This window comes from Podarcis erhardii, assembly GCF_964252035.2.
Source record: "Podarcis erhardii genome assembly, chromosome: 1".
Taxonomy (NCBI): Eukaryota; Metazoa; Chordata; class Lepidosauria; order Squamata; family Lacertidae; genus Podarcis; species Podarcis erhardii.
In genome coordinates, this window is record NC_138497.1 from 128,557,232 (window position 1) to 128,629,011 (window position 71,780).

Sequence of the window (71,780 nt, forward strand, 5' to 3'; positions counted from 1 at the left end):
TGCTTTGAATGGGAACTAAGTGTAAATAACTTTCTCTAGATCCATCCCTTAGTATGTAATGGTTCCACATTAGTTTAGCTTCAGTAAGAACCCTTTACAGAACTGCTATAACTCTTACAGCAATTGTACAAAACAACATTGCTATTAGGTAGGCTAGGTCCTTTTGAAAAAGTGGAATTTTAAAGTTATGAGTCCGGGAAGCAAGAGAGCAGCAGAACTGGAAGTTGTCAATTATATTTAAAAAATTGTTTTCATTATTATTTAGCAGAGTAATGGCACTTTGTAGTTCTAAATATCATAGTCTTTATTCTCTCTAAAAATAACCTATTGTTTCTACTCCTCCCAACCTTCCTCTCCAATGTAATGAACCCAAAATGCCAGAGTTGGGAGACAGAACTTAACAGCTTTTTCTTAGATTAATAACCTGCACATTTCCAGATCAATGTACAAGGGATAAAGGGGCAAAATTCCCCCTTTTGCTGTTGATGTATACACAAGACTGTCCAAAACATGATGAATACTTTTCTTTAGAATAAGAAATGCAATTTAAAGCAGTGATCTACAGCGTAAACGCCAAATATTGCCCACACACCAGTCACATGCATTCAAAATTAGTTTCAATTGTACGAGTTCCCAGATTATTAGAGGGAAGAGGATTCCACCTCACCCCTTACATTAGCTAGATGAAATAGTCACAACTGCAATAGATTAATCAAAATATAGGCAGTGAGTTGTTACCCTTCTGGGAGATAGGACTGCCAAAAACGCCACTGTTTGGGCAAAGGTTTTAAGAGGATTCAGTCACCTATGTTTCCTGCAGCCATTGGCTCTGTTCCTGGCATATCTTTCTGGAGAACATTCTGTATTTACCGCACATATCCGAGTCTATTCTGTGACTAAATTTAGTCACACCACAGCAAGCGGCCTCTCTTCATCTGCAGTTTCTTGTTCATTTCAAAGAATATCAACTTACAAAAATAGCTTCTTTTAAAAGGAGCAGTGTTGAATAGCAATTTCTGGGTAAGCCTGTGTGCTCCTTTTCTACTTCTTACTTATTTTGAACACAATTCATCTTTCAGGAAGTCCTGGCATATAGGCAAATCAACCCTGTGTCCTGGACGGGGAAGACATGTAACATGAAATATGGCTACAACGCCATTAAAAGTGCATTGTAACCCACACTGTCTACTTACAGCCCACTCTTTCGGAGGAGGCAACAACTTGGAAAACGTGCATGTCTCAATTGCTGAACGTGAAGTGTTTGGGGAGGAAGAATAGAGGATGGTAGAGAGGGAGGACTGCTCTCGTTTTCATGACAAAGTGCATTCAGACAGCCACCAGGAGCAAAGGCAGCGTTTCCCTCCCTTGGAATTGATTGCACTAACTCAGAGGTCCAAAGTCCTATTAGAATCTCTGAGGCACTCCTGGTTCTAAGAGACAAAAAGTCACAGTCCAGTAGTCTTTGCAGAACTGTAGATTGAGAAAGCTAACCCGTTTCTATTTCTCAAAAAAAGCCAAAGCTTCATTTTCATAGGGATCACATTCACCATTTCCTCCGATCTTCTCAAAACTCACAGTGTTGAAATGGGACTGATCAGCCTACAATGGATTGCACATCACCCAAGGAGAAAGGAAGGCATGGAAAAGGCATAAAGTACATCTTATACTTGCTTCACAACAACATTTAGGGAGGGCAAGGGCGGGGGAGATTGGAACGTGAGGTTTTATTGCTGTTTCAGTACAAAATATAGTATGACATCTAAAATGAATTGAACAAGATCACAAAAGCCAGGATTTTCACACTATAGGATGATGGTTGCTGTTGTTGCTCAACGAGGAATTGGGTAAAAGGGGAAAGTGGAGGAAGGACAACGAAGTTAAACCTGGGATATGAGTTGCATATTGAAACTTGGGGATCGGGACTGCTTGGTCAGAGGAGCTCCTGGCGAGATGACATCTTTGCCATTTCCAGCTTGGCCTAAGCGGTCCTCCTGTAGACTAATGGTCGAAAACCGATTGGTGTTGCCAGCTGCTAAGTTAGTAACACCCTCACCGCCAATACCAACTCCTGAACCCCCTTGACTGCCATTCACATAGTCAAATGATTTACTGGAAGAAGCACTAGCAGTCCGAATCAGGCTCACGCTATTGGCTTTTGGCACCACCTGCCCAGCAGGCAGGCTCAAGTGTTTCTTTGTAGGAGTCATTTCAATTGCATCTGTACTGAGGTCAATAGACTGGTTCAGGTACTGCTTACGGGCAGATTCTCGAGGGCTCTCCGTGGATTTGGTAGGTGTGGAAATCTCCTTATCCTTGGCTGAACGCCCACTCACTCCTTTCCTTAAGCTGCCCCTTTGAGATGTGGATGAAAGTTTGGCTCCAACTGGCTGGCTGCTCAGGGACGCCCCAGATGAAAATCCTTCATCAGCATCATTAAGATTCACAGATTCTTCTCTTCCATTGACACCCTCGCCATCTAAAAACCCAAAAGAAATCAGATTAAGAAACAAAAACATCATGGTACAAATTTTACAACATTTCTATGACTGCACCTAGAACATTTCTTCACAAATTTGTGTTTTATTCTGTGACTTAACTCTCCTAATAAACATGGTTAGGATTGAAAACACAATATGTAATTTTTCTGTCAAAGCCCAGAAGATCCATACAAGGCTGAAGTCTTGAAACACACTTACTCAGAGGGATTACTTCTGAGTAAACGTTATTAGAATTGTTCTGGGTGGCTACAATTTCCAACAAATTATGTTCCATTGATAATACTCTGCATCCTACTTAAATTTTCAATGGTTATGGCCAAACTAGACATTCAGTGGGCATAATTGCATTTAACATGTTTATTTTCCCTTCTAAACAACAGTTGTGATGGGGCCAACTGAGATTCAGACCAAGGCACACAGGAAGAGGGGAGTTTAATCCTTCCCTTCGCCATAGTCACGATGAAAATCACCAGAGAAAGCATCAGCTTTCAGTGGGAAGGGAGTTTCTTAGAAGGACAAAATAGACACAAGAAATACAATCACACATTTACCAGCACACCTAGTTAGGCCCTTAAAAGCTACTACCAATACAATAGAGCACTTTTACCCAAGTTATCAAAGTCCTTCATGTAATATTCCTGATCTTAGAATTGTTTTTTATATCAATGACACTGTAGTGCTACTTCCAACACATAAGCATCTAAAAATGGACTGTGAAGATGAAGGTACATAATCAGCTTGGACAGGTACCAACACTTTGAGATACCCAGTGCAGCCTGGCAATATCTGCTTCTCTCTCTCTCTCTCTCTCTCTCTCTCTCTCTCTCAGCTAGTTATAAATTCATTCATTAGATATGATAGAGGGAGTCACTGGCTCCATACGTCAAGACTGAACTGAACAGATCCACACCTCCTAGACCATCGTGGGAGTCAGAACAAACCTATGCACTCAGTTCTGAATTTTTTAGCCATGTTCCTGGTACAATCAGTTCTTATGAGGTGGTCCAAGAGCTGCCTTGAACATTTTCAAGGTAACAGCTGTTCCAAACAACTAGTAAACCTGGCTCCTGCCAGGACCCACAGCAACCCCACTGAAGATGAGGCAGCAAATGCCACCAGGACTGGGAGGGCATACTGAAATACCGTACAGACACTGTACGTGAAAAGAGATTACTGTCCTTATAGGACTTATCGTATTTTTTGCACCATAACACTCACTTTTTTCCTCCTAGAAATTAAGGGGAAATGTCTGTGCGTGTTATGGAGAGTATGCCTATGGGTGGCATGCCTACGGATTTTCCTCCTCTAAAAACTATGTGCGTGTTATGGTCGGGTGCGTGTTATAGAGCGAAAAATACGGTATGTGTTGAAGGAATGTTTTGGTGCCATTAATATAAGAATGCATGCTATGTGTTTTGCTTTTGTGAATTTTAGTGAGGGTTTTTAAAATATATATATATATAGGAAACAGGAAATTGGAAAAGATTTAGGAAACAAAAGCAAAATGACACGGATTAGATGCTGACTGGCCAGTTTATCCCCTGTATTCATTCTTCCTGAAAGCAATATTATAGTTCCAGATGTGCGTGACTTAAGGTAGAATCTCACTATATTGTCGTTTCTATGAAAGTGCCATTGTAAATACTTTTATGGGGCTACTGTTAAACACAGGGCTCATACCTTTTCAAAGCAACTTGACTCGCTACATGATTTGCCTGTTGTGCCAACACTAACTGCTGAAAACATGCAACACTGGCATGAAACCTCCATTTGAGGCAATCCACATGGTGAGCAGTTTTCAACTGTCAGTGCTATAAGTGTGGAATTAACGCCACATGGAAGCATCTCCAGCCTCATCTCCATCTAGGTGGGTGATAAGAAGAATTGCCACCTTTGGGAGCATTCCTGCATCATCCATACTGTAGTATCCTTCTGTAGCTGATGTTGTAGCTTCTAACCCACTAACTGGAAATCACTGCCCTAACTCAATTTTCATAATTATGCAACACTCCTCAGTTTTATCAAGTGGTTCCTAATATATCCTGTCTTTCATCTCTTCTCCTCGGTAAGATTACCATATTGGCAGATTTTTAAATCTAGTATTATATTCAACTGTCAAGGAACACACAACATTATACACACTGAAGGGGTATTTTCTGTTCTTTTCTAAGCAGAATTTATTCAGCTTGTCTTTATAAATATTAACATAACATTGCCCTGCGAAACACAACAAAATTAGAAAGCAGCCTGTCGCACATTTCCATACAATGCTTCCCATATATCAAAGAGGACATTTAAAGAAAACGAGTGCACATGGTATTATTTACACATATAAATACAAAAGCCATTTAATACATACCTAGAACAGAACACCCTGAAAACAAAAGCACCCCTTTATCAGATGCAACATTTACATTCTTTGAGATCATCATGCAAAGCCAGATGACAGTGCATTTGGTTGAACAGCAGCAGCTGCCACCAACACCACCTCTCTCAAGCCTTTCTTATTCTAATGGATATTGTGAAAGTTGCATGGAGAAGCTCCAGAACTACATGGCCAAAGTTCTCCATAAGTGCAACTGAAGTCTCGTGATAATTTTGCAACGTACTCAAAATTAAATGGTTTGAACCTGCAAGATGGCAGACCTGCAACAATAATTGAGGAATTAAGACCATGGTATCCATTCCGCTGGGAGAAAAGAGTCAAGAGAGGCTCGGTGGCAGCTTTTGGGAGGCTACCACCATGCAGAGGCCCAAGCAGCTCAGCAGTGCTCAAGAGTGAAAAACAGACAAGACAACATGCAGGGTAGTACCTTTCAAGCCAGAACCCAGACACTCCAGTGAGGTTTCTGAGCAATTTGCTTAACTAAGTTACTATTCAATATCCACCCTCCTACTTCCTTTCTGGCCTCAATCAAAACATGGAAGCCAAGGGAAATGCACAGCTTTCTTCTCCCACAGAAAATGAAAAACAAAAGTTATTTAACAAAGCCTAGATAGGCAGCAAAATGTTTGTCACAACGATAAAACAAGAAATCAGAAGAATGTAGCGTGGGCCAGTTTTTGTCATACTGAAATATTTTTATTTCTGACTCTCCACACTATCACCTTCTGGCTTTTTTGTCCAATGGCCACAAACCACTAACCAAAACCTGCTGTCAATATCACACCTTTCCATACAGACATTACTATTCCACTTCTTGTTAACTTGCAGTACAGGGCTACCTCGGTTTTCAAACGTAATCTGTTCCAGAAGATTGTTTGAGTTCTGAAACATTCAAAAACCAGAAACTCAATAGCCGACAGCTAGGCCTCAGGATCTTGTACTCAGCAGAAGATGCATGGCATAGTCAACTTCCGAGGCACATTCGAAAACCGAAACATTTGCTTCTGGGTTTACGGCGTTTGAAAACCGAAATATTCGTCAATGGAGACGTTTGAAAACCAAGGTACCACTGTATATGAAAACTGACATAGCTTTATTTCACAGAAACCCAAGTCTTCCATTCTTCGTAATTAAAAATGTGGAATATTAGAAATTAGCATAGCCAAGAAACAGTATTTACTATTTGTATTTTTTGCAAGACCAACATCACCAGTAAAAACCACAAAGATGAAAACTCACATTACAAACAGGATTTATTTATTTTTTACCAAAGCCCAAACCTGCATCACACTTTTCACCCCAGAACATCACTGCAAAAACAGCTTTGCTCAGCCTGAACAAAAAGTCAACCTCAAGTTTTCTCTGCTTGGAGCCATGCTCCCATATTCTTCCCTCCATTTGCCATTAACCGTGATAGGGTGATGCACACTCCAAATAAAAAGTCACATGGTACAACACTGAAGATCTTTAAAAATAAGACGTGTTTTTAAAAATGTGAGTGCCACATACTTAGCAACCATTTTTCAAAAGAAGATACTCAGCATGTGAGGATTTCTCAGCATCCTTCTGGCCATGCACATGCAATGTTTTAGTTAGTACAACAAAAAACAGACTAGTTGGGACAAATGGAGAAAGGTTGAGGCTCTTATTTACTGAGCATGCTCAAACTCATTCTGCACCACGAGCTAATTCTAAAATTGCTTAACACTTCTATAATTTTCTACTGATGCCTAAGGCTTGCCTCTCCTTTACATTTGATGCAACAAAACATTAACTCTAGAAATATTCTGAATGTTAACCTTCCTCACGGCAACTGCAACACATGTGCAGTGCATAGCCTGCAAGTACAACGTCACAAAAGATATGACTTGAGTCATCAGCCATGCCAAAAAAGGCTGCACCAAATATAGAAAGGGGTCTTCACACAAACAGGTTCAGATAACCTGAGGAATAGCAAAATATATTCATATAACTGTACAGCAAATTAAGCATCCCTCCATCAGGACCAAAGGGACTGTAGACTGATCATATCGACTACATAAAAAGAGAACCTCTTCCTTCAAGAGAACAAGATAATATCTTGTCTAAATAAAAAGGCACTAATGGCCTGAAGGATACCACTGTATTAGGCTATATTTTTCACAAAGATTAGGCTGCACCTACCAGGACAACCTGGTATGAGACACAATCTCATAACTAGAATTTAATTCAACTTTAGGACATAGCTGGTCACTCGCACAGTTCTCATGACCAGAAGATTAAAACAATCAAGCAAATTGGAAACACAGCAAGTGAAGTGTTATGCAAAAGATGCTTGACAAGGAAAAAAAAACCTTTAGAAATTTCTTTAATTAAATATTTTCTTAACTGAAATCGGGGTAAAATAAAAATTGCATACCCTAAATGGATTCCAGATTTACAAAATGATTTTGGCCTGTTTACTTGGTGCATTCACTTATTCTGATTATTCTGATTATTCTGATTATTATTATTATTATTATTATTGAGTTAACATGCTCAGTAACAGGGTGTTTCCAAGCAATCCCAAAGTTATCGTGTGTGGCGCTTTGCCTTATTTTAGCCATGCCAAGCTAAGTGTCACAAAGAGGCTTGAGTTGCATAGTACTGGAAAAGTTAGTTCCAAACCTGGTGCTAAGCATAAAAGGGATATGTGTGTTAGAAGCGGAAGAGAATACACCTTGGGATAGTGGAAACACACTCCAGAATGAAAAGGATTTCTGCTTGGGATAAGGAGCAAGGATCCTCCTCCAGCAACTGCCTTACTGACTTCTGCCTCATCTCTGTCCTACCCTCTGTTGTGGCTGCTGCCAGGTTGGGCTCCGGTGAGCCATGCTCAGGGGTCCTGAGCACCAGCACGTCCCCCTCTTGCTTGCGTTTGATCCCTAGGTCTGTGGAGCCGTGTAGGATCGGAGATCCGGGAATGCTCAAGTCAGCATCGCTTGAGAAGTCAAAGCCATCTGGGATTCAACATATAATATTTTAGTGCTTTTCTACTCTTTCCCTAAACATTCCACCCCAGGCAGGGAAACGAAGGTTTTGCATAGACATGGAACACAACAATAATGCTATCTGCACTTTACCAGGCAGAGAGCAGCTGGACACCATATAAATAGACGTGCTGTAGACAAAGATATCAGCATACAACATATCAATGCTAAGGACACACATGACCAAGGATTTGCGAAATGGTAATACTGGTTTTACGGTCAGGAAACCAGAATAGAAAGAAACACCAGAGTTATCAGCAGAAGGAAGCTTAATGGAGAGAAGAATTCCATTTTTAAAGTTTGCCTATTATGCTTTTCTACTCTAATATATGTAGCAATAAAAGCATTAAAATAATGTAATTTGAAAATAAACACAATTCTAAAATAAACATAATGCCCTGCCTGCATGAAAAGTAATTATAATAGATATTTTTTAAATATCAACTTTATGTTTGTTTTAGAACCAGTCTTAATTAGAAAGCTGCTCATCATTAAGAATAATGAGAAAAGTCCAAAATTGGCTCAACAAACAAACTGACATTCACCAATAATGTTTTTGTTTTGTTTTTTTCAAATTTAGGGCCTGAAAATATAGTTCTGGGGACAGTACATATTATGTAAACTTGGTGAAAGTTCTATCTAAGCTTCTTAGTATTTCTCAAATGCCAGTCATAAATTTTGTCAATGAAAACCATATTAGTTTTATAGTTATGAATCCTCTCACTCCAAGCTCTATTATTATTTTGACATTGCTTCCCCTTTTTCAAAGTTTTTTACATTCCAAAATTGCACTCCTGGAATGTGAAACATTCAAAATTCCAAATTTTCAGAGATACTATGTGGCTGCATACTACAAACTGCAAATGAGCATATTTTCAAGCCACAGTTTTAAGTTTTAAGTTTAAGTTTTAAGACTGTTTTAGAGATATGATCCAACTAACAAAATATGGAAAAGGATGTCAGAACTTCATTATGTTCTAGCCCTGCAAAAACAAACAAACTGTACCATAGGATACCACTTAAATCACTTAAACCCTTCTAGGTTCCCCAGAACATAAAATAAGGATACTGACCTCCTTACAGGATATCATGATTATATGTTTACACATGCAGTGGACAGAAATTGATCACAACTATCTATATTGCAGAAACCAATGTTAACATTCACGCTCAGAGACCAGTTTGTAGCAATGGAGGTGAAGAATGCTATGCTACATTAATAGCTTAACACCGGAAAGAATTACCTTCTCTTCTCCAGCGATGTCGGCGGATTGAAGCTGTTGTAATGGCAGTCCGAGAAATCCTCGGCACAGTTGGAGTAACCTCCACCTTCAACACCTTCTGTCCTCCTTGCGATGCATCAGGAGCATCAAAGGGCAACGAATTCTTCATAGCATTTGCAACCTATGGCAACAGTAAAACGCTGTACAAATCTGCTCTTAACAAGTGGATTAACACCCCCAAAAAACAGAACAAACTGGAAAAGGAGCCAGGAGCATTACATAAATTTAACTGCAATCCCAGGACACTCAAATCTATTTCTTAAGTAAGAGAAAACCAGAGAAGGAAGACAGTTCTAAAAGAAAAGAAAATTCCGTAATAAAGTAGTTTAGGAGAAAACTGACAAGTGTTTGAAATGAGGATGGCATTACTCCTATTATTAGTAGTAGTATTATTATTAAATGAGACAAATCAATTGAGTTACTTTTCTGTTGGGCTCATTGTTTAGTCAGAAACAAAAGCTGAATTCACATATAAATCCACCTACAAGTTTTATAGCATAGCTGGTCTCAGAAACAGGCCAGCAGTAGGTTAAATTTTTCAGTTGAATTTTCAATCTAGTAGTGCATTTCGTCATCCCCTAAATGAAATCATGGTTCCAATAATTCACCAGGTAAGAGGCATTATGGTGTTCAGAAGCATGCAATTAAATGTTCCAGCCAATAACGTTTCATCAAATGAGCTATGTAATCAAATCTATTCAAAAGATGAAAATTGCATTTCTTTTCTGCCTATAAATGAACCCACAGTACTCTGCTGCAAAATGGCTAGTACTTAAATGCTATAAAACACACACGCACATTTATTTGAGTTAGTTTTTAGACTGCTGCATGAGTATCAGACTTCAATATTATTACGTTACCTTTTAGGAAGTACATCCTGAACTGGCTCTCTGCCTCTAATCTTTACAGAAATCAGCAACTAACAGCCCTGGCTCAAATCTGTTGCCCCATGGGCCAATCTCTGTGAATGTCATCTATCTGAAGGCAGCCCTGTATAGGGGAGTTTTTAATGTTGGGTGTCTTATTGTGTTTTAATTTGTCAGAAGCTGCCCAGAGTGGCTGGGGCAACCCAGTCAGATGGGTAGTATATAAAGAAATTGTTGCTGTTGTTACGTTCTTTTTCTACATTCACAGACAAAGGTGCAGATCTCTTGTTTCATTATCAATTTTATTTTTATTTATGTCTAGTTGAGGCCAAGTACTTCAGCAGTTTTTATCGTTCAATATTCATATGTCATCTGCCAAAGGGTATACGCAGAGAGACCATTCCTTAGTCCAATCAATTAATATACAGAGTCACATATATAAAAACCAGGAGGGGGAAAATAGAACTTTATAGCATGATTGGGAACTGAAGCAGAGATTAAATCAAAAGGAGAAAACAAGACAAGGTGGACTCACGAAAGATATAAACTGTTGCTTACCATTCCAATATCTAATCTTTTAGAGAGCTATTTTTTCAGCTACTACCAACACAAGTTAATATACTGTTAACCGACTAGAACAGCCTTCTCCAGCCTTTGCAGGTGCTTTGGACTATAACTCCCATGATTCCTATTCTGCATGGCCAATGCTCAAGGATGTTGGGAGTTATAGTCTAACAGGACATGGCAGGGACTAGGTTGGGGAGGTCAAGGAGTCATCAAATTAACTACAGATCCACAATTGTTTTAGTTTTGTTTTCCTTAAATAGCAGCCCCTTATGCTGCACGGCAAACTCATTTTGAAAACATGAGAGATAGGAGAAGTGGGAAAATACTATCTGTACTATGGCTGTACAAGAAACCCACTGGCACAAATCTCTTGGGTTGGAATGAACAGATTTCGGGAACGTTGAATTACAAAATGGAGACGGTGGGGAGACACTCACAAAATGGCAACGTGAAAGCATTGGGCTTTATTTCATTTTACTAAGACATAGGCTCGAAATACAAACACAATGTGTGTGCAAGAACATTCATTCTAGGTCTCCCTCATATGAACCTCATGATACAAGATCATGGTTCTGCCCATCACAAACGTGTGATGTGACAACGAGACATAATACAGGGTGGTTAACCTCTGCCTGGCCGGGGGGCTTGATCTGTCACCAGAAGATTTTTATTTTTTTATGGCCCCCAAGACTCTACCAGCAGGAAAAAAAGAAACAGAAATGTGAAGGAAAACAACGTTGGGGTGAACGGAGATATTTAAACATCTAGCTCAGAATCTGAGTGGAGATGGTTATCAGACTGATCACTTGATGAGCAGGGAGGGGATTCTAACCTCCAGATCAGCTGAGAAGGGGAGACTATGTTCCTGTGTGCATAATGCATGTACATTTGCGCATGGCATGCTGCCACCAGAGGGTTGGCCACTCCTCAGGCCAAAAGAGGTTGCTATTCCTCCCCACCATGGCATAGCCAAAGTGCACATTTGCATGATTCACAAAGGAGTTCTTTGGTCAAGCATGCTGGGAGAACACCAGTCACTGATCCACTTCCACTCTTCCCCCAGTCAACTAGCATTTTGCTGAATGCCGCCGTACATGAAGCCGAGCAACTCTTCGGTTCTCAGCCCTGCTTGGGAAGGCTTAATACAGTGGTGCCTCGCAAGATGAAATTAATTCGTTCCGCGAGTCTCTTCATCTTGCAGTTTTTTCGTCTTGCGAAGCACCCCTATTAGCGGCTTAGCGCTATTAGCGGCTATTAGCGGCTATTAGCGGCTTAGAAAAGGGGGGGGGGAGGGAAAAAACTCACAAGACTCGCAAGACATTTTCGTCTTGCGAAGCAAGCCCATAGGGAAATTCGTCTTGCGAAGCACCTCAAAAGACAGAAAACTCTTTCGTCTAGCGAGTTTTTCGTCTTGCGAGGCATTCGTCTTGCGGGGCACCACTGTACATACAGCTCCATGGCACAGTCAGAACCCCAAAGCACCACTGTTTATCATGAGACCACTACAAGTAAGGTAAGGTAAAGGATCCCTGGACGGTTAAGTCCAGTCAAAGGTATCTATGGGGTATGGCGCTCATTTCGCTTTTCAGGCCAAGGGAGCTGGTATTTGTCCATAGACAGCTTTCCGGGTCATGTGGCCAGCATAACTAAACCGCTTCTGGCACAACAGGACACCATGACGAGTGCTAAAGTGCACACAAACGACATTTACCTTCCTGCCACAGTGGTACCTATTTATCTACTTGCACTGGTATGCTTTCAAACTGCTAGGTTGGCAGAAGGTGGGACAAAACAACAGGAGCTCACCCTGTCACGCGGATGCAAACCACTGACCTTCCGATTGGCAAGCCCAAGAGGCTCAGTGCTTTAGACCACAGCACCACCCGTGTCCCTACCACACAGACCACTAGAAAAGAGATTAAGCTAGGTCTGAAAGGGTTTGAGCATGTCACACATATGTAAACACATATTAATGATATCAATGGATTGCAGTTACTTTTTCCTTACCAACAGTGGCTGAGAAAAAAGTTCAAGCTGGGCTCTGTAAATTATGTCATCTAGTGCTTCTTGGCCAACTTCCCACTGTCCATTATAACTACATATGGATAAAAAGGAAACAAGATGATTCATTATTTTTTCTGAATGTGAGCTTTTCCACCTATCACTTACCTTCCAAATACAGCCCTCTTTTTGTGTTGCTGTAATTAATTTACTCCAGCAGCTAGCTTATTAAAAACTATACATATTATTGACAAATTCATTCTACCTGCACTTCCCCCAATCAGGAGAGCGTCATTAGCACTTCTAACAAAGTCGAAGTTTCCTATAGTTAAAAATACCTTTAAAACAAATGTTGAAAATAATCTAACTTATATCACTTCATAAAGAGCAATGGAAACCTGTGTATTAAGTACAGTGGTACCTCGGGTTAAGTACTTAATTCGTTCCGGAGGTTCGTTCTTAACCTGAAACTGTTCTTAACCTGAAGCACCACTTTAGCTAATGGGGCCTCCCACTGCTGCCGGAGCACGATTTCTGTTCTCATCTTGAAGCAAAGTTCTTAACCTGAAGCACTATTTCTGGGTTAGCAGAGTCTGTAACCTGAAGCGTATGTAACCCAAGGTACCACTGTACAGTAACGGAGGGTATTTAGGCAAACACATCTCCTTTCAATAGTTTTTACATATACAATTAAGCAAAGTGGTTTAAAAAAACACAACTTTTTAAAAGTTATACTGCCACAATGCATCTAAAGCAAGCCAGAAGTGCTAAACCTCAGGGTCTAAAGCTGATAGCAATCCTATGCACACTTACCTGAAAGTAAATCTATTTGAATACTATGGGTCTGTCTTCTGAGTAGACATGCATATGATTGCTGTGCTAGGCTGATAAGGTATTTACAAGATGCTAACTAACTAAAATGGCCAAGCTTAAGGAAAAAATAGGTAATAAAGGAGTACTCAGTGCCTCAGCAGCTAGGTGACAGGAAAAAGGTAAATATATTCTGATCCAGCTAAAAACAGAGAGCTCTTCCTTGTCCAGACTTTGAATACTTACACAGCATAATAGACACCAGTGAGCAGCTGCACCATGAAGTCAGGATCCAGTACCACTCGGCCACAATCTTCCTTCCAGCATTTCTCATGTTGCCGTGGAAACCCACTCACACAGAGTCTGGCAAAACATTAAGAGCATTTATGAAATCCTGATCTAACGAACATTTTGAGTAAACAAGTTTTCATACTGTCAATTACATATTGTAATCAATTCTAGTTCTAGCTCTCCCCACCACCAAAAAAGCTACTTGACTAAAATGGAAGGGTGATGGGTGGAATCCTTCATTTCCTCCCTATCGCTGGGGAAGATTTTTTTTATGGGAATAAATCAAGAAAATGTAATACATAATGACACTTGGGAAGCTAGAGATCAGAAAAAGACCTCTCTAATCATAACACAAGGTCAACCCAGTTTCTGTTCCTGGGAAACACCTGAATGAGCAACAAGGAAATTGCCAATCCCCTTCTAATTGACATTCTTACTTTATTGCTCTAAGTCAAGGGTGGGGAAATCTATGACGCGCCAGATGTTTTTGGACCCCTGCACCCATCAGCCCTAGCCAGCATGACCAATAAAGGGAAATGGGAACTGGAGTCCAACATCTGGAGGCACTGCTCTAACTGTGGCTAACACACATGTAACAGCTAACTATGGGTAGGCCCAGCACAGGAAATTTGTCATCCCGTCAAATCCAAGACCTTGTATCAATCAAAATGATCAATTTTAACAGAAATGGAACCTAAAGGGATCTGATGGGAGACCATGGAATCCAAATCCATGCTCTCCTATGAGGATCCTTTATGCAGCATGGGTGTCCCTTTCTCACTAAAAGGATCCTAAGAGGGATAGTGGGTGCCAATGACATCATTTCTCTAACCCATACATTTCTTAAAGTAGCAACTTGTTTCATATATGCTATACCCTTAGGGGACAAATGCAGCCCTTCAGACATATCTAACAGTCATGGATTGGTTGGATGCAGTGTAATGATAGTGGGAGGAACCAGCTGGGGAACCCCCAAGGGAAGAAGGCTCAGAGCCTGGGAACTGATGGAGGGAAACCGGGATGCTCCAAAATCTACTTTTGAATACCTAGTAAAAACAGGGTTCTCAAAGAATGTTTAGAAAAAAATGTGATCTCATCCCATTTCCAAGCCTCCCATAAAAAAAGAATACACCACCTTAAGTTATCACACACACAATAGGGTCACAGATTGCTAATCCTGTAAGAAACAGATCTAGGTCTTTAAATTTTAAGTCAAATGTAATGGTAATAACATGTGAGACTTGAACCTTTTCTTTCTTTGCATAACTGTTTTTTTTAAAAAAAAACCTGGGAGAAAACATTTTTCTCAACGATGTCAAGTGTATGATTCTCACCTGGAACCCATCCTGCAAAGTGACTGATAGGAAGAGGCAGGCATATAGACGATTGCAGAGTTGTAACACAGCATAAGAAAACTCAGCACCTCAAACCTAAACACAGAAAAGATGAACATGAGACTAAAAACGGCAGTCTCACCTCTTAAAAAATAGACCCATTAACAGAACTCTCTAACAGGAGAATATTAGCTGAGAGTACACCTCTTTGGCTTCATTCTTTTGGGGTTTGGCATAGAAGTGTTGCAAGGCTTAAAAAGCTCAATAGAATAATCGGTTCTCATACAGCAAAAATGTTAAGCTAAGAGAGGCAACCAGATTCTTCAGTTCCTTTACACAGAGCACCCAAAGTAAAACTAGAAGCCACAGATGATACAGTGGTACTTCGAGTTACAAATGTTCCGGGTTACAAACTCTCCTAACCCGGAAGTAGTTGCTCCGGGTTGTGTACTTTGCCCCAGGATGAGAATGGAAATCGTGCGCTGGTGGCGCAGCGGCAGCGGGAGGCCCCATTAGCGAAAGCACGCCTTAGATTAAGAATGGTTTCTGTTAAGAGCAGACCTCCGGAACGAATTAAGTTTGTAACCCAAGGTACTACTGTATATTAAAGTTTAACAATTTTATAATTACACAAACTTCTACAAAGGCATGGGGCACAGTCTAATATCAATTAAATAAAAGCATTCAGAAGAAATTGTATACTATAAGGCACCCATTAGAACAGGCAGGAAGAAATGGCAACCCATCTAATTTGGCCCACATGGATTTTTTTCCCCAAACCACACCACCAGCTGCCAACACACCTATAAAGACGTCAAATGAACAACTGGGAAATTGAAGTGCACTTCTGATAGCTTCTGATTGGTGCTGACAGCAAGTCCCAACGGGACAGGCCAAACTAGGGAGTCCCACACCACAACTGACAGCGCACTTTCAAGGGCTTGCTACAAGCCCGCTTTGTCCATTTCAATCGACTTCAATTCAAACTGCACTGGCACAGTGAGCCCCTCTGAAGGCAAGCTGTCAGTCCTAATCAGCTGATAGGCGTTTAAAGCACACCTTCAAAGGGACTTGCTTTTGGTACCAATCAGTGTTGGCTGCAAGCCCTTTTGAATTTGTCACCTGATGCCATGATGACTTCAGGGGATTGACAGGTGGGTGCACCACCACGTTGAAGTGGGTTGGTGACATTAGGATCCAGCCTGCCAGTCAGAAAAGGATCCCTCACCCCTGCAATAGAACATGCCCACTGTCCAGAGATATCGAACAGTTTCTGCTCTGCTTAACTATCTCAGACTCCAAAACCTGGAAGCAAACTTCTCTTCATATCTTACAAAGATGTTGACAGACTGGTAGTGAACCCTCTGGTGAATCAACTACTTACCTGTTCTGCGCAGTGAATGTTTCTCTTTGAGGGTGAAGGTCGCTATAAACCACTTTGATGAGGTCATGCTGACATAGGGCTCCCTCAGTCAAAGCCATGGATCCAATAGTAGATGGCTGTGGAGAAATGAAACATTAAACTTCAAGGCACCACAGATGTTAAGGAAGGAGAGGAAACATAGGATGGTAGCATTTAAAAGGATCATCCTATTACAATATACCAAGAAGTGTAGAAGGTGCTTTAAGATTTACTTTTTAGAGTTCTCTTAGAATGAAATGCCTAAACTTTTTAAAATTGCAACTGCCTGGCAGCGCAAGCACACCCTTACCTCATGGTAAATTGATGGCTTGGATAAGGAAGGGATGGTGAAAGATAAAACTTTATTGTTCCCATCTTTGTCAGCAATTTCCTGCATGAAAAGAAAGATATCGGAAAACCAAGTTACCTTGAATCATAATGCCTTGTTAACAAATGTACATGTCATTAGCCAAGGTTGCTCTGAGGCAAGCAATGCGGCCTTTCAAGTGAAAAACCAGGCCTATATGGAGGCAACATATCCAGGCAAAAATTGTGGCAGCCTGTTTTCAACAATTTTACTGTTAGTTGTTGTAAGCCTTTGCTCAATAGTTCTGCAAGTCCTATGTTGTTTACTGGTTAATATTAATACCCCACGCGGGTGGGGTATAAACGGGTGGTAGTGTGGGTAAAACCTCAGTGCCTAGGACTTGCCGATCGCATGGTCGGCGGTTCAAATCCCTGCGGCGGGGTGAGCTCCCGTCGTTCGGTCCCAGCTCCTGCCCACCTAGCAGTTCGAAAGCACCCTTAAGTGCAAGTAGATAAATAGGTACCGCTTTATAGCGGGAAGGTAAACGGCGTTTCCGTGTGCTGCGTTGGTGCCGGCTCGCCAGAGCAGCTTTGTCACGCTGGCCACATGACCTGGAAGTGTCTCCGGACAGTGCTGGCCCCTGGCCTCTTAAGTGAGATGGGCGCACAACCCTAGAGTCGGACACGACTGGCCCGTATGGGCAGGGGTACCTTTACCTTTACCTTTATTTATACCCCACCTTCCCATTTAAGTCAGGGCAGCTTACAACAAATATTAAAAACATTAAAATGGGAGAACAAGTAATTAAACTTTTAAAAGCAGATAGCAGGGAAAAACAGATAAAAGTACTCAAAAAGCAGCCCTGCCTTCTTGGCCCAGATACTGTCACCTGCTCTGCTCCCAGATCTAATGAACAGTGCTGGGTGGGGGGAGTTTTTCCAGGGAAGAGTTGCTCCACTAGAAAGACAAATTCTATGTAAAAAGAAATATATAGTGTGATTAAAAAACTAGCGGCTGAGCTTGCTTCTCCTCTCCTCCCTCCAACTCTTTTTTCCTTGTGTGCCACATCTGTTTAGATTATAAGACTGTCCGATTGTAAGCTGCTCTGACAGGGTGTAATTTTTTTAGATTTAGTTTAATTTAGTTATCTGATCTATTTAAATATTGCTTAGTCACTGGAATGTCAAAGTGGTATACATGAAAAAAAATTGAAGCATACCATGGCTAAAATCAATTAAAGTTAATGACAAAACAGAGAACTTCCTGAAAAGGGCTGTTGGAATAAAAAAGTCTTTGTCAGGTCCCTGTCTAATCTCAGCTGGGAAGTCTTGTAAATCTATACAAGAACGCTGAACATTGTTGCATAGAACGTGGGCAGCCAGTACAAGTTTTCAAGCACTGGTACAAGCGCTGGCGGTAGGTCTGTCCCCACCAAAATCTGGCCACAACATTCTGTACCAGGCGAAGCCTCCAAACCAGGCCCAAAGATAGCTCCACATCGAGCACATTGCAAGTCTTGAAGTTACCAGTGTATGAATTACTGTGGGTATGCTATCCTTCTCTAGATGTAGCTGGAAAAAGGAACTCCTAGCCACTGAAGCCCACTGAGCCTCAAAGGTCAGAGATGGATCCAAGAGCACTTCCAAACTACAAACTTGTACCTTCAGAGAGCTCAATCCCATCCAGAAGACGGAACTGGCCAATCTGTTAGACAAAGTCCTCTGGAAAGGCAATGAAAGCACCATCAGCTTGGCAAGCTAAATACGTGCCAGGAACGAATGTTATTCATGAGATGTTGATCAGTCAGAAAGGGGATGAGGCAGGACCCCAAAACTAGACATGAGCACCATGTTCCCATCACACCTCTGATATTGGTGAGGTGCAAAGGAAAGCCTCTGCAACTGATCCCATTGAGAAGGCAAGCTCATATATGAGATGAGATGATACCTTGGTACTAGGACATCTTAAGTATCTAAGGCTATAAAGCCAATGACTAGCAAATGGAACAGAAACAAGTGAGGCTGTTACAAAAATAATAGACTGTGGTGAAAACATTATTTGTCGGCTGAACTTTCCAAAAGCACTTCCTTGCTTTCAAGGAATCATCCACCGTAGCTGTTTGCCCTGACAACTTTCAGAGAGGTTTCCATATAAAATCCACAGTAGAAAGATTACAATAAAACCCTTAAAATGCCTATTATTTGTTTAAGAATTCCTTACACTAACTGCTCTGATCCTTTCCATTTCTTTCAACTGGAGTTTCCCTGCAGCTAAAGCATACAGAGCTGCTTTAGAGGTTGTAAAAGGGTCAAAATAGTCTATTAAAAATTTCAAGGGAATGCAACCCAATCCAAGGAAATGAGAACTCCTTTTCCTACATCAGCAGTTGTACTAACCAGAATCACCCTGTCTAGGTCTGGACTAAACTTCAAAGACAGAAGGAGGATATGCACTCCTTTAGAGAATTACCCAAAAGGTTGGGGTGGGGGAAGTCACTCCCTAATTGTTAATAAGAGTTGATCTTGTAAAAATAGTCCAAGGTGTTTTGGAAACTTTATAGCCTGTCGTGAAAGAGTGTGTCTTGATTTTGTTTTACTCTATATTGATGGGAAAATTCAAAGCACTTTTCAAGCATTTTCTCATCAGTCTTACTTACCAAGTTGTAAATCCCCAAAAGCAGGGCTTCAATGCAACCATTACTCTGTCTGTCTTTGCTGGCAGTAAGACGCAGATAAACCCAGATTAGTTCTGGCAAGAACTGCAGCGTAAACCGTTTGAGACGAACCTCAGAACTACGATAGAGTTCAAAGAGCTGGTGGCAGACAGGCTCCAGAAGCTAGAGGAGACAAAGAACCCCAGCACAGACACCCCAGAGATTATATTAAGAATAATAATAATAATAATAATAATAATAATAATAATATATTATTTATACCCTGCCCATCTGGCTGGGCCTCCCCAGCCACTCTGGGCGGCTTACATAAAAAACAAAAATACAATAAAATATCACACATTAAAAACTTCCCTGAACAGGGCTGCCTTAAGATGTCTTCTGAATGTCAGGTAGTTGTTTATCGCTTTGACATCTGGTGAGAGGGCGTTCCACAGGGCGGGCGCCACTACCGAGAAGGCCCTCTGCCTGGTTCCCTGTAGCTTTGCTTCTCGCAATGAGGGAACCGTCAGAAGGCCCTCGGCACTGGACCTCAGCATGCGGGCAGAACGATGGGGGAGGAGACGCTCCTTCAGGTATACTGGACCGAGGCCATTTAGGGCTTTAAAGGTCAGCACCAACACTTTGAATTGTGCTCGGAAACGTACTGGGAGCCAATGTAGGTCTTTCAAGACCGGTGTTATATGGTCTCGGTGGCCGCCCCCAGTCACCAGTCTAGCTGCCGCATTCTGGATTAGTTGTAGTTTCCGAGTCACCTTCAAAGGCAGCCCCACGTAGAGTGCATTGCAGTAGTCCAAGCGGGAGATAACCAGAGCATGCACCACTCTGGCGAGACAGTCCGCAGGCAGATAGGGTCTCAGCCTACGTACCAGATGGAGCTGCCCTGGACACAGATTTGACCTGTGCCTCCATGGACAGCTGTGAGTCCAAAATGACTCCCAGGCTGCGTTCCTGGTCCTTCAGGGGCACAGTTACCCCATTCAGGACCAGGGAATCCTCCACACCTGCCCGCCTCCTGTCCCCCCAAAACAGTACTTCTGTCTTGTCAGGATTCAACCTCAATCTGTTAGCCGCCATCCATCCTCCAACCGCCTCCAGACACTCACACAGGACCTTCACCGCCTTCACTGGTTCTGATTTAAGAGAGAGGTAGAGCTGGGTATCATCCGCATACTGATGAACACCCAGCCCTATATATATATATATATATACATATATAGGTTTTGGTGTCCTCGGGTGTCTTCCCGTGTAAAAGTTGGGGTGTCTAGGCGACGTTTCGACGAGGTCTCACTCGTCATCTTCAGGCTGGTGCTTTCGGCTTCTTGTTACTGGAACAGAGCAGGATCTCAGTGTTTGAGTTCCTATAAATACTGTAGAGGGGGTGTGGTGTATAGCCTCCAATGTTCTGGGCAGAGAGGAAGTTCCCAGGCTAGTGTGCCTTTTCTTCTTTTGTTCCTTAATTACTTGAGAGATATCTTGAGTGATTTCTTGAGTGATATCCTGAGTACCACTTAGGTGGGTCATTAGGTGTGGATTAGTTGTTAAAGTCTTTGTGTCTTGACCTCTTGAACTTTGTGAAGAGTTTTCCTGAGAAGATGGCTGTACTGTACTTAGTTGTGCTCTGGCTTGGCTTCGTGTATAGGGGCGAGCTGTGGTTTTGTGGCTTGTGTCAGCCAGATCTGTGTAGGGATTGCAGGGGGGTGCAGCATCCGGAGGTGCCACCATGGATTGGCTACTGGATGGTGTCTGTAATTCATCTGTGGAGAGGGTCTGGGTTTGGGTCTGGTGTGGTTGATTGGTGTTGGCGTTCTGTGTGCCTCTGGATCTGGTGTCAGTTTTTGTGGGGAGGGCTAATTTCCAGATGTCTGGCAAGCGGGATGTGTCGTCACGCTTGTTCATGTTGTGAGGGTGTTTCTCTATCTCGGTGGCTTCCATGATTATTCTCTTGTGGTGATGTTCCGTGTTAAAGAGCAATTTGGAATCTGCAAAATTAATTTCGTGTCCTGTTTCTTTCATGTGTTGGAAAAGAGAGGAAGTTTTTTCTTCTTTTTTGACGGCATTCTTGTGTTCTGCGATACGTGCATTTATTCGTCTGTTTGTTTGTCCAATGTACGTGGCTGGGCAGACTTTGCAGGGTATTTCATAGATCCCTTGGTTTTCCAACTGGATTTTATCCTTGGGGTTTCTGAGGATATTGGCTATTTTTTGGTTGGTGCAAAAGGCTGTTTTGATATTGTGTTTATGGAGGATTTTGCTAATTTTATCTGTAGTGCCCTTGATATAAGGATATAAGGAAGGAGGGCCATGCCATTGTTGATATAAGGAAGGAGGGCCATGCCATTAATTTTGCAGATTCCAAATTGCTCTTTAACACGGAACATCACCACAAGAGAATAATCATGGAAGCCATCGAGATAGAGAAACACCCTCACAACATGAACAAGCGTGACGACACATCCCGCTTGCCAGACATCTGGAAATTAGCCCTCCCCACAAAAACTGACACCAGATCCAGAGGCACACAGAACGCCAACACCAATCAACCACACCAGACCCAAACCCAGACCCTCTCCACAGATGAATTACAGACACCATCCAGTAGCCAATCCATGGTGGCACCTCCGGATGCTGCACCCCCCTGCAATCCCTACACAGATCTGGCTGACACAAGCCACAAAACCACAGCTCGCCCCTATACACGAAGCCAAGCCAGAGCACAACTAAGTACAGTACAGCCATCTTCTCAGGAAAACTCTTCACAAAGTTCAAGAGGTCAAGACACAAAGACTTTAACAACTAATCCACACCTAATGACCCACCTAAGTGGTACTCAGGATATCACTCAAGAAATCACTCAAGATATCTCTCAAGTAATTAAGGAACAAAAGAAGAAAAGGCACACTAGCCTGGGAACTTCCTCTCTGCCCAGAACATTGGAGGCTATACACCACACCCCCTCTACAGTATTTATAGGAACTCAAACACTGAGATCCTGCTCTGTTCCAGTAACAAGAAGCCGAAAGCACCAGCCTGAAGATGACGAGTGAGACCTCGTCGAAACGTCGCCTAGACACCCCAACTTTTACACGGGAAGACACCCGAGGACACCAAAACCTGCATTCCTGTACCCGTGAAAATCTACGAAAGCAAATATACATATATATTGTCTACCAAGGAACACTGTACAAATAATCAGTTCTAAAATGACAATTTGCCAATAATTAACTTATCAGTCAATAAAAATGGTGTAAGAAGAAACCATTATTTTACAGAACTCTTTTGTGGAATGCAGCAATGTCGAATACGATAAAATACTCTGAATTTGGTTGTGCTCAACTGGAGAACATTCTGTAACTGTCAAAGATCACTGAAGCAGACTAATGCAGGAAAGATGGAAACAGAGTTTTGCTCGTACTAGTTAGGTAATGGAACGGCAATTAGGAAGCTCTTAAAAACAACATTATTTGTATTAAGGGTAATTTGGCTGTCTCATACCTCATTATTTGGATCTTGAATGACCTTATAAAGAGCTGGAACCAATGCTTTCTTCCGGTGAAGTGTTGCTGCATAACTGGATATTTGCATTTCAGGTAATGCCTAGGAGAAGAAATACAGCAGTGTCAAGAATAGGTGGCTTATAAACACTGGCCTCTCTGACTAGAAAGAAAGAAATGCACTGGCCCCAATCCTGTTAAGGCAATCCAGGCCTGGATCCTCCATGCACTCCACAGACCACTGGTCTTTAACTGGCAGGTCAGGACCCACTCCCTAGTGGGTCATGGTCTAATCCAAGGTGGGTTGCATTACCACCATGCAAATATATGGTAAGAGATTAGGAAATGGGTCCCCGAATATGTGTTTCAGTTAAAAGTAGGCCCTGTTTGTGACAATGTTGAAGAGGACTGCAACAGACTACTGAGGTGGTGGGGAGAAATGTTTTTTGGGGGCCCCAATGCTAGCTTACATCCAGCAGCTACACTAGGAAGTTGCAACACATATCAACCTTCTTTATATAAAAAAGAAAGATCAATCAATCTTTATTGCAGTCCAGAGACCCAACAAATCATTACAAATCAATACACAAATCATACAGCCTGCCTCCAGGTTAATCAAGCATTTTGTTTAGAATATAGGGCTCATTTGTTCTTGCAACCACCGATAAAAACTTTGCCACTGCTAACGTTCTAGCATTTGTCCGGTCTTCCAGTAGGAACCTGACATAGTGAGCCTCTGATTTTCCCGGGAAAGGTACCAGCAAGGGTAGTATCAGTCCAGCTCTGGCCTGCTCATATTTTGCACGATGCAACAAAATATGATTTATGAAATCGATGTCTTGAGCACACGAGCAAAGTCTGTCCTGGTAGGGAACTCCTCTCAACCTACCATCCAACACTGCAGAGGGAAAGACATTTAGTCTGGTTTTGGTGAAAAGCCTTCGGTAGTTAGGTACTGTCAGCTTTTTAATATAAGATGTTAACTTAAAGACATACCCATATTGAACTCCTACTTTTTTTAAAAAAGAAAGAAACAGAAACACATTTGCTTACCTTGAATTCCGAAAGCCATTCTTCTACAACCCCACGTTCTGATCCAAGCATTTTCTTACAACTTTTACTCCTTTTCACCTTTGAAAGGGAAAGCAGCAATGAAGCACAGTGCGCACAGTATACAAGGTATACTAAAAAGAAAGATTTCTAATGTCCCATAGTGCAATATTATCTCAAGCAAACTGCATGTTATTTTAAGCTTCACCTTCTTTCTAATGATTAATATGTGATTGCGCTTTTAAGTGCCTGAAGAGTGGGGGTGGGGTGAGAAGAGAAGAGAAAAGAAAAGAAAAAAGGAGATACTTCTTCAAGACAACTTGTGCTTGTTCTCTTACCAAATAAGAGGACAAAGAAAAGAGAATCAGAACAAGCTGAACTGTATCATGGGACAATAGCATCCTCCAGTGATAATCCTGGCCATGGAATAAACGAAAACAGTTTTCAAAAGCCTCTTGAAGTTTTTTTTTTAAAAAAAGTTGTCATACCTATTTCCTCTATTTGTTGCTGAGAAGTTGTGAAACTTCTGTTCAGCAAATAACAGACATGAAATAAGTGTTTCAAGTCTTAAAACCAGCTCTTCACATTCACAAACAGTTTATTTTTGTAATAAGCCTGACACTCAGTACTATTACTAGTAATAAAACTAAAGTTTCCCATTTGTTGCTGTGTAGTTGTGATGATCCCCTGCAAGAGGAAAGCGCTGGGAGAAGCCTTTTCAAAATGAGTCGAAAACAGCACTTTGAAGAATTATGCCACAAGGTCTGGGATGTGATAACTCAACTATTAAGTGACTGGGAAAAGAAATAATTGAGATCCTATATTAGAGTGATTATAATGGCAAATGCTGCTTTTACTGTTTTTTAAAAACAAACAAACAAGAATTTCCTTTATAAATTAATATATATGTAGAGGGGAAGGAGGATAGTAGAAGCAGAGGTCAAGAACTGTAGAGAATGCTGGTTCATAAGAAACCTCTGTGATTTATCTTGCCAAGGTGTTAATGTTATTGCTTCCTTGGTAGTATGCCACATTCACACTGGAAATTCAGCAAAATATATCTTTGTACAGTATTTACAGACCCTTTGGCTGAATAATGTACCGTATATCAAGGGGAAGGGAGGAGGGGGGAAGAGAACTAAACAGCAAGGGATAGACAGGATATCAAAACAATGCCAGTTTTAAGACAATAGGTTGAAAAGATAGCGAGTTTTGGCAAGATGGAACCAATTCCTTTCTGAACCCCTCACCCAGATAAATATTTACAAGCTTCTCAATTGGCCATGACTGAAGAACTGCATGGACTCTTCCTGTTACCTCACTGATTTAGAACCACCATATGCGGAGCCCACACAGCCTTTCCATTGTGTCCCTATTCTTCATGGGGTTTTGTTTCCCTGAATTTCTTCCCAAGGGTGACCTCTGTGGTCCTGTGAGCTTCCCCTTCTTCTCTTATTCTCTCTTTTCTCTACGTTCTTGGCATGTACTAAGATTTCCACTAGCTGGTGAAAGAGGGCAAGGATTTGCTGATTTGATTATGTAAATGGGAATACAAAAAGGGGAGGTGTGAGGAGGTCAAGGAAATAAGGTAATGAGCTTTAAAGTTAAAAAAGGAAAGATGGGTTTTTTCTTTTTTCTTTTATCCACTTTTTGTTTTTTGTATCTTGTATTTTTCTGTTTTCTTTTTTCTCGCTGTATTTTGTTATGATTTTGTAAAATCTCAATAAATATTTATTTAAAAAAAGATTTCCACTAGCTGAGCTGCCCCTATTTCCTATGTTGTAAAGTGGTTCACATATGCATGTTCAACACTCGGCTGCAGCAACAAGAGGCAACTTGCTTCTGTGTAGATTAAATATTGTGAGCTGGATCTAGAGTTAAGTGTGCAAAATGGGTCTGGCAACTGACCTCTCTCACCTCCTTCCCAGAGCAGTCCCCACCCCCTGTGAATTATCTATGGGTTAAGTGACTTGGCTGTACCAGTTGGGCTGTGATGTGGTGAGAAAGGGTGTTCTGGATAATCACATAGAGGCAACTACCATGAACAGAGCTCATACCAGTCCCATTGTAAGTGCTGAACTCTGGACCCAACCCAATAGATAAAAATCACCTGCACATCAACTCAAACTCAGCAATTTCAATGAAATCAAGCTCACACATTCAACTGCAAGACAAATAATATGAGAAGAAATCAAGCCATATGTATGAACTGGTCCTTTGTAAACACTGGCAAAGTTAACCAGAAGAAAATTGGAGAATATCTATCACATAACACCACCAGAATAAACTACGGGTTACCAAGTCATCATTGTTTAACTTGTCCTTATTGACATGAAACATTTAACAGCACATATAATGTTCCACTTTACCTCTGTTTGGATAAGTTAGTTCTCTAACGAAGTTGGTGGAATACTGCCATTTTCCACTTCGGAATACATTTGCCAGTCCTTCAAATAATCACCAGCTCTGCCAACAACATAACACAGTATACTTTTAAAAAAGAATGAATAAAATGCAGTGAAAACTATGTTAAAGCATGAATACATACATTATTGTATATCAAGCTATAAAGGTAAAGGGACCCCTGACCGTTAGGTCCAGTCGCGAACGACTCTGGGGTTGCGGCGCTCATCTCGCTTTATTAGCCGAGGGAGCCAGCGTACAGCTTCTGGGTCATGTGGCCAGCATGACTAAGATGCTTCTGGCGAACTAGAGCAGCACACGGAAACGCCGTTTACCTTCCCGCCGGAGCAGTACCTATTTATCTACTTGCACTTTGACGTGCTTTCGAACTGCTATATCAAACTATATTCTCAGCTAGAAAAGGCCTAATGATGAGCATAACAAAGAGCTCTTGCACATATAATGCAAATATTAAAGGGGAGTTACTTAATCTTCCAATGGCCTACAGCTATGCCCAGATTCTTGGATTCCATGCTGGTTAAGACATTATGACAAACCATACTTTATTATAATGGAACAAGCCACAGCAAACATCACACATGTGCATTCACTTCCTCCCTCAGGGTGAAAGACTAGAAGCTTTTGCTTCTGTTTTTGATTAAACTGCAGTTTAGCTTTACATCCAAAGCCTAAAACTGTAGTTAAGATTAAATATGGCTGGTTGAACAAGCCAGCTACATAACTAACGGCTTGAAGTTGGCTTGTTTCAAACAAGCCATAGCAAAAATTAAACCACAGTCCATTGCATTCAGATGAAGCAAGTGCCTGGTTAATCAGAAACAGAAAAGATTCTTGTGGCCACAGTGCAAGAGGAGATGAGGACACGAGATTATGGCTCATTGCAGCTCATCTTCATCAAGATAAACCATGGTTTAGTTTGACATCAAGATGAGCCTTTTATGGTGTCTGAACATAGAAAACATATAGCGGTATAAAAATAGAACATTTGTACCAAGGGCAGAATACTTTTAACAGAGCTGACGAGACAGGGAATTCCCCCCCCCCCCCCAAAAAAATGTCCTCTGTGTCAGTTCTTTGCTTAATATCTAAAAATTTGCAACTAGAAATCAGAATATATCAAATCGTTTCAAGAACAAGTTTCCAATTCTATTTTTTGGGGGGTGGAGGGAGGTATCAGTACTCGAGCCAAAACGTTGAATATAAAATCATCTGTGAAATGGCAATCCCACACTCAAAAGAATTGATTGCCTTAATCATTTCATTTCATCTCATTTTGGTTTGCAGGAATATATGCATTCAGGATATATGTATGCAACTTAGGCTACATTGCTGTTCCCAACTGCCACACTTTCCACTGTATGACCAAGACAGCACCATCCCACCCACTTATATTAGCAAGAATTAGATACTGAAATGCTATGTCAAACTTCAAAATTAAGAAAATATTGGCCTGTCATCCTGCACCATAAATTCAACTTCAGCTTCTTGTTGCAAATACACACAGAGAAGTAAAGACATGTGTCATGATTAACTGATTTGTAGAAAGAGAGGTATAAATAATCTAAATAAACAAATTACCCGTATTTTTCGCTCTATAACACGCACCAGACCATAACACGCACGTAGTTTTTAGAGGAGGAAAACAAGAAAAAAAATATTCTAAACGAAATAGTGGATATATGATTTTTGTGGTTCATGCTGTGGCCACAGACATGTGATCTGACAGTGAGTTTGGAGTAGCCCAATGAAAAAATCCTGAGGATCCATGTGGCTCCATGCTTTGTAACCACGGAGGAGGGAAGGAAGGGGAATCAAGGATCCTCTGCTCACGACTGCAGCAGATCCCCCCCGCCACCCGCAGGCATTCGCTCCATAACACGCACTGACATTTCCCCTTACTTTCTAGGAGGAAAAAAGTGAGTGTTATGGTGCAAAAAATACGGTATGCAAGAGATGTCTTTAACATACAACTTAACATTAGGAGGTTAATCTTGTGTAAGGTGTTCTTGTCTCAACCAAGATTTGCAAAAAGATTTGATACTTTAGTTTTCCATTTCCCATCAAACAAAGGAAAGACCAAGGAAAGACTTGGCTTCATCATGGCCTGAGCAGGTGCTTAGCCTCACTCACCTCAGAGAGTCTGAGCAAGTCTGCTGCCCTGTAACACAAGGCCAGAAGGCCTATCAAGATGAACAAGGAGGGGATAAATGTTGTCTGAATAAACTTGTCACCATTCTTCTGGCCATATGTGCAATTCGTTTTAAATGTGATAGCACTGGGCAAATCTTTTGCAAGCTGCTTTGAGAGTCTCCTGAGGCTATGGCGTATGGTAGTAATAAAAATAAGCAGACCAACAAACTGGACTCTGGAAAGAATTGGGGTGGTTTCTGGAGATTAGGGTCTGCCACAGTTGTCAGACCAAAACATGTGGCTCTGCAACAAAACACTGCAGTGCCGGGCTGGGGAACCTTTTATCTCTTCCCCCTTACACAGGCCAACTTTGACAGGCAAAGGCAGGTCACCCACCTGTCAATCATCTGATGTCACAATGGCACCAGGTGACTGAAAACGTGGGCAGTCATACCTACCTGGCAAGTTGACCCACAGGGATAGGTGAAGAGTTCTGCTTTGCCAGTATGTTCTTCACATGGATTGACAGGTGGGCCCCGGCAGATCAAGACAGACATGTAGGCTACAAGTCCTCCACCCCTATTGCAGTGTATCCTGAGATGTGTATATGTGTGTTCTGTTGTGTGTTATTTGAGTATATGGCTGAGGGACAATAAATCACATATAGCAAAGAAACACAGAATTTCTATATAGCGCTCTGTCCCCCTGGCTAGAAATGCAGTGGACTGCTGGAGGAGGGGCCAAAATTCCCTTTGCCAGCCCACAGCAGACTAATAAACATTTTACAGGATAGTAACTTTGGTGGGTTTATTTATAAAGTTGGCATAAAACTTGTCAGACGGTGCATTTATTGCTTACTAGCTTTACAGTTACAAAAATAGCAGATACCCTGTATCCACATTTGAAGTAAGCTGACTGCACAAAGCATGGACACTTTGCAGCACCTCAACCATTTGAGATTATCTCATACACAACACAGTTCATACCCTCAGCATGTAATTACTAGCTATGGAATAATTTTAGGAAATAGAACTGAACTGCCTAACTCTTTCGCTCCTCTGTTTAGCTAGTCATAGTCCAATCCTATCTAATGAACCAGTTAGTCTCACAGAGTTCTATGGGGTTTACAACCAGGAAAGTGGAACGCAGGAGAAATGTTCTAATGGCACACACCATGGATCTTCAAAAAATTTCCCATCAGAGAAGTAGCTATGTTTGTGGCAGACATACATCATTCCTGCTTACTCCGACAGTGAGATAGGAAGAAAGAGCAATAATGCATAGTCCTGTGAAAGGGTCCAGTTAGAACAATAGTTGTTTGTCTTTCTACAAGGGCCCTCCCAGTCCCAAAAAGCTGCCACAAAACTGCTGCACAGACAGCAAAATAACACATGCTAAAACCAATTTAGCAATTATCATAAAAACTCAGCCAAGCTGTAATATTTTACTAAAACTGAAAGAATGTGCATCATAAGATATATCCTGTTGTTATCTAACAACTTTTTTTATTTACTTAAGAGACAAGAAATTCTAGCATAGCAGCTGAAATTACAACCACCTGTCAGATAGCTACCTGGACTAGAGATGAGCATGTTGCAACAAGACTACAACTAAAAAAAAAAAAAGATCTCATTGGTACATATACACCAAATCAAAAGGGCATCTTGTCACAGCACTCGAAGAGACTTGCAGCTAAGGTTCTGAACAAAGACACTGAACACTGCACCTAAGACCCATTCAGGCTTTTTAAAGCAAGCAAATAAACATTTGAGTAACTAAGGAGCAACGGAAATCTAACCTTGACAAACAAAAACTGATTGGTACACCTAACCCAAGAATGGCTGCAATGTTCAGTTCATACTAAAACTCAACAATCGGAAAATTGAAAACTAATTTTATATTCCTATTGAAGTCATCTATTATTCAGAAGCTTAGGGGGACCTGGAGCCAATGATTTTTCCAGGCACATTCATTTAAATAGTTTATAATAATTATGTGTGTTGAGATGTTCTCTATGTTAAATGCTTATTCTTGAAATCTTCAAAGAGAGCCAGTGTGGTGTAGTGGTTAAGAGCGGTGAACTCGTAATCTGGGGAACCGGGTTTGATTCCCCGCTCCTCCACATGCAGCTGCTGGGTGACCTTGGGCCGGTCACACTTCTCTGAAGTCTCTCAGCCCCACTCACCTCACAGAGTGTTTGTTGTGGGGGAGGAAGGGAAAGGAGAATGTTAGCCACTTTGAGACTCCTTCGGGTAGTGATAAAGCGGGATATCAAATCCAAACTCCTCCTCCTCTTCTTCTTCTTCTTCTTCTTCTTCTTCTATGGGAGGTGAGTGGCTTTTGTTAAGTTCCATGTGTACTTATTCAGATTCAGCAACAGAAAATCCATGCTCACCAGCTGGTATAGTCCCTGAAAAGAATCCTAACGTGCAAAAAGTACAGGATCCTTCCCACTCTTTTCTCATAAACAAAAGCACAGTGCTGGCCATATAATCAAGCCTATTTGGAAACAAACCCAGAGTGTTTTACTAACTTAGCGCCTAAGCCTTTGCAGCACACTATCATACTTCAAGTTCTTCTATGCAATTAGGAAAGTTACCAACTTGTTGCAAAAAACAAACTGAGGATCTCAGGAGCTTCAACAATGTCACATTGCATACTGGCCACAAGGCATATACTGTACTGTACAACCAATTCCTGATCTACAAAAATCAGTTATGTTATACTAAACAGATGTCCATCTATAAAATGTGACATTTCTTGTTCTACTTGCAACATAAAAGGTAACAGATAATACCAAAAAGAGAATGGGTTTCTGTAAAATATGAAATAAAGGAGTCAAATTTCACATAAGACCTGTACTTCCTTTTGTCTTTCCTAAACCTTCCAACATTCAGCTTTACTGGATGCCTCTGAGGGTGAAAAACCTATCCATCCATTTTCTCTATATCATGCATAATTCTATACAACTCTATCTTTTCTTTAAACTAAAAACGTTCTTTAACCTTTTTCCATAGGGAGTATCTCCAACCCCTTGACCATTTGGTTGCCCTTTCCAGCTCCACAATATCCTTTTCGAGATGAGGGGACCAGAACTGTACAGACTATTTCAAATGTGGCCCCCCCCCCAGATTTGTATAATACCATTATGATACCGGCAATTTTGAATCCCTTTCCTAATGATCTCTAGCATGGCACCTGCTTTTTTCACAGCTGCTGCACACAGGGCTTGCACCTTCACTGATACTGTGACTCCAAGGTCTCATTCCTGGTCAGTCACTCCATTAGCATAAATGTGAAATTACGATTTATTTATTTTTGCCCTAATATGCATCACTCTATATCCACTAACCATGAATTCAACTTGCAATTTCACTGCCTATTCATCCAGTTTGGAGCAATCCTATCGGGAGTTCTCCGTAACCCCTTCTTTGTTTTAAAAACCCTGGGCAATTTGGTATAATCAGTAAACATGGCTACCACACAGTTCAGCCCCTAAATCTCTACCTCATAATATCTAGATATAAAGACATTCACTGAAGATGTTCTAAGAATACAGTTTTAATATATACAGTGTTCTGAAGAATGCAGTGCATCACCCAAAAGCTCCGGAGGCTGAAGAAACAGCTGAAAAGGCATAACAATAAATACAAAAAGCTCATAAGCCAACTCGTTTAAGCGTTTGTCCTGAGAACATATTTTCTTACCTTTTTACATGCTCCCACCAACAGTTTCCCTAGAAACAACATCATGCAGTCATCCTACACTAAACCTGAAACATTCGTCAGTTACTGTGTGATAGCTCAACCGACGCAAAGCGAGACAGATTTCCAATCCATCTTTCGTCAGCTCCTATATAACAGGTTTGGCTTCTCTTATGCTAAATCCAACACTGAAGATTGCCTTGTTCAAATAAAAACCTGAGTTTTCTCTGTTCCTAACACATGCAGTTTCCCATTCCAGGTCAGTTTTCATTTCCTGATAAAAGAATTTCTGTCCTTGTCAAGTTCATCTGCTAAGCTACATTAAGTGTAAAGACGAAATGCTTTTAAAATGTGGAAGACTTCCCTCCAAGTTTCCAGGTAAGAAGAAGAAGAAAGTCAGAGAGCCATTCTGTTTTGAGTAGCCTACTTCTTCCTGCTCCCATCAATTTATAAGCGGATGCAGCAGTAACAACGACAAAAATCTCTCATTACTGAGCAAGACTCCTAAGACTGCCCTTTCATACACTGCTATGCACATGCCTATTCGTTCTCCAGTTCATGTGCACTTTGTACAGTTCCACAAAAGCCACACAAGCAATTAAAAAAATAACAACATAAAACACTGGCCAACAATGTTATGATGAGTGTGTGTTGGAGTGTGCTCTACACCTAAGAGGTACACATTCTACATTACAATTTCTATTCTACATTACAATTTCTATTCTCTGGAGTGCTAGAACACCACTAACATGGAAAGAACTTATACGTGTCTCAACTTGTAGAGCAGTCTGGCACGGAGTTATCCCATGTGCACAGATACCTGTAAATATACAGTCCATGCCACAAGCACACAAAGACAGTAAGGTTCCTCTTCTGTGAGTAGAAATGCAGTGAAGCAGACGACTATTTCGCAAATCCCAGTTCAGAAAATAAATGCCTTTTGTTTTGACAATGCCAATCAAAATAGGCCTTGACCCAAGGAAGGGTTGGGCCAAATTAACAAGACCTATCAGAAAATTTCCTAATAGAAACATAGAAAGGGCAGAGTATATCTGCTGGATTTTCAGTCTACTGTCTTATTTTACTTGCTTTTCACTATATAAGCACTACTGTCCAGCTAAAACTATCATTGAGACCAGACTCTGAATAGGGTTAAGCTGGCAACTATAATGGCAACAACATTATGTTACCATGGAACAGCTCTGAAACGCTTCAAGGAAATACACATTTGTGTAGCTATTTTAGGAAAATCAAGATGCTCAGCTTTGGGTTCTCTTATACAAACGTATCTCGAACAATCTAGCTCGAGTAGATCAGTGGTTTTGCACATTACCTAAGAGAAGTCACCATATGTGCATGAGTAATGTTAAAAAGAAGGACTGTGCCAAAAATGATTATTCAGTAGTTAGTCAACATTAAAATATAAACGGAACAGATAGAAGATTAAAAAGAATGTTAAAACAGAAAGTGACAGACAGGAACCTTTTTCTTAACCACGTTTATTGGGTCTTTCTCACAACTCACCTGCTCATTTCAGATTTAAGGTGTAAACTACACAGAAGTGAAGCAGTCCATTGTCCTACATAATGCTTAAGGATCCTAACATAAGCTAGGATCTGTTTAGGGAGAAAAGAAGCTCCCAAAACAGGCACCTCAACCAAATTTACCTTCCTTTGAGGCTGGTGTCATGGGTGTCTGATTCAGTCAAAAGGAAAAAGAGCATGAAGTGAGCATCGCAATACTTGCTCTTACTAGGAGTATGACCTGATCCTTCTCTTAATTTCCATCCATTTTCAGAGTTTTTGAGACAGAACCTGCAGAAATCTCTAGATGGAAGGAATATAGAGCACCTTTTATTGAGCAATATAGTTTCCAGCTGCTGCAAGCAGTATAAATAGTATGTAAACAGCTGGCAGCATTGCTAACTGCTGAAGGAAATTGCCAGCTTTTTAAAATTAAAGTTCAAATGCTTTAATTGAAGTGGGAATCACACCCAACATGTAAAAACAAGTATAGATGTACAACTAAAAGAGAAATCATAAACAGAGTTCGCAAGAGAAATTTATGAAGAAACAAATGCTACAAATTATAATTTCCCAATAAGCTTCATGTCCCATGTTCTAGTGCCAAACCAATTCCTCTCAAATCATGGCAATTGCACTCTCAAAACTGCTTGACCAATTCAGAATCATTAACAAATCCATATACAATTTCAGATTCAAAACTGTATTGTACAAATAACAGCAACATGAAATTTAAGCGAGATACGCAAGAATAATCCATTCTTATTCCTAGTACGTCTGTTGGCTCCTAAAAGGCAATGCTAAAAGGCAATGGAGCCAACAGTAGTTGAAACTTGGTTGTTCTGGCCATATAAGACTTGCTGTGCCAAAAACAAATAAAGCCCTGGCTAGGCTGCCACAGGGCAACGTCAAGAAGCATGACATCATATTAGAGAGATGTTCACTGGACAGTGATAGCAGATATGCGTTGAGAGCTGAGCTTCCGAGTGTCAAATCTGCCCACCAACTGAAATAATTTCTCTCAGGATGCCCCCCCAGTCTGTAGAATGCAGCTGGTTAGGACTAAGAATACAATCTTTCCTGTTGTGGCTCCTGCCTTTGGAATGGGCTCCCTAAGGAGGTCACATGGGGTCTTCATTGCCATCATTTAGGTACCAAGCAAAAACTGTTGTTTTCCAAGGCTTTTGAGAATTGCTAATGTTAGCATTTTTAACTTGGATAACTTTAGTTTTACTATCTATATGATGCTGTCACTGTTCTCATTTGTTTATTTAATTGTTGTAAAATTGCACTTTATTTACTATTTTTTAGCAGACCTGGGAACATGAAAAGAAATTAAAAGAATAAGCGGTATGGTTAAATCAACTGCTTCTGTGGCTTCCTACAACTATGTTTCCAGAATATACATTTCCCCCAGTTTTGTATCTACTTATCTATTCCATGAGCATATGCTTAGAATATGGTATGAGACATTCAATGGAAAGATTCTGAAATACTGACAAAACCAATTTAACAGTTTTAGGCCTACATCCACATACACAAGATGTTGCCCTTTCTTAAATAAAATGGAGAAACTGAATACACAAAGGGCCCCAGTGAATCATATATATGTGTGGCTGTCTCTGGCAACAGAAGACCTTACTGCAGTAAGAGGGAGCTCTGCCAGAGCACAGACCAGCAAAGTGACAGGCAGAAACACACAAAAACTGTTACCTATGCTGTACAGACAAATGAATAATCTCACTAATTAATAAGATGCTTAGGTTACATATCATATGTTTATGGAGGGAGGGAAGAATTACTTGTCTTACAAAAATAGGTGTTTTTAAAAGCTTGCATTAAAAAACTACCAAAAAAGCCCTATGACATTTTATGCCCTGCTAGTGGAAAATATTGCTGCAACAGGTACACAAGAAAAATAAAATGAACAAGATTCTCTGCCCTCTAATACTAGTTTAATAATTTACTATGCTACTGAATAGTTAAATACAATGCTGCCTATTGTTTACATGGCACAGTTATTCTTCAGATCTGAAGCCAACAATCCAACAATACAGAAAAACCAGCTACTCCTCAGGCCTGAGAGATCATTAAGTGTTACATTTGGCAACCCACCCGCCCCAAATCCCTAAACTAAAAGCTGAGGAGGTGACGATGGACTGACTGGTGATTCCTGCCTCTCTGCAGCTTCAATCTTAGCAATAAGACTAGGGGGCTGTTTATTGCAAGGTAGAGTTTCTCTACCATGAAGGAACAAAGTAACAAGCCCCTATTTCCTGCTCCCACACAGGAAAGGGAAGCAGAAGACTGTGGAGAGACACTATGCAACTCTGAACAGCAGCCAAATCCCAAGCACTCCACAGGCTACCCACAATCTTGTGGCCACAATTTTTGGCTGAGCTATCAAGGCCATCCAAGAATTATAGACCCTTGTATTTACACTTTGCTGAAGTTAAACACTGAATTTTGGGGGCAAATGTATGGATGTGACCAACCAAGTAACGATGCTGTATTATAAAATAATGAGGTTATGGATGAACTGCAGGAAGATTAATTAAAACCAAGGTGCTGAACTGACATTGTGTTTGCATGAAAACTTAAACACATACCTTAAAGATTAACTTTTGTTTCAACTGAAAGTGGAATTCAGTGAGAAAACCAATTTCATCAGGGTTATTTAGTTTTTACATCTTAAAAACAGTTTTGTTCATTAATCTGTTGTGCCCTTTATTATCAGCCACCAAAGAGAAAATACTTAATACTTCTCCATAGTTCTGCAACTTAGAGAACTCAAGACCCTCAACCCAACTTCATGGAATAATATTCTCCTGGCAGGGAAGAGGTCAATATACTCCAGTACATTCCAGCTGGGATCCATGTGCAAGCCCTTCATGGTGGAATTTTCCTACTTTTAATTTTTACATCAGAACTTGCTGATTAAATTCCCGTTGGTTTTTGAAAACAATTTAGTATGCATTACGTGAAGCTGCAGGTGAAGAGGGTATCAAACATTTATTTAAAATATTTCTCTCCTGCTCTACAGTGGTACCTCTGGTTACGTACTTAATTCGTTTCGGAGATCCGTTCTTAACCTGAAACTGTTCTTAACCTGAAGCACCACTTTAGCTAATGGGGCCTCTCACTGCCGCTGCGCGATTTCTGTTCTCATCCTGAAGCAAAGTTCTTAACTCGAGGTACTATTTGTGGGTTAGCGGAGTCTGTAACCTGAAGTGTATGTAACCTGAATTGTATGTAACCTGAAGCGTATGCAACCCGAGGTACCACTGTACTTTGTACAGTACAAGGCAGGTAATATGAGAATAATCAAATATAACTGAGAACCAACTCAATGGCAGCAACTTTCCATAATCAGGTAGTGGCATTTCCCAGCATCTATCAGATCCTTTTAGTTGGAGATGCCAGGGATTGAATCTGGGACCCTCTGAATGTAAAACATATGCTCCATCACTGAGCTATGGCTCCTCCTCTATCTCAGTTGCAGCGTGATAAGAGTAGCATTATAAAGAAATACAGCAGCTAGGATTAGGACAGAGAGAGGGAAATGGGAACTAGGAATATCAGATGCTAGCAAGTTGGTCTGAGAAGACTGTTTGACTTGATATGCCCTACAAAACAATCTAAACCTCCATTTAATCTCTGATATAACCTGTACATCCCCCCCCCCCCCGGCAACCTCCCATCCAGGAAGTACCTAAAATAAGGTTCCCAGACGTCACCGTTTCCCAGGGACAGTCCCTGGATTTACAAACCATCCCCATAGAAAATCCATTGAAGTTGGGAAGTGTCCCCGGATTCATTGAAAAAAATCTGGTAACCTTAACCTAAAATACCGGTAACTCTTCTTTTGGGAGGTACTATACAAGTTTCCCTAGAACTTTGATGGGGATAGCAAAGCAACTACAACCATCATCTGATCAAGCAGCCTTTGCAACAAAACAAAACAAAACAAAACAAAACAAAACAAAACAAAAACTTTTTGGCACCCCATGACCTCTCCACTTTCAATAGTTCATTCTAACCTGCCACACAATATTAAAACGAGTCTGAGAAATGGCAATCTTTTAGTGACTCACTACAGCAATCTTTTTTTAAATCTTCTGTTTGCCATTGCTACCAACATTTACTAATACATTCATGTGAAGTTACATTTCCGACTGCATTATAGTGCTTTTGGCTTGGTTCCAGATATGTCTTGAGCTAGCAAAATGACCACTTCTGTTTAGGCAAATCCGATTAACTAATTAATTAATTAATTATTTAACTAATTAATTAATCCGATTAATTAATTAAATTCCTCCAATTTTCCAGTTCTTCTGCTGTGCCCATCCAACACAGATCCAGAGGGTGCATCAACTCTTTGGGGGAGCACAGTGGACTGCAGTGGGAGAAGAGCCAGGAAAGTCCTGCGGCATGAGCAGAGTTCTGCCAAATCTTCTCTGGATGCAAACCTTACCACTTAGATAAAGTGTGCATCATCTCTGAAGTTGTGTGCACATGTCACATATATGTGTTGTTACTGTCCAGCATTCATTGTCCTGTAGCACAAACGGAAGGAGTAAACAAATGCTTCTCTCATAATTAAAACAACTGATTTAACATTAAACTGCCTGACATGTGAGTAGCTCATTGCTCTTTAATGCAATTCCCCACAGACAGTGACATACTTTTGCTTATTGTTTTCACAAACTAAAGCTTTCTGAATGTTACATGAAAGCTTTCCAGGGGATCTGTGTTTATGTTAATTTGTTCCTTTGAAAACTGCTTTGGATTATTTTTTAAGATAAGCAACATAAAAAAAAAGATCACCATCATCTGAAAAGCCAGTATCCCAGTTGATTTTAGCCCTAGTGTCTGAAGAGTACAATTTGTGAGGTTGCTCTGGGATCACATCCGACAGAAGGACAGACAGAAGAAAAGTGATGTGTGCGTAGTAAGAACCAGGAAGAGGAGGGGGAGGGAAACCCAGGAAGGAAAAGCAGGTGCAAGGCATGTAAACATTTTAGAAATATAAATTATATTTCAATTTGGTAAAAACAGTGTCCCCATTTTACCAATTATCTATAATAAAAGATAGTATGCAAATACTATTTTACACTAAACAAAATCTATTCAACTCCAAAATGCATATATGTACAGGAATACCAGCTGCATCCTTAGAAGATATGAAGATTTCAGGACGATATGTCAGGCAGTTTTCCAGAAGAATTCTAGTCATATTTACTCAGCAGATGCCTCACCAATTTATATGGTACTTTCTCTCAAACAAGTGTGCACAGGAATGCAACTTTAGTTTTAGAATTAGTCAAACTGTAATTATCAGTTATTCATTGCTGTTTATTTTTCTGGGAGGGCAAAATACATGCCCAATATTTCCGCAAAACATGCAATTCAAGCATTACAACTAGAAGTGGGGAGGCATGTCAGCACATGACAAAGCAGAACAGATTAAGTGCCTGAAGTTTTCCCTTGTAAGAGATACACTTTGAGCTGAGGCTTATTGACTAGTGGGATCAATTCCAAAAACAAACTAGGAAAGGGAATCCCTGGAAGCACATTACATCATTGAGTAAGAAATCCAGTTAGAGAGCCTGTACCTAACTGGAATTCTCTCAGCTCTTCATTTCGTCATCTGAATGAAAGATCTCAAAATTATTAAACCACTGTAGTCTTTGAGCTATGTAGGATGTCAAATATCAGGTGTACAAATATGGACATTCATTTCTGGAGGTAAGTGAATGCCTATACCACATGAAACAAATGTGGCATAATCCACTATAAACATCTACGTAAGAAAATGGAAAATGCCTGGCTCAGTGAAGTGCTTTAGGAATTTTCCTTCATACTCCGTTAAAGAAAATGCTTTCCTTGCACGTTTTTAGTGCAGCTGAGGCCATGTTCAACTACAAATGAAACTGACCACCTGTCTCCTGGACCCCTGCCCACCCTGGCTCCTAGGCAGGGCTAGGAAATGGGCTCCATGCGGTGGTGAATGCTTCCCTGTGTGAGGTAGTCTTCCTGGATAACCACTTAAAGTAGTGGTTATTAAACTGCTTATTAAAAAACCGACCATTATGGCCAATTATCACCCAGTCTCAAATCTTCCATTCCTGGGCAAGGTGATTGAGCACACTCTAATCTGGAGGATGTCAACCATTTGGATCCCTTCCAAATGGGATTCAGGCTCCATCATGAGAATGAAATCACCTTTGTCACACTGATGTCCTCTCCTCCATGCTTTATGGAAGAAGATGGTGGGAAAGATCATCCGGGGGTTTGGGCTGGGTGTTCAGCAGTATGATACCCAGCTCTACCTCTCGTTTAAATCAGAACTGGTGAAGTCAGTGAATGTACTCTGTGTCTGGAGGTGGGTGGAGGATGGATGGCAGTAAACGATTGAGATTGAATCCAGACAAGACAGATGTATTGTTTCGGGGGGGGGGGGGGACTCCCTGATCCTAAATGGGGTAACTGTGCACAGCCTAGGGGGTAATTTTGGACTTACAGATGTCCATGGAGGCACAGATAAATTCTGTGTTCAGAGTGGCTGTCTACCTGCTGCATCTGGTACCCCTGCTGAGACCCTAATTGCCTGCATACTGTCTCACCACAGTGGTACATGCTCTAGTTATCCCCTAGGAATAGAACAATGTGCTTTATGTAGGGCTACCTTGAAGGTGACTCAGAAACTACAACTAATTTAGAATGTGACAGCTAGATTGCGGAGTGACCGCCAGGATCATGTAACACCAATCCTAAAGAATCTACATTAGCTGCCAGTACGTTTCCGAACACAATTCAAAGTGCTGGTGCTGACCTTTTAAAGCCCTAAACAGCCTCAGCCCCGCATATCTGAAGGAGTATCTCCACCCCTATAGTTCAGCTCAGCATTGAGGTCCAGCTCCAAGGGGCCTTCTGACTGTTCCCTCACAAGAAGTGAAGTTACAGGGAACCAGACAAGGAGCCTTCTCAGTAGTGGTGCTTGCCTTGTAAAATGCCCTTCCATCAGATGTGAAAGGGATAAACAACTTTTAGAAGACATCTGAAGGCAGCCCTGTATAGGGAACGTTTTAATGTTTAATGTTTTATTATGTTTTTATATTTTGCAGGAAGCAGCCCAGAGTGGCTGGGGCAACCCAGTCAGATGGGCGACGTACAAATAATAAAATTATTGTTATTATTACCTACAGGATATTTTTCTTTACCCCCATTTCCCTTTATGAACTAAAAGGTAACAAACAATATTAAAGAAGAGATAAACACATGGCCCTATTCCTTTGACCATTTGGTCATGTGGGATTTAATTTTCAAACAATCACTTCAAAATTATCTAACATGCTGAATTTGTTACTGTGAGGTCTTTTTTGCTCTGGGAGAGTATAAATAAACATTGATATAGTTTATTTACTTCTCGAGGCAATGCAATAATTTTAAAAATAGTTTTACTAACACACACACACAGCTACAACTGCAGTGGGAAAAGAAGAACTACGAAAAGGTTCTTAGCAAATTTTTAGGCTACTGCCATCAGGGCTTGCAAAAAGAACAGTAAGCCTGCTTTCTCTACAGTGTTCTTTCATTAGGATACCTTTGGAAACCAACAGACAACACTAATCTTCAAAGAGGCTCAGAGTTTTCATTTCATTGAACAGATTAAATCAATTAAATATGTAGTGAAATGTTATTCACTAGCATTGTCTATCCTAAAAAAATGCTAGAAGGTGAACACATGGCCCATAGTTTGCTCTAAAACATGATTCTACTGTGTACTGTACCAGAAACTGAATGGTACCTAATTCACATGAGCCTGAAGGGAATTTCACAGTTTGCCATGTGACATGGGCAGGCTGCTGTTTGAGGAAAAACAAGTCTAATGGCCCCTTTGGACTCTCAGAACTAGTTTCACTATTTTTTAGATCCTACTATCATTCACAATCCGGAGGAACACTTGCAATCAAATTCACGTCTTTCAATACTAATCTTCCATAAAACTCAGAGCTGTTTTCACAGTAAATAGGGGCTGGGGATGAAGAAAGACTCCGTATTTTCAGCTCTTAAAGTCCCCTCCTCCTTTTTTAAGCTGCTTGGTCCATGGGATGTGTTAAAGGCAAACCCAAGGGGAAAATATTATATTTGTAACAGTTGTAGTTTCCCTTCCAAGAGCTCATTTGTCAATCCCCAGTTGCTTTTGCCGTCTTAAGTCTAGGGGATAGGGTTTCTATGAGGTAGCTTCAAAATGGAAACAATGCAAAAACTGTAGGTGCCCAAATGGAACATTCTCTTTCATCCCTTTGTATCACAACCATCAGCTTCTACAAGGACCCATAACACCTGCTGCAGAAGGCATTCCTTGTAGCATACAATATCAGGTTTCTATTTGGATAATATTTCCCTAGCCCATGGACAGAACTGCTGAAAGGACAGATTAACTGTAAAGCAATGTCACCTCAAGACCATCAGGTCTCATTTGACTCAAATCAAGCTTCCATGCAGTAAGGCTTTGTAATTTGGTATTGTAGGAGAATAGGGCAGGCTCAGTGGGGAGAAGAGGGTAGGACAGTTCCTCTTGAATGAGCATCCTTGTACAGTACAGGATGTACTCCAACGAAGTATAAGAAAACTAGGGATGAGACCATATTGATGAGATCTTTTATAATCAAAGCCCCCTGGCTTAGTTTTTGAAACCCTCTAGTCTTTTTACTACATTAAAAAAGAGAAAACACAGAACATTTCTCTGTGTTGTCCTACTAATAAAGAGAGGGCAAGGGGAAAAAACCCAAATGCAACAATGAACAGGAAGAAAATGTTTAGTCTACCGAGCTCAACAGTGCAGAACTGTAGCAACAGCAACAGGTTTGGTCAAACATTCCCATTGTCAAAGGCGGGGATGACATTCTTAAGCAAAACATTTCAAGATCCAAAAAGCAGTAGCTTTCTGCTGCTTTTCTCTGTCCAGGAGTATAGGCTGTTAGTCAAAGCTGCAGAAAGAAAGAGCTACTGGGTAAACACTGCATATACCTTGGCAGCAATGACCGAGGATGACCTCATATCACATCTACAACATGCATCTCATTACATTCATCTGCTTTCTGTTCTGAGAACTGTACAAATGAGAAGTCAATTCCTAAGATCCACTAAGATGCAACCATTATGTTATTCCATGGATATCTCTGTAGGTCCATAGATACCATCTGTCAGACAGCGCAAGCCTCTACACAAACCTCCCTTCAACCTTCCAAGAGACAGTCATGGGTCTTTATGGGTCAAATCCAGGCCTCACTGAAGCCTACAGCAAGTGAGACACACAGAAAACTCAAGTGCATTTGTGGACTATGCTAGGAGTAGAAGAAGTAATGATAAATTAGGTACGTAAAAATATAAGATGCAAACTAGATTGTAGGGGTGCAAGTAATGGTTTGGGAGCAACCCTCAAACTGTACATTAATTCACAATTGCTATTTATAAGTCGCTTTGGGACACTTTTATGAAAAAATAATAATTGCATTTATTACTTGTTATTACGTATTTAGGAGCTACATGGGTCTACACCTGCATTTACACTTTTACAAAAGTTTTGAGAAAGAAGATTTATGCATAATCTTCACATTTTGCTATTGTTATCAGAGAAAAAATTAGAGCAAAGTTACAGAAAATAGGGTAATCGCATGTGTAGACCTATATAACCACCCATAGGAGTGCATTTACTATGCACATGAGGTGTGTGCGTAACAATTGTCAGAATTCTCCCTTGTTTTATGTTGTTTGAACAATTTTGCCCATTCTTCATAACACTTTTGAAGAGTACCACCAATACCTTGTGTAATGTGCCTATGATGGACTTTTGGGTATGTAAAAAGCGTGAAGGTCAAAATACCAATGACTATGTTCTTAAGTATCCTCTATCCCCCCACCTCCATCCACTGAAACAAAAATCAGTGGGATAAACCAAAATTACAACTAATCTTCCTGTACAAAGAAAAGTGACTCTCCCCATCCCCTAGGCATGCTATTGCTAACAATATAGTTTTGCTCAGCCCCACAAGACTCCAGAGGCAAGTCACAGCTTATGCATCTTGAGCAGTCTACACATCCAGTTAAGACCAGTGTAAACATCAGCCCCACCCCCAACATATTAGCCTATTCTGCTACAACAGGCGAATTGTGTGTCCAGTGAAAAGTGTTATGGATAGAAAAAATAGGGTATCAAAAAAATTCCCTAAAAAGTAACATTATAAGGCTGAGCATACTTAAATAACAGGAAGCAATATATACAGTTAACACGAACAGTTAACATAGAATGGACATCATAAACCAGTAAGCATATTTGCCTAAAGATATAGTACAATATTCTAATCAGTTTTACATCTTATGCAAAGCCAAGCCTGTAAAGACAACTTTACTTCCACCTAGTTTGTCACTGCATCCCAGGAACTAGAGAGGCTATCCATCTATCAGACCTTCTCTTGAAGAAGATATAAACTATGAAACCAAATAAAGACAGAAAACAGTAGTCCAAATGTTTTATATCTGGGATGGCCAATTTAGTGCCCTCCAGATGTTTTGAATGACAAGTACCGTAAGACCCAGCCAACATAGACAATGTTCAGGAATAATGGGAGTTGTAGTCTACAACATCTGAAGAGCACCACAATGACTACTTCTTGTTTAGATGGGAAGCTTGTTCTTTCACAAGCTCTTTTCTCCAGTCTTTAATTATCTCATAACAGAAGTTAACAAATGTGCTAAGATAACTGATTAAACAAGACTATAGTTAATGGAAGCTTACTCTAAATAAGGCATTTTAAATGTCTGACACAAACATGCTAAAAAATTATCTCTCTCTTATAACTATTATTAGTTATCCTATTCTGCTTCTAGATGCAAGAAAATAAGCAAAACTTAGTAGAATTACAGTTTTATTTTGAACCATGAAACAGCTGCATACTCAGCCCTTTCAACACAGGAAGATGGAACAGACTACACAGTTCAGGTGCATTAGCCAGCCAGCCTGCATAATGGCATCTGACTGACAAGTAAAAATCATCTCCAGGAGACACCTTAACATAGATCTTACTCATCCCTTTGAAATACCTACAAAGTCCCTAAAAGCAATTACTTGAGGGAACAAAGCTATAATCAATAGAATTAATATCCTTGTCTAAGGAAATACTGAACTTGCACTTACCTCCCACTGTAGATTATAAAACGCTGGTCTTCCGCTCTTCCTGGGGGAGAAAAACAAAGCCAGTTGACTATCAGTAAACCCACCAACCCAATCTATTATCTTAAGGAAACTGTATTCAAAGTTGAATGTACAGATGCTAATATGGCAGCTTTTCACACTCAACTTCAAAAGCCTACATGTTTACATGAACACAATGTGTGCCAATGTACGTCCACTATACAAGCTCTGTAGGTAGATGTCTGCATGTGCAATGTAGTCGAGAGGTTGCATAACCTGCAGATATCAATGTGTCCCTACTAAATTTGCCCAGTCACATTTCCCACACTGTATCATGAGTTAATGTGTTAAAAGGCGGGTTCCCAAGCACCAATTGAGAAAGGGATGGCAGCGCAGTGAGGGGCTTTGCTTAGAAAGGAATCACTTCGACATCTTGGAGATCAACGCAGCACAAACCAAAAGATGTATTGCCAACTAGAAAAGGGGTCTCCTCTCTTTATTCTGAAGGTGGGCAAAGCGTGCTGCCAATCCTTCAAGGAAGGAGTCAACCTCGAGGGTGCAATGAGAGGCCTCAATTACCTTGGGGGGAAGAAATAAAAATAAAACACCAGTAGGTGCAAGCTTGAAGCCAGGACATCATCAGATGTCTTGTAAGCAGAATGCACTGTGAGGCGATGTTTTGTGGTGGTGGTGGTTTTTTTGATGAAAACCGCCCCGGTAACAACTGTGAGATTTTGGAGAAGGGGAGCTTAGCCTAAAAGCGAGCGGGTGGAGGAGTGAAATAAAGCTTTGCTTTGGGAGGAAAGGAAACCCGGTCTTGGAAGAAGAGGGAGGAGGGCAAAGAGAAGAAGGGGGGGCCGGGAGAGAGAGAGAAATGGTCACGTCAGAGAGGCTCCACTTTGCCAAGGGTAAGGAAAGGGCTGCTGCTGCTGCTGCTGCTGCTACCTGTTTATATTGTGGCGGTGCTGAGAGGAGGCTCAGAGCCAGAGCAGCGAAAGGAGGCCGAAGAAACACCTGCCTGCAAGGGGCGCAGGAGGAAGGGGCAGCGGGGGTAGGAAGCTGTCACAGCCGAGAAGCGGCGCCTCAGCCGCTTCCGAAGCCCCCCGTCCAGTCCCTTCACCCCATCCTCCCTCACACCGAAAGCGGGGGACGAGAAGCGGGGAAGAGGGAGAGGCTCGCCTACCCACCTGCGGGAAGGACCGGCGTCAACCGCAGCAGCCTCTCGCCGCCTCAGCCGCCGCCACCATTACTGCTGGCGCTGTTGCTAATGCCTCGCTTTCTCCTTCTCCACAGCTTCCCCCTCCCCCCGCCGCCGACCTCCCCGCGCTCACTCCTCCTCCAGTCCCTGTTAGCGTCTCCGGCAACGTAACAAGCCGCCCGCCCATTGGCCCGCCCCAAGCAAGCGCGGCATTCATTGGCTTCCCTCCGAGGGGCGCGCGGGGAAGACCTTACAGCCAATAGGGAAGCGCGGCGCCGCTCACAGCCTGAAGGAAAAGGGGCGGAGCTTCCGAACCCGGAAAAGGCCGCCTCGCCTCTTTTCCTTAAGCGGAACGTCTTGAGCTGGGCTAGGTTTCCCTGACGAGCTTGGAAAGAGAGGACTGGCTTCCGCTTCCGGTTAGGCTCTCCCTGAAGTCCTGCTGAAAGGGGTCACCGAGCCTCGAGGTATGGGATGGTTTACAGGTTCCTCCTGCTTTTAACGTTTGTTTCTCCGCGCCCCCCCCCCCCGCGGCTCCCCTTTTATGTTCCCTTCCGAGACTGGGAAGCCTTGCTCCTTGCCCTAGTCATCAGGGTCACCGATAAAAGACGCAAGGCTTTCGAGGCGGTGGTTGGCTGCACTTCGGCTTGTTCTGAACGGGGCTACTCAATACATCACGGTAGTTGATGCATCTTGAAATCAAAGGCATCTTGGTAATCCGTTGAATACCTTTAGTAACGGTCGGTCGATTAAGCAGATCTAGCTTGCAGGGTTGTTGGGGAAACACAGCCAGATGGGCGGGGTATAAATAAGTTGTTATTATTATTAGGATAAGGTAAAGGACCCCTGTTGTCTTTGTCCATGGAGTTTTCTTGGCAGGGATGCTGGACGGGCTTGCAGGTTCCTGCTCCAGGTGGATCACGTTTCGTCAAAACTCTTCACTATGACCTGTCCATCTTGGGTGGCCCTGCACGGCATAGCTCATAGCTTCTCTGAGTTGTTCAAGCCCCTTCGCCATGGCAAGAAAAGCAATGAGAAACCTAGACAGCATCTTAAAAAGCAGAGACATCACCTTGCCAACAAAGGGCCGTATAGTTAAAGCTATGGTTTTCCCAGTTAGTGATGTATGGAAGTTAGAGCTGGACCATAAAGAAGGCTGATCACCAAAGAATTGATGCTTTTGAATTCTGGTGCTGGAGGAGACTCTTGAGAGTCCCATGGACTGCAATAAGATCAAACCTATCCATTCTGAAGGAAATCAGCCCTGAGTGCTCACTGGAAGGACAGATCCTGAAGCTGAGGCTCCAACACTCTGGCCACCTCATGAGAAGAGAAGACTCCCTGGAAAAGACCCTGATGTTGGGAAAGATTGAGGGCACAAGGAGAAGGGGACAACAGAGGACGAGATGGTGGGACAGTGTTCTCGAAGCTACCAGCATGAGTTTGACCAAACTGCGGGAGGCAGTGGAAGACAGGAGTGCCTGGCGTGCTCTGGTCCATGGGGTCACAAAGAGTCGGACACGACTAAATGACTAAACAACAAAGGACCCCTGGATGGCTAAGTCCAGTCAAAGGAGACTCTGGGGTTGAGGCGCTCATCTCGCTTTTCAGGCTGAGGCAGCCGGTATTTGTCCACAGACAGCTTTCCAGGTCATGTTGGCCAGCATGACTAAACTGCTTCTGGCACAACGGGACACCATGACGGAAACAAGAGCGCACAGAAATGCTGTTTACCTTCCTGCCAGAGCGGTACCTATTTATCTACTTGCACTGGCATGCTTTCGAGCTGCTAAGTTGGCAGGAGCTGGGACAGAGCAACGGGAGCTCAACCTTTCGTAGGGATTCGAACCACCAACCTTCTGATTGGCAAGCCCAAGAGGCTCAGTGGTTTAGCTGTGGGGTAACCCTGTGTATGTTCCTTAGTGGAAGGACATGGCATTCTTAGGATACAGGTGTTGGGAGAGAGAAAGCAGAGAGACAGAAAACCCAACACCTGTCGAGTTATATGCACCTGTGCAGGAGAACAAAAGAGAGTTTCTGGTGGTGTTGTCAGAGAGAATCACCGCAGTGGCTGCTCAGCTGAAACTAATGTATACACAGACACACAAGGCCGAGCTGTCGGCAGGAAGCAAAGTAAGAACGAGCAGTTCACCGACAGTGGACAGTCCTGCTGTTGGACGTTTATGAATCACAAAATTGTGGAGATGGGGAATTGCATTGCTCATCATATCACACTCATATCAGTAGCTCAACTATTTTGTACATATTGGTACCGCTACTGATGCAGTTATTATATTGTAGAAAATTAGCTTTCTCGCAGCTGGTTTTTTTGGGGGGGGGGGAGCAGACACATATTGGTTTGAACTGAATTGAAATGTATTGTTTTGAAACTGTATTATACAAACCTCAGAAGTACCAGCTCAGTTAAGCAAGTCTGGATCCCTTGCAACAAAAAGGCATAACTGTGTAGCTGATACATCTATCTAGAAAGGCTTTGAAAAATGTGTATTCTGTGAAGTTCTGAGTCCTTCAGTCCTTATTTACATCATAGTCTCTACTGATCAGAAAGTCTACCAGTATGCCAGCCTGGCAATTAAGTTCACAAAAGTTCCTAGCCCATCTGCTTGCACATTACTTATGTTTGGTTTCCTGTGACAAGCAAGATTCTCCTCCAGCCACCAGACAAGGAGCTATATTTGTGGCTGCTGTATACCAGACTTTAGTTTTATTTACAGGTGAAGGAATTCTTTAATCTTGAAATTAGGGTTGCCGTTAGTTTAGTAGTTTGATAATGTCGGCTGACCACCTATGCTGAGTGCAGTCAAGGGTTGTAAAATATTCCAAGATTGCTGCAGCATAGGTGGGTAACTTTTTAAATATCATTATGGTGTCCTTTGCTAGCAAGGGAAAGACTGGATGCTGCTTGGCTCTGCAACAATCTGGACAAAGGAGCATATCTACCGTAAGTTGCTCCTGCTGCTGCCCTTTCTATAAATGAAAGCATCTCTAAAGAGCAGTCATTAGTGGCAAAGGTTGCTGCCTAGAACAGCCTGCTGATGCTTGACTACTGCCAGCAGTGCTGGTTATCTAGAAAACCTTAAACTGGAAAGTTTGCTATGCAGATTCTGGGAATTTGCATCATAAATCATTAAGCTTCCTTTGAAAAACTTCCTGGTGCTGAGTGATCACATTTTGCATGTTTGTTTTGCTTGCGTTTAGTAAACAAAGTTTACAGCTTCAAAATCATCACTCTTGCCTAAAATGCTATTTGCACTTGGCATGCACTCATTGTTCCTAATTAACTTATGAAACAAAGTTTTCCATGGAAAAGTAAAGCACTGGGAGTGGGGGATGTGTCCCTCATGTACTGGCTACTGCCTACATAGTACAACTGCATTAAAAAAAAGGAATAGTTGCTGTTTGCTTTCTTCCAGTTTTCTTTTCTTCCTTTTTCTTAATGTTACTGCACCTAGCGTATGGGGATAAAAGCCAAAGAAAAGAACTGCCATATTAATCATTTTATATTATTTTGGCATTTTATAATAATTCATTGCATTTTTTAAAAAAAAAACTTGTCTGTTGTTGAGATATCACATTAACTCACTTGCTCTTTGTATTTGGCATAAGTATCACACTTGCTGATAATGAAAACACCTTTCGTTGTTCAGCTGTTTGATCCTATATGTATCTACTCAGAAGTAAATCTTGGTGTTTTCAGTGGTGCTTACTTCCAAGTAAGTATTATAGGATTGCAAGTTCTTAACCTGAAGCACTATTTCTGGGTTAGCAGAGTCTGTAACCTGAAGCGTACGTAACCCGAGGTACCACTGTAAGATTGCCTTCCATAAACACAGTTTTAACAATCAGGCCGTAAGTGACTGTGGAGGCCAATGCAACGTCCTTGCACAGTGGGGACATTGGTTTCCGGGCAGGAGTTGATCACAGTGTGGATTTGCCAAGCGTGCCTTCCTCTTAGCACGTTTCTCCCTTTTGTCCTGAGTTGGAGCATCTTCAAAGCCCATGACACCTTTGGTAAAGGCAGTTCTCCAACTGGAGCACTCACAGGCCAGTGTTTCCCAGTTGTCGGTGTTTACACTACATTTTTTAGATTTGCCTTGAGACAGTCTTTAAACCTCTTTTGTTGACCACCAGCATTACACTTTCCATTTTTAAGTTCAGAATAGAGTAGTTGCTACGGAAGGCATCCGCACAACATGACCAGTCCAACGAAATTGATGTTGAAGAATCAGTGCTTCGAAACTGGTGATCTTTGCTTCTTCCAGTATGCTGACACTATTTGACCAGTCAGATGCAAATGCATTATTAGCATTAGGCAGGTGGAGGGGCAGCAGACTCGAAAACGACAACAGGGAATATTAGTTGCTACTCATATGCCAAAAGCTAAAATGTCACCCTTGGTTGTTGTCCTAAATAATTTATTCAAGGACTAAAAGCCTCGTCGGGGCACATCATGCCTTGAGAATATAAATGGTCATCTAAAATTTATTGAAGTACCCATTAAAGTATTTTTTTCTGATCTGTCAAAAGAATGGGAAGACGCCAATTCATTCATTCATTCCCTTTTAGTTTCATTGTTCTGGGTCTCACTCTTGCAAAGTCTTTTCTATGTGCTTATCTAACTGCTGAGTCAAATGAGTACTTTCAAGAGCAGAATGATGATTATGTCTTATGTACAGATCTGGAGGATGACTAATGCAAGTCAGTACATCTTGTTCGCAAGCAATAGAGGCTCCGTGATCTTGTACAGCCGTTCTTGGAATGCAAGCCATTTAAAAACTAATTTTAGAAGGAATTGTAATTAATAAAGCTTATTAAAATGCAGTTTATTGCAGCTTTGAACTGCTAAACACAATTGGTCTCTTAAAAATGGGGAATTTCCTCATTTGACTGGAGATAATTTTTAAAGTTGCATTTTTGTACAGTTTCTTTATTTTCTTTCATATTTCTTACCGGGTTGTTATTTTAAAAAGAAGAAAGTTTTATTTGCATGGAAAAGTGAGTTCCCTGCGATCCATCTCTTTGTCACATTCTAGTACGTAGTATGACCAAGAAATTGAATTCAAAGCATTACCAGATAGCAATGAGCTCAGGTGGCTTCCATTTAGTTTTATGAAAGAAAACTGATGCTGGTACCAGGACTACAGAGGGATGGAAAACCCCTCGCTCAGTAAACCGGGATCATTAATATATCACTCTTCTTTCTTTCAAAAAAAAAAAAAATGGTGGTTGACATGGCCCAATCTCTCCTAAAATATGGGATGGATGATATATATGATCCCCCTGCCTGCAACCACCCCTTCCTAATCACAGAGATAAAGTTAGTACTGTCCTATAAACAAGTTAAGGCTAGTATTAATGCAATTCATGCAATGATTTTCAGCAAAGGAGGCAGTCCCCAGAAAGCACTCCGGGGGTCTGTGACTCAATCCCTCCCGTCCCCAACTATTTTTTGTCATTTTTGCATGGGAATATCACAAATTTTATGGTCTGTTTTTTAGTACAGTATACCCCAAATCAATTGCTTATTAGGAGCTACAGCACATTTTGTTCAAAAAATTGCTTTGCAGTGGTGACTACCATAGAACATGGGTTTTTGTTGGGGGGCAGGCTTTTGAGGGGAGCAGAATCTCAGTTTTGTATTGATTTGGGGGACAACTGCCCCCCTCCCCCCCTTGGCTACACCCGTCCCATAGAGTTATCAAAAATTTTCAAAAGTAGGAGGTCTGTCAATTAGCTTTTGAAAAATAGGGGGTTGTCAGTAATTAGCTAATTGGGAACCACTGGTCTAGGGCCTTTCTAACCTTAAAAAGGTAAAGGACCCCTGACTGTTAGGTCCAGTTGTGGCTGAATCTGGGGTTGGGGCACTCATCTTGCTTTACTGGCCGAGGGAGCTGGCATTCAGCTTCCGGGTCATGTGGCCAGCATGACCAAGCTGCTTCTGGCGAACCACAGCAGCACGCAGAAATGCCGTTTACCTTCCCGCCGGAGCGGTACCTATTTATCTACTTGCACTGTGTGCTTTCGAACTGCTAGGCTGGCAGGAGCAGGGACCAAGCAACGGGAGCTCACCCCGTCACGGGGAATTGAACCGCCGACCTTCTGATCGGCAAGCCCTAGGCTCTGTGGTTTAACCCACAGCGTCACCCGTGACCTTACTGTCGCTTAAAAGTAGGTGCAGTTTTTAAAAGTTGCATTTAATCCAGATGTCTTGCCTCAGGGAAGCACTCCCATTGCAGGGGAATCATTTCCATAAGTGTCAATGAGCCTTTTGTGAACTAAGTTCTTGCAATGTGAAGTGTTGTGCGAAATATAGTTGTATTGAGTGGCATGTAAATACTGAATTGTACCTTTGACATAACCTCATGAGGAGCATGACCAATCCCTCTACTCCCACTTCCATGCAGTTTTTTTTAATAGTACTTCTGTATAACCTTGGCAATACTGTACCGCTGGAGCATTCAAATAGAGTTTTGACTCTGCACACATTCTGTGTGTGTGTGTGTGTGTGTGTGTGTGTGTGTCTGTCTGTCTGTCTTTCTTTCGTTCTCCTCCCTTAGCCGTAGCTTGTCATTTAATTGTCCTAAGTGAAATTGTCAAAAGGAAGGCTTTCAGGGTAGACGCACCCACCCACCCCTATTTATATGTGATTTCAGGAGACAGTTTTTCCAACTCTGTTTGCAAAAGAGAACGATGGGGGAGCAAAACTGTTCTTCCCATCCATTCCGCAGCAAATGCTAGAGGGTGTCAGATGCTAAGTCGTGCTTGTGCAAATAGATCACTACTTAAATGTTCTGCTCAAGTGCTGGGTGGGGGTGTTCCACCCAGTTCTTAAAGGGCCTTAGCCAATTAGAGTATTCTGAACTGCTATTATGAATAACCGCAGTCCGCTAAGGAATACTTGACACATTTCTTATGTGGCCATTGTGTGGTGGGTGGTCAATTTCCTATTATTTTATAAAGAGAAGCTCTGAATGCAGTTTTATAAATAACCTTGAACAATGTATCTTGTAAGAGCTGCTTTTCTTTTCTTTTAAATCTTTCTCCAGAAGCATGGGGCATGGTCATGAACATGGCCCGGTCAAAGTGGAATATCCTGATCCAAAAGTATGGAAGGTAGAGGGGACTCCCTTACAGGATATCCAAGAAAGGTTGGCTCGGCGTGGTCTGAAGGATCCATGGCTTCGGTAAGAGCTGGCAAAAATACGGCCTTTCACTTGCTTTCATCAGCCACAGACTTATTGTATAGCAGACAATATCCTCTTTTTACAAGAAAAGATCCAAAACCCTCTAAAGAGGTTCAGGTTGTTTTTTTAAGGTCCGTTCAGGAACACAATCCTCTGAAATACTTAGGATTGGTATGGAGAACTGTCTTCAGCCCAGGGGCCACATTCTCTTCCAAGGACCATATTCTAGTGATGAGGGAGATCAGAGGCAAAAGAGGGCAGAGGAAAGAATGTAATTTTTCCCTTTGTACAGTAAGGAAGTTTATACAGGTAGTACCAAGTGAGCCACATAGGAGTTTTGCAAGGCAGGGTGCTGTAATATCTAGGGAAGGGATTGGACATTCTTGGCAGTGTTTCTCAAACGTGGGCGCCCAGCTGTTGTTGGACTACAGTTCTCATCACCCCTAGCTAGCAGGGGTCAGGGATGATGGGAGTTGTAGTCCAATAACTGGAGACCCAAGTTTGAGAAACACTAGCCTAGCAAGTGTTCCCAGGATAGCATTCAAGCATGTTAAAGAGCCGTTTTTTCAAAGAATGCATCATTCTAAAGTGGCATCAGAAGCTCAATGATTGCAGTAGACCGGCAAGGAAAATTATATGGTTGCTTGTGAATTATAGCTGAATGGATTCTTATTAGAGACCACAAGCAATAAACACAACCTGTAAGCAAAGTTGATAATTAAAAGCCACAGATCTCACAGAAAAGCCTAACTTAAGAGTGGGAAGGAGAGATAGGAAACTTTGTTTCTGTGGACTCTCTTTGCTATCTTAACATCCAAGCCGTTTTGGGCATCCCCCGCCCCACACTCCATCCCACATTATTCAAGGGGGGGCGGATAGACCATTCAGAGATACTTTGTGGGGGTTGCAGAGAGGAGAAGACAAGAAGCTTTCCTTCTATGAATTTCCTTAGGTTAACTTCTGTAAGTATACAAGCCTGAAAAACCACAACACTTTTCACTGTAATATTGCTTCAGGATACGTCATTAAATTTGTAGACCAACATAGGCAGTTGTACAACTTGACTTTTCGTTCATCTTTGCTGTTTTCGTTTTGTCTCTAGCAATGAAGCCTGGAGGTATATGGGCACCTTTGCAAAACCTGTCACTATCATGGACGTTCTCCGCAAAGGATTCAAATGGGGATTCACAGCCTTTGTGGTAGCTCTTGCGGTTGAGTATACGTTGTTCCCTCCAAAGAAGGATAAGGGCCAGCACTGAGGATCATTTGTTTTCTCTCTTCCAAGCTACAAATTGATTGCTGTGTTCTGACTTTGCATGAAAAGATGCATATTAAAGTTCTTCAAAAAGGGCATTGTGCTGTCTTTTTCTCACCTCCCATGGGGAAGGAAGGGGTTAAAACGCATCACACACGGATTACTATGCCGTATTGGATTGCCATGGCAAAGCAAACTATGTCTGCCATTGGTTTATTTTGGTCCTAATAGCTTTCTGTTCCATTTGACTGGCCCAGAGACCAAGAGAAGGAACTAAAAGGCCAACTTTTAAACTTGAGGACTCCTTTGTGTGCTGCCACCAGGAAGTCCTTGCCTATGAGCATACTCCAGATAGCTACCATAGCTACTATTATTTGCATTTATATCCCACACGATCCACCCTCCTCCTTTATCTTTCCAACCGCCCTATGAAGTGGATTGGGTTGAGGGAAGGTGACTAGCTCAAGAGAACCCAGGGAGCTTTGGAGCCTGAGTAGAGGTTTGAAACCAGATCTCCCACCATTAACCACTACTCTACCCTGGCTTTCTTCAAAAACAGCAACACACGGATGTATGTTCCAGGCAGCCTCTGGGCTTGTCTTTGCCTATTGCTGTACGGCCAAAGATCTCCTTACACTACAACAGCTGAATGGAATGCTGCCCTAAGTAAGGACATTTATACAAGCCTAAATCAACCCTGAATCTCATCAAACTGTTTTCTCTTTGTTGTAGAGTGCAAGTTTCCATTTTTCACTCTTTGCTTGCAGGGTTTCTTTGCTTTTAAGTTCCAGAACTTGTCTACTGTTCCTCACTAGCCATCTTGTCCCCAGATTTTCAAAAGCATGAGGCAGTTTAAATTTTGGTAAACCTGGATATAGAGTCGGCTTATAGTGCCTTGCCTGTCTTGTGAACATACATTGCAAAATCTGAAATATTTGGAACATACACTTGGGAAGTAGAAGTAGCTTACAGGTGCACAGGGCAGCCTACCTGCGGCTGTTTCAGTTAAAGCTTATCTTTCTCATTTTGTAGTGTTAACCATGGCAACAATTTCCTATACTAAACTGTCACAGCAGGCCTATAATCTAAGATGTCAAATTCTTTAGAGTTAGAATTATAAATTTAGCTTTGTAGAGAGAGAAAATGTAAGTGACATGAAGTATACCTCCTTTTCTTAGTCAACGGGAGAAAAATTTAGATACGAATAATAGCCACTCCTGCGCAGTTAGCTTAAAAAATGATTTCTGTGCCAAAATGCACATAATTACTGTACATTGGCATCTACAATGGTACCTCGGGTTAAGAACTTAATTTGTTCTGGAGGTCCGTTCTTAACCTGAAACTGTTCTTAACCTGAGGTACCACTTTAGATAATGGGGCCTGCCGCTGCACCGCTGGAGCACGATTTCTTTTCTCATCCTGAAGCAAAGTTCTTAACCCAAAGTACTATTTCAGGGTTAGCGGAGTCTGTAACCTGAAGCATCTGTAACCTGAAGCGTCTGTAACCCGAGGTACCACTGTATATGCATATTTTGATTGGGACTCCAAAGGCTTGGGATTGTGTGAGCACCTGAACCAACATTCCAAAGGTGTCTGAGTCAGACGACTCGAGAGACATCCAGTGAAGTTGAATGCTGGAAGATTCAGGAGGCAACAGAAAGCATTTCGTCACACAGCAAGTTGTAAAGCTGAAATTTGCCATCAAAAGGAGGCAGTGATGGGCACCAAGTTGGGATGCCTCTAAAAGATGACTGGACAGATGAATTGATGATCAGTAGCTACTAGCCATTGGGACACGGGTGGCGCTGTGGGTTAAACCACAGACCCTAGGACTTGCTGATCAGAAGGTCGGCGGTTTGAATCCCCGCGACGGGGTGAGCTCCCATTGCTTGGTCCCTGGTCCTGCCAACCTAGCAGTTCGAAAGCACGTCAAAGTGCAAGTAGATAAATAGGTACTGCTCCGGCGGGAAGGTAAACGGCGTTTCCGTGCGCTGCTCTGGTGAACCAGAAGCGGCTTAGTCATGCTGGCCACATGACCCGGAAGCTGTACGCCGGCTCCCTCGGTCAATAAAGCGAGACGAGTGCCGCAACCCCAGAGTTGGTCACGACTGGACCTAATGGTCAGGGGTCCCCTTTACCTTTAGCTACTACCCATGATGGTAACCTTTGCCTTTACTATCTTGAGGCAGCATGTCTCTGAATACCAGTTACAGGTAGGGAGAGCACTGTTGCACTTGGGTAATAGCTAATACTCTGTGCTTCCATCCAACTTGCTAAGGATGGGTAAGGAAAATAATGCCTCATCTTCACCATCAACTCGTAACAGCCCTTTTGAGATCCAGCAAAAAAGTGCAGACATACCCAAGACAACACAAGTAACCTTCAAGGCCACCCTGGAATTTGAATGTGAGTTTCTCTAATATCAAAACCAGGAAAGATGACTTGCCATTTTATTTTATTATTACGTTTATACATTACCTCCAAGGTGGCGTACAAAATGTTCTTCCCTCCTCCCTTTCTTTTATCATCACCAGCGGCTTAGCGTGGGTTGTCAGTGTTGTGTATTGAGTCAAAGGATTTTATATCTGTATTATTATTGTCTGTATTTGCATTAGGGTAAAGTAACTGCCTTTTGGTTCCAGAGGGTACAGCTACTATTGGTTCATTTAAGCTGCTGTATTTGGATCCTCTGTCTTATTGGTTGCCTCCAAAAGGCAGGACTGTGATTGCCTGATATTGTTCCCTCCAAAATGTATCCTTTCTAGCTTGTTCCCTGTCCCTATAAATGTAGCTCTCCCCTCCTCAAGTTTCAGTCTTGTTGCTTTTAATAAAGAAGTGTTACTAGAGAACTGTCTCCAGCATATTATGTCAAGAGAGCTGAAATCACAAACCCCACGTCACAACAACTGGCGACGAAGGTGGGATCCGGAATGCTGAGGAGCGGTTAAACGCAGCCCTGCCTCAGAGTCCGGATTGTAGCTAAGAACAAGACTCACTGGCCGGCTGAGAAGACGACCCTGCCCACAGGACAATGGAGAGTCCAAGGGTATTGGAGCCCTTCCAGCCATCAGAGCCCCACACGTGGGAAGACTACGTCGAACGCTTCGAGTTCTTCGCAGTGGCTCAAGGGATCACCGATGCCAGCAAAAGAAGGGCCACATTCCTGAGCTACTGTGGGCCTGAGACCTTCAAGCTGGCCAAGGCATTGCTTGCCCCAGCGAAGCTAAGTGAGACATCTCTCAAAGATATTCTTGCCTGCCTAACAAGCCATTTAGCGCCTACTGAGACCAAGATGGCCCGGCGGATGGAGTTTCATAAGAGGCAGCAGCGTGCTGGGGAGTCTGTATCTGCATTTCTAGCTGAACTGCGGAAGCTCGCTCAGCACTGCGACTTCCAAGATCTGGAAGAGACTCTCCTGGATCGGTTTGTCGGTGGTCTGAGTAGCAAGAAAGCCAGAAGACGCATCGTGGCTAAAGAAGAGGTTACCCTTGCTTCAGCCTTGAAGGAGGCCACTGCCACGGAGAATTATGAAAGAGAGGAGCTTGATGCCAGTCGCAGGGCCCCTAAGCCACAGATAGAAGTTGCGCATGCCATGGACGAGCTAGAGGCTACTCCGAGCCAGAGCCCAGTCCGTGGGGTCGAGTCAGTGCGTCAGGCCTGCACAGTGCACAAAGATCACCGAGGCAGGTGCCCTGGTTGTGGCGGAAACCATGAGCGGAAGAGTTGTTGTTTCCGGGATGCTATGTGCCGGACGTGCGGAAAGACAGGTCACATCGCCAGGGTCTGTAGATCGGCGGCGTTGGGGGCGACAGGAGCACCTAGACTGGAGCATCGCAGATCGCCCACAGCAAACCATGTTCTAAAGGACTGCCACTACGTAACGGAGATCAACGGGAGGGTCGTGCAGTTTCCAGCGCAAGGCAAGGCACACGTCAAGGTGAAGATTGAGGGTCAGCTGTGCGACATGGAGGTGGACTCTGGATCTGGATTCACTATTGTGTCGGACCAGACCGCGAGGACATTCTTCCCCAGGGGTAAGTTGCCCCCTCTGGAGCCCTTCCCGGCAACTTTGCAGTCATACTCAGCGGGCCGCATCCATGTCATGGGAATGTGTGCCGTGAGAGTACAGTTCCGGGACAAACAGGCGGTACTGAAACTGGTGATTGCGAAGGGCAGTCGCCCCAGTCTCCTGGGCACTGACTGGTTCCCCGCCCTGGGACTGAGTATATCAGGGCTTAATTCAATCCAAACCTGCCCTGAGATGAGCGAGGCATTATGCAAAGAATTTGCTGGTCTCTTTAATGGAAAACTGGGTTGTTATAAAGGGCTCCCAGTTGACTTCGAATTGGACCCTGGGGTGGCCCCAATCCGACTCAAACCAAGGCGAGTGCCATTTGCACTGCAACCCAATGGCTTTCACCCATCCTCCAATGGGCAGGCGGAGCGCATGGTAAGAACAGCCAAAGAATCCATTGCATGCTTAATGGAGGGTAACTGGTCAGCTCGCATTGTGCGAATGTTATTTTTGCAGCATGCGACACCATGTACTGCGACGGGCAAGTCGCCAGCTGAGCTGCTCTTGGGTAGAAGATTGGTAACGGTGCTGGATTATGTCCACCCGGATAAAATGCCAAACCGTAATTCAAGAGCAAACCTCCAGGCTGAGACTGATACAACAAGGTATTTCGCCCCTGAAGATCTGGTCTGGGTGAGGAACTATTCACGAGGTTCGCGGTGGGTGGCTGGTGTGGTCACCCGGGCTAGTGGACCTGTGTCCTATTATGTGACCTTGGAAAATGGGCAAGTTTGGAAGAGACATATAGATCAGCTGAGGCGCCGGGCGCTCAGCAGGGAGGAGTCTGATAATTCATCCCTGGCTAACGACGCAGAGCTGCAAGACCAGAGTGAAAATGGCCCAGAGGTGCAATCACCAGGGGCTTCAGCAAATGAACCAGGGTCTGCTAGTCCTCAGGATGACGAGGTACAGGTAGGGGACTCCATCTGTTCCTGACGAAACCCCTATAGCAGCCCCCCTACCACAGGTGACACCCAATCCAGAACCGGCAACACCTGTTGTCAGGAGATCAAGTAGAAGTTGTAGGACCCCACAGTACCTGAGAGATTACGTCTGCTGTGCTCACTAGGGGGGGAGGGGTGTTGTGTATTGAGTCAAAGGATTTTATATCTGTATTATTATTGTCTGTATTTGCATTAGGGTAAAGTAACTGCCTTTTGGTTCCAGAGGGTACAGCTACTATTGGTTCATTTAAGCTGCTGTATTTGGATCCTCTGTCTTATTGGTTGCCTCCAAAAGGCAGGACTGTGATTGCCTGATATTGTTCCCTCCAAAATGTATCCTTTCTAGCTTGTTCCCTGTCCCTATAAATGTAGCTCTCCCCTCCTCAAGTTTCAGTCTTGTTGCTTTTAATAAAGAAGTGTTACTAGAGAACTGTCTCCAGCATATTATGTCAAGAGAGCTGAAATCACAAACCCCACGTCACAACAGTCAGCACCCAGGGCAAGGCAAGTAATTTGCACCCCCTAACCCGGGGCAAGGCAAGTAATTTGCGCCCCTAACCTGCCGCCGCTGCCAGCTTCTTCTTGCTGCTGCCTGGGCTGGGGTATTTACGGCAAGGTAGCCACGGCGGTGGCGACGGTTCCGTGTCAGGTGATCTGAGGCGAGTTGCCGCTGGCGCTGGCGCCCAAATGACGCCGCTTGCCCGGAGGAGGAGGAGGGCAGAGAGGCGAGGAAAATGCAACATGGCCCTGCAGCAGCGGCGGGGGGGGGGGGCTGTGAGGAGGGGCTGCCTGGCATGCCCTCCGCGGCGAGTGCTGAGAGCCGCTGCCTGCCGGATGCCTTCAGCCCAGACGCGTGCACAGCTCGTCGGTTCTGCAAGACATGGGCCTCTGCTACAGCCTGCGCCCGAGGCTCTTCGGCGACTCCGGAGGCGGCCAGCGCCCCCCCCCCCCAGATGTTGCGCCCGGTGCGGCCGGCCCCCTCTGCACCCCCCATGCTACGCCACTGATCATCACAACCACCCTGTGAAGTTGCTTGGGCTGATGGAATGTATCTGGCCCAGTAACACACAATAGGCTTCATGGTTGACTGAATATTTGAATCCCGGTCTTTCAAGTCCTAGTCCAACTTTCCAACCACTACACTATACTTTCAGCTGTACATTTGTTGTGAAACTTTACCTTGCCTTACAACCCCATTCCAATCAGCTGCTACTTTCTTATAACAGGCCCTCTCCTGTATAGATGCATCTTTAGTCCCAGCATCTGCTGTTTGGAGAAATAATACTACTACTAATAATATTTTTTTATTATTTATATTCCGCCCTCCCCAGCCGAAGCTGGGCTCAGGGCGGCTAACAACAATAAAATAATACAACATTCTAAAATCATTTCATTATAAAATTAATTCAAATCAAATTGATGGCAACTATTGGGCTAGAGTTCTGTGAAGATTGCCAAAGGAGGGAGTCGGGCTGTGCCCTGGCCAAAGGCCTGGTGGAACAGCTCTGTCTTGCAGGCCCTGGGGAAAGATGTCAAGTCCTGCAGGGCCCTAGTCTCTTGTGGCAGAGCGTTCCACCAGATCGGAGCCACAGCCGAAAAAGCCCTGGCTCTGGTTGAGGCCAGCCTAACCTCTCTGTGGCCTGGGACCTCCAAGATATGACCTGCCGTATGCCTTTTTGGAAAGGATTCTGAGATAGCGTACATTTAAATACTTCCATTACTTGCAATATACTGCATTAACACTATTCATATTCAGAGCACTTCCTTTAAGAAGAATGCATAGTTAAGCAAAGGCTGAAAAGCGTATGAAACAAGGCATACTAAACCGCTCACAACATTACAAAAATGCTAGCGTCCCTCCCGGCATACATACAATGCTCTATTACAGATTTTAAGTTTAAGGCTGGGGTTTTTAAAATGTTGCTTTATTTTGAATAACTTTTGATTCTTGAAGAAATTTAGCTGCCTGTATGTAGCCTATAAGCAGCGGCGACTGCCCTGCAAATGAAAACAGCTGTCACACAAGCAGGAACGTGATCACTGTGCAGATCAGGGTTCACAAACACCGATAGCTACAGGGATCTAGAGATCTCACATGTTGGCAGCGGAGCACAACAACATGAGAGCTTGTGCCAGACACAAGGGTCTAAAAATAGAGTGGACGTCAGTCAGAACTGGCTGGCTGATCTAAGCAGAAGGCTGGGAATATACACACACTGCTTACATTACATAGGTTATTTTAATCTTATCTCTGGCTAGTGATGTAACCAACTCAGGACAATGGTGTTGTTGTTTTTTATATTTTGAAATATTCTTAAGATATCCTGGTCCCAGACCATTTCGTTTTATTTGTAACTTTTCAATCGTTTTCAGAGTAGCCTTAAAGATTAAGGCCAGCATTTAGAACTGAACCCAGAAGCAGACAATCAGTCAGTACAGCTGGACAAGGTTGGGGGGGGGGCATAGCAAGGCGACCCCCAACAATCCAGCTACCCCACAGGTAACACCCCACCACCGCCATATTATATTTCCCACAATGCCCTGGAGCACCTGACATAGTGAAGCCAGCAGATGGCGATTTAAGTTTCTGAAATGAACCAATAGTGTCTCTCTATTACGCATTTGTTCAATAGCACAATCCCAAACATTCCTCACTGAGTATATGCCCTGGAAATATACCCTATTTAGTTCAATGAGGCTTATTCCTCAGGAAGTATACTATGGGCTGAGACAGCTGCATTTGAACACTGTGATGCATTATTTGTACGCTTGCAAAGGAGGCGTTAACGACTGAGCATGAATCTTCTGTGAAACGTCATTCGCGTTTTTTCATTAGACCACTTAGACCCCTATCTCAAAGGCTGCCCCGTTTGATCCCTCTCGCGACTGTCCTTCAGCACACGTTGTTTTCAAAAAAATAGTTGGCATTAAGATTATGAGCAATGCAATATTTATAAACCCCGATCACTCTCAGACTGAAGATGTAGAGCCTGGAAAATGCAGTTTGGACAGAGGGTGGTGGCTGAAATTGCAACCCCTGTGGCATGTTAAAAGGCACTTCTTTGAGCATTTCTGCTAGTGGAACAGAGAATTATACCTAGTGATTTGAAGTGCCAATCTAGGTTGCCGGTAATGCTGCGTTATAAGAATTTTTAGGTCATATATATAATAAATGTTCATAAATGTACCAAGCAAACACATATATAAATATATAAACCATGTGTCCAAAACCCACAGGAAAAGTCCTAAAGCCATTTTGACTCTTTCAGTCACCTCAAAACTTTCTCTACAAGGTCGAAGGAAATGCAGAAACCTCCCCCTTGTCTCTGTCCTCACAAATCCTGCCTGCCTTAAAGGCACATTTAAGGTGTGAATAGGGTGAGCCTGTGACCTGGCTCAGGAATTAAGTATTATCATTACAAAAGAATGGCCAGGCTCCCCAGGTAATCCAGCCAAGTGACCATTAACAGGTAACCTGGCAGACAGGGTAAAAACAAGGCACTCAGATTTCTGTTGTAGACCGCCTTTTCTGTGATGTAGGTATGATGTATCCGGGGGGTGGTCTTGGGCTGCACCCCTTCTGTGATGTATGTATGATGTTTCTGGAGGAGGTCTTGGACTCCAGGGCGGGAAATTTAAAATGTCTATATAATGACTTGCACACCACTGTTCTGGGTTCCTCCTCCCTCCTGCGTGGGGTGAGTGAGGACCCTGTTGCAACAGATCAATAAAGATCAGGCTTACTAGCTGCTTTGCTTCTCAATATTCTCTGATTGGCCTCTGTTATTTTCTCCTACCAATAGAGAACCTACAAAAGGACTCTATATGGGCTCTTGGATATCTCATAAGGGGAAAAGGGCAGATTTTTGTTTACAACAGCTGCTATTTCTTGACTGGCACCCCAGCACCCTCTCAAAATCTGAAATGTCCAGAAAGGTTGGTGACACCTGCTATGGAGGGTCTACTCTCATATAACTCTTTCCAGAATTAGTTTTTTTAAGGGAAATTTCTTCTTGGCTGCACTCACAAAAAGGGAAGCCGGCTTCCAGCGACAGCAGGGAGCACTGAGATGATGAAGGAGCACTTAAGGATTTGGCACGCTGCTCAGCTCCTCTTTCACCTGCCAGCCAGTTGCAGGATGAAGCTTCTCTGTGCAGAGACATTGCTCCAGCTCACTAACAATGCTCCTCATGCAGAAAGAACCTCGCTCCATAAACAGAGGCTCCCCACTTTTCCTCGCTTCTGTCTTCCTGGTCCTGTTTTCCTGTTTTCTGGCAGCATGAACGTTGGGAATTGGAAACAAATGGAGGGACAGATACTAAATTTGACCTCAGATAGGGGCTCTTGCGTGCTAGACTGCTTGCAACACAGTTCTGATTTTTTTGCAGGAGTATATTTTCCTTTGCCAGCAGTTTCATTATTGGTGAGGAAGCTTTTACGATAACCACTTTCCCTGGAGGCAGTTTTAATGCACGAGGCAGTACTGTAAATCATGACTGCTGGTTTGCCAATTCTAAGCCACTGTGTGGCAACTTAATGTAACGGTTTTTATGTTTTGTAAACTGCTGTTTTCTTGCTCCCTGAATTACGAGAGGATATCATGTAGCTCCTACCTTGTTTCAAGGATCCTGTTTTATTTGCTTTAATTCTAGTTACAGGTAGGTAGCTGTGTTGGTCTGCCGTAGTCAAAACAAAATAAAAAAATAAAAAATATTCCTGTCAGTAGCACCTTAGAGACCAACTAAGTTTGTTATTGGTATGAGCTTTCATGTGCATGGACACAAAAGCTCATACCAATAACAAACTTAGTTGGTCTCTAAGTTGCTACTGGAAGGGTTTTTTAAAAATTTTTATTTTATTTGCTTAGAAGTCCTGAGACATGATCCAAGTGCATTGTACAAACACAATAATTAGGGTGTGCCATTTTAAAGGGCGAAACTTAATTTTTGAAAATTTCATCAGTTAAGGGGTCTTAAAAATATGTTTTTGAGTGTGAGGAATTCAAAGTTATTCGTTTTGTGACTGGACAACACTTATCTTGACAAATCTACGTTTGATTAAAAAGCACTGCTCCTGTTAAACCAATGAATTATAATTTTACATTCTGAAAATTTCCAGTAATGTTATTTAAAAAAAAATTAGTTTCTCTGCGTAAAACCTATCCCATTGGGAATAAAACATTACTTTGTAAACATAAAACATTAGTGTTATGTACTGAAGTTCTCACCCTGGCCCAGCAGGGGGAATACTGTAGATAGTTTTCACTCAGGTCCACATATGCAAATAAGAAACTGAAAGTGACGTTCAGTGATTGGATAGTTACAGAAAGTTGTTACTGTTGCTTTGTAATTGAGCTCTATATAAGCAGGTTGGCTGAACCCTTTAGCCCAGTTCTGTTCTGGCCTGTGAATAAACAAGAGCTGTCTGAAGAATCACTGTGTCGTCTGATATGTTCACCCACAACTTAACACGTAGAAAGTAATGATAACAGTGAATTAGAAATATAAACAGCAGGTTGTCGTTCCTCGATATCAGCCGCCAAATGGCTTCTTGGCCTCACATTTTTCGTGTATACACCCTGCCTGCTGCCCCTTGTTTCACGCATCGAGCATAACAGCGCCCGCGTACAACTTGCATGGGCTCATCAATGAACTTCTTTACTTCTGCTGTATCGCCGGCAGCCATTTTGTGTGGGGTTTCCATTCATGGCCCCGGCACGCCTTGGCAGAGAGCATGTAAGCTTGCCCTGACCCCATCCTGCCTTTTCCAGGATCCAAAAGGACCCACGTCAATTTGACACATCTAAAATGGTCACTGCCTAAGTTTACATGTCAAAGGATGTCCAGATATTTGTCAGATATATATGCCTAAGGTGCAGCAGGACTGTGTTTGATGTAACAGGTGTTTATACAGAAGTATAACCATGACGAGCCAGTTCTCTCTTGTAACATCTGAAGGCAGCCCTGTTTAGGGAAGTTTTTAACGTTTGATGTTTTATTGTGTTTTTAATATCCTGTTGGAAGCCGCCCAGAGTGGCTGGGGAGACCCAGCAAGATGGGTGGGGTATAAGTAATAAATTGTTGTTGTTGTTGTTGTTGTACAATGCAGGTTCACCCAACAATACAGACAGAGAGTAAGTTTAGGACTGAGAAAAAGAAGTACTTCATCCAAAAAACCCCATTCTTATGAAATAAACTGATGCAAGATGGGGCAATGGCCATTACACAAAATGAATGGGGGCTAGGCTTGTTCCTTTTTTTTAAAAGAGCATTTTTGCCTCACTTTTCAAGTTACAAAAGACTCCCTGGGCTGCGTACAAAAATCAGAAATAAAACAGTCCCTGCCTTCACAATTACAGTCTCAAAAGGCAGCATGAAAGGAAAATGGATTGGGAACGAGAAGGGGGGAAAAACCCCATCAGGGATTATTTCTTATTTATAAAGTTCCACAGGAAGAAATTCAGCAGGTCAAGGAACAATGGAAAAGCTGCTACAGTGGTACCTCAGGTTACATACGCTTCAGGTTACATACGCTTCAGGTTACAGGCTCTGCTAACCTAGAAATAGTGCTTCAGGTTAAGAACTTTGCTTCAGGATAAGAACAGAAATCGTGCTCCAGCGGCTCGGCGGCAGCAGGAGGCCCCATTAGCTAAAGTGGTGCTTCAGGTTAAGAACAGTTTCAGGTTAAGAACGGACCTCCGGAATGAATTAAGTACTTAACCTGAGGTACCACTGTACTTCCTCTCGCAGCAGACTGTGATGGTATTCAATAGCTGGCAGGAAGGAGGCTATATCCAGGAATGATAATGTCTGACTTCCGCCTCCTCTCTCACTGATGGTCTGAACAGCTACAAACCATAATTTCTAAATAGAAGCACCATATTCAGAGGTGTCGTCATAATTTTAAGGTCTTAAGATACATAAATGTTCATAAATGTACCAAGCAAACACGTACATAAATATATAAACCACATGTCTGAAGCAGCACAGGAAGACGGTCCTGAAACCATTTTAACTCCCAAACTGACCAAATGTTTCTCTGCAAGGAGGGAGGAAATGAAAAAAACCTTCCCATTGTCTCAGGAATTAAGTAATTACCATCTCAAAGGAATGGCCAGACTACCGAAAAGGCAATCTGATAAGGCATTATCAGATAACCTGGCAGACAGGAAAAACAACAACGCTCAAATTTCTGTTGTAGACCGCCTTTTCTGTGATGTATGTATGATGTATGGAGGGGTGGTATGGAGCTCCAGGGCAGGGAATTTCAAAATGGATATATAAGGCCTTGCGCGCTATTGTTCGAGGTCCTCCTCCTCTCCCCTGCGTGTGGGTGAGCACCCTGTTGCAATAGTTAATAAAGATCAGGTTTACTAGCTACTTTGCTTCTCAATATTCTCTGGTTGTTCTCTGTTATTTTCTCCTACCGATAGAGAACCTACAAAAGGAGTCTATATGGGCTCTTGGGTACCCCATAAGGGAAAAGGAGCAGTTTTCTACTTAAAGCAACCAACTTTAAGTCAATTTAGATTCAATCTTATAGCAGCTTATGTGGAAGTAAGCCCCTCTGAACTCAATGGGATTTACTTCTGAGTAGACTTGCTACAGCATTGCACTGTCAGTTATGTCAGTGCCGTTCTGCAGTAAAGTTGGAGGAAATCGCCTTATATCTAAATTATTAGACCAGTTCTATGCATACATGCCCATGAGTAAGCTCTGTCAAATACAATGGTGCTTACTTCTGAGTAAATATGCAGAGGATTGCATTGTTAAATACTGACTGGTAAAATTTATCATTGAGACTGTAGAGTACTGAAATAGCTAATGATTGCTTATATGTGTAAATATTTGCAAGTAGGGTTTGAATAAGGAACAAAGGAAACCAAACAACAGGTAGCAATTAAAGGTCACATTGAAATCCATTGAGTAAAGTCCAAATTCACTTCTCACTGCAAGAAATGAGGTTACAGGGAGCCAGGCAGAGGGTCCCATCAGATGTCAAGGAAATAAACAACTATCTGACTTTTAGAAGACATCTGAAGGCAGCCCTGTTTAGGGAAGTTTTAATGGTTGATGTTTTATCACATTATTATTATTATTATTATTATTATTATTATTATTATTATTATTATTATTATTACTACAGTGGTACCTCGGGTTACATATGCTTCAGGTTACATACGCTTCAGGTTACACACTCCACTAACCCAGAAATAGTGCTTCAGGTTAAGAACAGAAATCGTGTTCCGGTGGCGCAGCAGCAGCAGAAGGCCCCATTAGCTAAAGTGATGCTTCAGGTTAAGAACAGTTTCAGGTTAAGAACGGACCTCCGGAATGAATTAAGTACTTAACCTGAGGTACCACTGTATTATTATTGCCCCTTCTATGCTCAGTGACAATTCTCAAGTATTATTGTTTGGTACCTTGGGTTCCTTTGGGAGGGATAGATATAAAAACAGTGTGTCTACAACTGCATCATCATCATTAATTAGCCGCCCATCTGGCTGGGTTTCCCCTTGTAAAGTGCTTCGAGTCCATTGATGTTTTTGGTTCCTGGGTTGCATCCTCTCCTCCTCTTTTGCTTTAATTTGACTTCCGTTGTGGTTTGTGGGAGGAAAAAGCTCTTGCAAAGTAACGAATTTCAGGCAGCGAGGCGGAATCTATCTAAAACCGGCAAATAAAATTCTAATACCTTCCAAAGGAGGTTATATATATACATACATACACACACACATATACACATCCATATATACATTGTTGTTGTTGTTTAGTCATTTAGTCATGTCCGACTTCGTGACCCCACACATACATATATATATTACATACATATATACACCACACACACACACACACACACACATATATATACACATATATATTCTTGCACATACATAAATGTTGCATCATAAACGTCACTGTCCCAAGCATAACCCTTCCCCAACCACAAACGCAACTACAATCTGTTAAGTTGTGGGTGAACATATCAGAACACACAGCGATTCTTCAAACAGCTCTTGTTTATTCACAGGCCAGAACTGAACTGAAGGGTTCAGCCAGCCTGCTTATATAGAGCTCCACTACAACGCAACTGTAACACTTTCTGCAACTATCCAATCACTGAACGTCACTTTCAATCCCTTATTTGCATATGTGGACCTGAGTGAAAACTATCTACAGTATCTCCCTGCTGGCCCAGGGTGAGAACTTCAGTAGGTAACACAAACCTTCCCGCAACCCACTAAGGAAAGATTGTAACACAGTCCATAATTAAACGCAAAATCGGAACTGCCCATTTGTTCCAAATCCAATTAAAACGTTAATTCAACAAAATGGCTGAACTTGACCCAAGGATACCAGCTTTGAAAAGTCAGTTATTTATACTTTCTGCACCCCTCTAGGGAATCCCAGTGCCCGCCCCCAACCACTGCTTTTGAATGACTCTTCCATTCAGTATTGGCGCGGGAAAGAGGAAATCGTCCAGTTTTGTTGTAGAGGAAGCTCTGGAGCATTTGTTTCCCCTTTTAAAATTTTGTTTGCTAAGCATCAGCGGTCCGATCCGGTTGCGCGCCGTCGGGGCTTCCTTGCGCGTGGGAAGGAAGGTGACTCGCTCTTCTGGTTTGCGCAGGAACTGCGAGCCGCTCGGCGCCACTCCCCAAAAAGGGAGCCTGGCCAACAAAGCTGTTGTTCGTCAGAACGAGTAATGGCGGACGCCGAAGTTTGGAGACTGCCATCTTGAGAAGGGGAAGCCACCGGGGAGCGCGGATCGGGAAGTGAGGTGGTGCGAGTAGGGCTTGCTCAGAGGTAAGGAGCGGTGTCGCCGGCATGGCGCGCTTTGTAAGGCGGTGAGGAAAAGGAACCGCAAGCCAAAACCGGGCTGCTTCTGAAAGTGCGGCTTGGAATAACTCCCAAGTCGTGTGAATGGGGTGGGAGGAGGAGGAGGAGGAGGGATCGGCGCCCGTTTCTCGCGAGCCCATGCAGGCTTACTCGGAAGTAAGCCGCGCCGAATCGCGCCTCGCAAGTTTCCGCGGCGCGTCTCTCCTCTTTGGAGAGGTACCAGCTGCGGCTCCTCTGCTCTCGACCCCATTAAACGTTGGGGATACTTCTGAAGAAAGATTTTGATTTTTATTTTAAGGAAGTCGGCTTGTAAGGAAAGGCTACTTCGAGGGTTAACGTCAGAGCTGCGACATAAACCGCTTTTTATATAAAAAAGAACTGCGTCGGGTGATAACAAGATAAGCGCGCTTTGTGCGCCAAGGACGCCGTTTCGGTTTTGTCTGGCCAAAGTACATACGCATTAGAAGGGCGTTACGCGTTGCCCTGTTTCCGCCAGCATTATTCTTATTTTAAGGGTTATTCCTTAAAGGAAAAGGGAACATCCGAGGCTGTGACGAGAACGGCTTAAGCTTTCTATCTTTGCCTGCCTTCCCCAAGAGAAGAAAGTCAAGGAGACGTTTTTAAAAAACTTCTTACATGAGCTCAGTGAGAGCACTTTCCTGTTGATATCTCCCCCCCCCATAATATTTATAAAGTTTCATACAAATACAACACATACTATAAAACCAATGAAAGAAAAGAAAAAGAAATAAAACAAATATAGCAAATAATAACCAAAAGTATAACCACAAACACATAGACAGTAAAAGTTAATTAATTAGTTAAACTTCCAACTTCATAAACATATTGCTTGACTTCCTCTAGTCTCTTCCATCTGAATTTCCTTGTAATAATAATAATAATAATTTATTTATCCGCTGCCCATCTGGCTGGGCTTCCCCAGCCACTCTTGTAACTAAATGTAGTAGTTTTCCAATATTATTATTCAAAAAACAATATTCCGATTATAATCCAATTTCTTAACTTTTCTTAACATTCCTATCCTGTTGATATCTTTACCCCAGTGGTTTTGTTGGAAGGTAACAGATCCCTTGTAAGCCAGCGCATAACGATTTCAGTGTGAACAGTTGTTCTGGTCACTTTAATGGGTTTTCAGAAAACTCTCACGTAAATATGCCAAGAGCCAATTTCAACACAACAGTAGCGATGCAGTGGCAGGAATGCATAGCAAAGCGACAAAGCAGCCTGGAACCCTAATTCCAGATTCATTAACTTGAAGTGGTTTTTGAAAAGGCACAAAAATCCAGTTATTTACAATTAAGCCCGTTTCTGATAGCATCCTTTACTGTATTAGCTTAGATTGCAGAAATGAATGATTGGAACAAGTGGGTAGGCAAAAAAATTCCCCCACCTGCATAACATTTAAAGGATTTAGGTATGGAGGTTTATTTTCTACCAGACAGGTGTCTATTTGGAGTTTCCTGTATGAATCATAATTATATTCAAAAGCAAGCGTTTTCCCCCCATTCACATGCTTGAAAGAGCATGTGATTACATACGTCATTTTGAATTATTAGTTATTTCCCCTTTAGCCTGGAGTTCTTGTGAGTTTTCCAGAGGAAAGCCCCACATCCTAATTAGCAACAGAGGGGTTATATGTACATCACATAGCCTCCCCCCCCAAAAAAAAGATTAATGGAAATTGTAGTTTACCCCTACCATTCCCAGCACCTTTCAGAACCTACAGTTCCCAATGTTGTTTTTAAGGTGTGTTTGCTTTAAATCAGGCATGTTCAAAGTCCGTGTCAGGGACCTAATCCGGCCCACCGGTCGGTTTAATCTGGCCCCTGTGGCAGTCTATTTCCTGGAGTAAAATCCTAAAAAAACAACTTCAATCCTAAAAGAAGCTCAACAAATCCAACCCTAAAAAAAGGTGGGTCGGCCCCCATGGCCCTTCGCTTCATCAGAACTGGCCCTCTTTGAACAAAGTTTGGACACCACTGCTTTAAATATATTATTTGTACATGACTGAGGAGGAAAAATCCAGCTCAGTCAGGAATTGGGTGATTTGCAGTAGATCACCAACAAGAGTGTCTGACTCCCAGTTGTCTAGAAACAACAAAACTGTCAAAGTTGTGACTTTCTTCCAATATTGACCTCCAATTTCTGGCCTGAGCATGTGGTTCCTGAATTCCTAACATACGTCCACTCACTGAACCACTATTTTACACAAAGTACATCTCGCAAGCCTGAAATCTGCCCATCCCCGAACTGTTTCTCCAAGCCACTTTGGTGTAGCCAGACCTCCTCACTGGTCAAAAGAT

General features: G+C 42.3%; 3 protein-coding genes across 9 annotated transcripts in view; 2 read left to right on the forward strand and 1 right to left on the reverse strand.

The window, feature by feature from the left end:
* Positions 1 to 236: 236 nt before the first annotated feature.
* HYCC2 (hyccin PI4KA lipid kinase complex subunit 2) lies at positions 237 to 46,278 on the reverse strand. Of its 2 annotated transcripts, XM_081879900.1 has the most exons (14): positions 46,137 to 46,278; positions 44,953 to 44,992; positions 26,338 to 26,434; positions 23,972 to 24,049; positions 22,920 to 23,021; positions 19,410 to 19,589; positions 16,757 to 16,837; positions 16,429 to 16,544; positions 15,045 to 15,140; positions 13,666 to 13,782; positions 12,616 to 12,703; positions 9,137 to 9,296; positions 7,695 to 7,862; positions 237 to 2,476 (listed from the first exon to the last, which is right to left on the reverse strand). In XM_081879900.1, the coding sequence occupies exons 4-14, from the start codon at positions 24,020 to 24,022 to the stop codon at positions 1,878 to 1,880; spliced, it is 1,758 nt and encodes a 585-aa protein (XP_081736026.1). In that variant the 5' UTR covers positions 24,023 to 24,049; positions 26,338 to 26,434; positions 44,953 to 44,992; positions 46,137 to 46,278; the 3' UTR covers positions 237 to 1,877. The 2 variants fall into 2 exon arrangements, with proteins under 2 accessions (XP_081736026.1, XP_081736027.1); XM_081879901.1 differs by lacking the exon at positions 7,695 to 7,862.
* Positions 46,279 to 46,452: 174 nt separating this feature from the next.
* On the forward strand, positions 46,453 to 54,698 carry NDUFB3 (NADH:ubiquinone oxidoreductase subunit B3). 2 transcript variants are annotated; one of them, XM_081850227.1, is made up of 3 exons: positions 46,453 to 46,611; positions 53,212 to 53,349; positions 54,452 to 54,698. In XM_081850227.1, the coding sequence occupies exons 2-3, from the start codon at positions 53,216 to 53,218 to the stop codon at positions 54,606 to 54,608; spliced, it is 291 nt and encodes a 96-aa protein (XP_081706353.1). In that variant the 5' UTR covers positions 46,453 to 46,611; positions 53,212 to 53,215; the 3' UTR covers positions 54,609 to 54,698. The 2 variants fall into 2 exon arrangements, with proteins under 2 accessions (XP_081706353.1, XP_081706354.1); XM_081850228.1 differs by having other exon boundaries at positions 46,470 to 46,611; positions 53,215 to 53,349.
* Positions 54,699 to 68,758: 14,060 nt separating this feature from the next.
* CFLAR (CASP8 and FADD like apoptosis regulator) overlaps positions 68,759 to 71,780 on the forward strand; it is a 45,066-nt gene continuing 42,044 nt past the window's right edge. For 4 of the 5 annotated variants that reach the window (XM_081839397.1, XM_081839398.1, XM_081839396.1 and 1 more), the window contains exon 1: positions 68,759 to 69,423. The gene's annotated coding sequence lies outside the window, so the exon portion shown is untranslated. The remainder of the gene's footprint in view (positions 69,424 to 71,780) is intronic. The other variant, XM_081839400.1, reaches the window with a different exon arrangement.

What these genes read in the sequence shown, in the direction of transcription:
- HYCC2 (XM_081879900.1), bottom strand. Translation starts at nt 24,022, where the DNA reads ATGCTTGGATCAGAACGTGGGGTTGTAGAAGAATGGCTTTCGGAATTC. An exon ending in ACATTCACTGCGCAGAACAG is followed by an intron (nt 15,141 to 16,428) that starts GTAAGTAGTTGA and finishes TTCTGTGTTTAG; the next exon opens with GTTTGAGGTGCTGAGTTTTC. An exon ending in GGCAGCAGCCACAACAGAGG is followed by an intron (nt 2,477 to 7,694) that starts GTAGGACAGAGA and finishes TTGGGTTTTTAG; the next exon opens with ATGGCGAGGGTGTCAATGGA.
- NDUFB3 (XM_081850227.1), top strand. Translation starts at nt 53,216, where the DNA reads ATGGGGCATGGTCATGAACATGGCCCGGTCAAAGTGGAATATCCTGAT. An exon ending in CTGAAGGATCCATGGCTTCG is followed by an intron (nt 53,350 to 54,451) that starts GTAAGAGCTGGC and finishes TTTTGTCTCTAG; the next exon opens with CAATGAAGCCTGGAGGTATA.